The following is a 62,302-nucleotide window of genomic DNA, read 5'->3' as shown; positions in this document are numbered from 1 at the left end:
GGGCCAAGAAGTGGTAGTGAGTGGGTAGGGGAGCAGGGTTGGGGGTGGGTATAGGGACTTTCGGGATAGCATTTGAAATGTAAATGAAGAAAATACCTAATAAATCATTGGAAAAAGTTAAAAAAAAACAATGAATTTATGAAATTCTTAGGGAAATGGATGGATCTGGAGGATATCATCCTGAGTGAAGTAACCCAATCACAAAAGAACACACATGATATTCACTCACTGATAAGTGGATATTAGCCCAGAAACTTAGAATATCCAAGATACAATTTGCAAAATACATGAAACTCAAGAAGAATGAAGATCAAAGTGTGGATACTTCAATCCTTGTTAGAATGAGGAACAAAATACCCATGGAAGGAGTCACAGAGACAAAGTTCGATGCTGAGATAAAAGGAAAGACCATCCAGAGACTGCCCCACCCGGGGATCCATCCCATAGACAACCATCAAACCCAGACACTATTGCATATGCCAGAAATATTTTGCTGACAGGACCCTGACATAGCTCTCTCTTGTGAGGCTCTGCCAGTTCCTGGCAAATACAGAAGTGGATGCTCACAGTCATCTATTGGATGGAACACAGAGCCCCTAATGAAGGAGAAAGAGAAAATATCTGAGGAGCTAAAGGGAACTGGAACTCTATAGGTGGAACAACAATATGAAATAACCAGCAGCCCCCCAGACCTATGTCTCTAGTTGCGTATATAGCAGAGGATTGCCTAGTAGGCCATCAATAGGAGGAGAGGCCCTTGGTATTAGAGATCACATGTCCCAGTACAGGGGAATGCCAGAGCCAGGAAGTGGGAGTGGGTGGGTTGGGGAGCAGGGTGGGGGGAGGGTATAGGGAGCTTTGGGGATAGAATTTGAAATGTAAATGAAGAAAATATCTAATAAAAACAAAGATTCTCTACTGAAAAAAGAATTCTGTGTCATGAGCTAATTGCACTAGGAAAAGAAGATAGGCTTTGAGCAAATTTATGCTCAAGGAAAACATTCCTTCTAGATTAGGAATGAGGTCACTAACGTCTGTCATAAAGGTCATAAACTGGAAATGGACAATTAATTGTAGGTGCCAGGGCAGAAAATAAATGATTGACTAATTTATCTGTACAAGTCTTCAAAATAATAAGACACAAGGCAGACTATTTGTCTCATGACAAAAACTTGGTAACTTGTGACATAAAAACTATTGCTTTAAACATATAATTAACTTGTGGATCTAGAAAATAGATAAGGAATGTTTAGTCAGGTAATAGACTTAATGGAAAGGCATGTAAACAATTCTGCTGTCACTCCTTAAACATTATCAACCTATGACATAAACAATGGCAAAAAACAACTTTTCATGAATTTATAAAATGTAAGTGCTTAGAAAAACATGTAATTAATTATCTCACTATAATGATTCTACCTGATAATTGCTATGAGGGAATTTTTGTCTGAGAAGCTATAAAAACTAAGACATAACTAAACTAGTAGTATATCCCTTTTCTGCTTCAGCCAGTGTGTGTGTGTGTGTGTGTGTGTGTGTGTGTTTGTGTGTGTGCGCGCCTGGCCTTTTTTCTTTCTTTTTTTTTCTCTCAGGATTATGAAGAGTTAACAAACTCCAAGCCAACAGTGGCTTCTGAGTTAAAGAGTATAGAGTCCAAGTAACTAAGTTTCTTTTCTTAATTCCCTGCTGCTATCAACAGGAATAAATTGCCAGAAGGCATGAGCTCTGGCCCCCGGAATAGTAGAAGAGTATCGACTGTCAGAACCCATCAGTTTCTGGTCCTACCTGAATCTCTAGGAAGGACTTTGACAAGACTGCTTACAGGAGCAAGGATGACTCAAAGACCACCCCAGGCTGAGTGATGGCTCAAGATATCTGCATCCCTAGAGATCTATGTGAGGTTTTCATCAACAGATCCAACAGTCTCCTCTCCCTAGCAGTCTACTTCTTTCAGAGGTAGCATTTTAAAGAAGAGATGCTGCCAAGTTTTTAGCACAGGGGTTTAAGAGAGTTAACCAATGAAAGAACAAGACACACTCAAGCCTGTGTGTTGGTGTCTCAAGAGAGTCTCCCTGTTACCATAGCCATACATCTGATTTTGGAGGCTTCTGAAGTTACATCTCAAAGGGTTAGTAAGAAACCTCTTCTTTGTTGGTGAATGGGATCATGGGTGGTTGCTAATGTACACTGGATATAAATCTGCCAGGGATGAGGCACTGTAAACAAAGTTCACTGTCATCGTTATGAGAATCTCAGACCTTGTAGTATTACACATGGCAGAGGAGTAAATCAGAGTATGCTTAGGCCTCCAGCAGGAAGCACACTATCTTAATGTTCTCTTTCTCAAAACACCCCTCTCCAAAAGCAATGTGGTCTCGATGTACCATGTAATCTTCACAACCATCATTATTCATAGTGTTAGAGTTCTTTTTATGTTTTCCATTAGTATATACTAATGATACATGATAGTGGATTTCATTATGACCTTTTCATTCACGTGAATGAGATATTAGCTCATAGTTATTCCCCTCTAACTTTCTCTTGTCCCTCTCTCCTTTCGGCTCAAGTTCTTCTTCTACTTTGTTGTCATCTTAATTGTTGTTAATCAGCCAATAAATTCAATTACAGTAACTAATTGGGTGAGGCAAATGGGCAATTTCCCAGTAGATGTATCACTGAAGAAAATGTCTCTTTCCTACTTGGTGTTTATTACCTAGAGATGCGGAGGAAGAGATGGGATCTCCTGAGGCTGTGAGCTCTAGCACATCCTATGCATCCTGGGGTTTGTGCAGTGTGAATGGATTCTTGCCTGACATCAGTTGGAGAATTGCTCATTTACTTCACCCCATCAAGAATGCTGGATTGACAGGCTGGTGGAGCCAGACCTGGTCCATGTTTGTTTTCTTAAGGAATCCTGGGGACTGTGTGCAAGACACCGTCACCTTGACATCCCTGTGTATGAGCCAGTTCTGGGTGCCACAAATGAGAATGTGATACAACTCCGTGCCTTATTCTAGTCGTCTGTGGTTCAGAACCCAGGTACCTGAACCAGGAGTGTTCAGAAGAGCATCCATGGGTGACTGGGCAGATTTTCTTGCCTATAAGGCCAAGTTACCCCTCAGAGTCTGCGAGAGAGCAGGCAAGCACCACAGGCTAAGGGAAGTATGGCTTCCTCAAAGTGACTCTGACTGGAGGACATGGTAGGAATTTGCCAGAGTTCTCAGTAGAATGAATGTCTAGGTTTAAGAGGCATCAAGGTGTGCAACGCACATGCTGGCCCAGTACTCTGTTGGTTTAGCTTCTGATAAGGGACTGAAGACTGTGTGAGCAGGGCGGAGTCCCATGCTCTTTGCCCTAGAACCCAAACTGTACCTTTGCCCAAGGTCAGATACATTGCGAAGAGAACCTGGGCCTCTCACTTCAGCTGTAGGGTATGAGACTGAAAAGTTCTGGATGTTCTGAGCCAGGAAACATTCTAGAGTCCTTTTTGGGACATTCAGGTAATTCTCTGACCAAGGGATTGAAAAATCAGAGCACAAAGATATTGGGAAGGTATTAGCAGTTTCATCCTTATCTAAGGGTCCACAGCATCAGCAACCGCAGTCTAACAATAGCCACACACAGAGAAGGGAAATGTCCCATCTGCCTCTCTGTTGCTGACCATCTGCTTGGTCCTTCTGAGCTCCATGCCCAGTACCTATCAGATTCTCTCCTGCTGTCCTGGATCCTCAGTACTGAGTGTCCTCAGGTATCACTGACCCCATGTGTGCTACAGGAGCCACCCAGTGGGTTTTAGTGGAGGTGTTTTTTCCTCACTGCTGTCTGGCATCCCTGTAAGTTCCTCCCTTCCTGATCCATTGCCACCTGCCCTCTCACAGTCTCTGAGTCTGTTGGCAGCTCTGACCTCTTTCCTACCTGCCTGTTTCAGAGTCTCACACTGAACACACCCATAGGAGGAGATGCTAAGCACATAGACCAGGGCCTTCAGGAGGTCAGCACAGTGATTCAGGACCATGTGTCAATTCCTGGGCATAAATTTGTGCTGCTATGGGGTGCACTGTGTTTCCCAACAGGAAGTGGTTGTGGGCTTGCCAGGTAGGAATTTGCACCCAACACGGTATAGATGGGAGGTCCACGGCGCAGTGCAGGGTATTGTGGGTTTTCTTGCAGGAGAACTGTACAACCAGGCAAAGGAAAAGAGCCAGTGCTTATCAGACTGGCAAGGTCACATCTGCTTTGCTTTTTCATAGTGCACGCCCCAACCCCCACCAGCTTCAGAAGGCGTAGCATGGACTCTGAAGTCATTCCAAATACCAGTAACCCTTGCTCCAAACCTCACCCCAAACCATGTGTGTTGTTTAATCTTCTCGGGAGTGTGTGTGTTCCATAGTTTCTCTTGGTGTGGGTTGGGAGATTTATTGCTTTGTAGTAAAATAGGAGAAATTATTTCAATTTTAAAAATATTTGTTCAAACTTGCTTTGTGTCCTAATACACAAACTGTTTTATAGACAGTCCCAGGGGCTGCTGAAAAGACTGTGTATTCTGTAGTCTTTCTAGTCTTTGGATGGAACTGTATGCAGGTAGCTGTTAAGTCCATTTGATCTATGATATCATTTAAATCATATTTTCAGTATGCTAATCTGTTGGTGGTCTTTTTGTCTTATTGACGGTGTCTTTTGCCTTAAACTCAAGAAGAACGAAGACCAAAGTGTGGACACTTTGCCCCTTCTTAGAATTGGGAACAAAACACCCATGGAAGGAGTTACAGAGACAAAATTTGGAGCTGTGATGAAAGGATGGACGATCTAGTGATTGCCATATCCAGGGATCCATCCCATAATCAGCTTCCAAACGCTGACAACATTAGATACACTAGCAATATTTTGCTGAAAGGACCCAGCTATAGCTGTCTCTTGTGAAATTATGCCAGGGCCTAGCAAACACAGAAGTGGATGCTCACAGTCAGCTATTGGATGGATGACAGGGCCCCCAATGGAGGAGCTAGAGAAAGTACCCAAGGAGCTAAAGAGATCTGCAACCCTATAGGTGGAACAACAATATGAACTAACCAGTACCCTGGAGCTCTTGTCTCTAGCTGCATATGAATCAAAAGATGGCCTAGTCTGCCATCACTGGAAAGAGAGGCCCACTGGACTTGCAAACTTTATATGCCCCAGTACAGGGGAACGCCAGGGCCAAAAAGGGGGAGTGGGTGGGTAGGGGAGTGTGGGGGGTGGGTATGGGGGACTTTGGGGATAGCATTGGAAATGTAAATAAGGAAAATACCTAATAAAAAATTTTTTAAAAATCATATTTTCTTTTTATTTTTGTGTGGTTCTCTTTAAGTGCCCATCTCCTCTTCATCTCTCTGTGATTCTGTAAGTACACTGATGGCAGGCTCCTACTGAGATCAAACTTAGAGACATTTATCTTCACCTGACCAACATTCCGAGGCCCTGTGTTTCAGACTCCGGGAGAACCCAGCCAGGATACACAGAGTACATGGTAAAGAGTCTGAAATGTCTCAGTCTGAATTCCTCGATGAGGTGCTACATTGAGCAACCTCAGACTTCAGAGATATTAGAGGAGTGGCTCCTTCTGTCCAGCCCCCAAGTCTAGTGACCCTCCCCTCAGAACATCAAGCATTTCCTTTCAGTGGTCTGCAGTGCTTCCAGCAGCCATGGCTTCACCTGCCTCCAATAAACGACTCCACAGATTCAGTGTCTCCATTCAATACCATCTGTAACCCCAGTCCTTGCTGCTGTGGATGGTGGCTTGGAGGAAGGTCCCATGAGCTCTGCACCAATCTACACCATCATGCAAAGGCCCTTCAATTTGTGTAGAAGGGACAGTTGTGAAGTCATTCATGTGCAGAGAGAGAGAGAGAGAGAGAGAGAGAGAGAGAGAGGAGAGAGAGAGAAAGAGAGAAAACAGGTTCATCTCATTAGATGGAGAAAAGGCCTTCAACAAAACCCAGCAGCTCCTTTTTCATGATAACAGTCCTGAAGAGATTATGGAAATACCTCAACATAATAAAGGCATTTTACAGCAAGGCCATAGGCAACACCAGCTTAAGTTGAGAGAAACAGAACACAATTCCAGGAAAATTAGGAACAAGACAAGGTCATCCACTCTCTCCATACATGCTCAGTATAGTACTTGAATTCTAAGCCAGAACTATAAGACAACGGAAGGAAATCAAGGGGATACAGATTGGAAAGGAAGAAGTCAGAGCACCTGTATTTTCAGATGATATGGTAGTATGTGTAAGTGACCTGAAAAATTCCACCAGAAAACTTCTACAGCTGATAAACACTTTCAGCAACATAGCTGGATACAAAATTAGCTCACTAAAATCAGTCAGCCTCCTATATACAAAGGCAAGTGAACTGATAAAGAAATGAAGGAAATATCTTTCACCACAGTTTATATATAAAATGCCCTTTTTCATTAATTTACTTATTTATTTATATGACATCCTGGTCACAGCCCCCTCCCTCCTCTCCTCCCAGTTCCACTCTCCAGCCTCCTTCTGCAATTTCCTTTCACTCCACCCCCAGGTACCAAGCTGCCCTGGCTCATCAAGTCTCAGCAGGATTAAGCTAATCCTCTCCCACTGAGGCCAGACAAAGCTGTTTAGCTAAGGGAAAGGGATCCAAAGGCAGACAACAGAGTCCAGGTCAGACACAACCCCCACTGCAATTGTTGGGGGGCCCATATGAAGACCAAGCTGCGCAGCTGCTATAATATGTATAGGGGGGCCTAGGTCCAGTCCATACATGCTCTTTGGTTGATGGTTCCGTCTCTGTGAGTCCCCATAGACCCAGATTAGTTGACTCTGTTGGTCTTCTGGTGCTGTCCTTGCCCTGCCCAATCCTCAATCCTTTCCTGCTCTCCTGCAAACTCCCTGAGCTCTGCCTAATGTCTGGTATGGGTCTCTGCATCTGTTTCCATCAGCTGTTGGATGTGAAAGGAAATAAAACTTGAGACCTGTGATTCATGTAATGTATGTCAAATAGCCCAAAGAGTTGTTTGTGAGCTTTGAAACCTGGGGCTGAGAACATAGCACAACAGACCAGGACATGCCCGGGGAAGGCCAGTTGCCTCCCTATCTCCCACCCCTCTGACCTAAGTTAAATGTTAGCAGGCTGTTGATGTTTAAATGGACCAATCATGTGAAACCGTGCCAATTCCTCCCCCAGCCCCACTCCTTTTCTATAAAAACCCCTAGCTTCCAAGCCTCGTTGTCAAATCCACTGTCTCCTGTGTGAGATATGTTTCTACCCAGAGCTCTGCCATTAAGTTGTTACATCAAGGTGCTGTGTTCTGTTCATGATTCTTGGGTGCATGCCGAATCAGGAGTTCAGTGGGGGTTTCCCCACTAGGGTCTTTCAGATGAAGCCTCTCAGGAGACAGTTATGCTAGGCTCCTATCTGCAAGCATAGCAGGGTATCATCTTTTAAAATATATTTTTATAAGATATTTTCTTCATTTGCATCTCAAAGGCTATCCCCTTTCCTAGTTTCCTCTCTGAAAATCCCTTATCCCCTCCCCCTCCCCTTGCTCCCCAACCCACCCACTCCTGCTTTCTGTCTATGTGTGTGTCTATCTACATTTGTCTTTCTGTGTGTCCATGTGTGTATATGTCAGTCTGTGTATGTCTGTGTGTCTCTGTCTATGTGCCTCTATCTGTGTGTCTCTGTCTGTCTGTGTGTCTGTGAATGTCTATATGTCTGTGGCTGCATATGTTTATGTAAGTATATGTGTGTATCTGTGTGTATATTCGTATCTGTTTATATCTGTGTATATGACTTTGTTTATGTCTAAGTATGTGTCTGTGTGTATGTTGTTTATATGTCTGTGTGTGTATATATATATATATATATGTATTTATGTGTGTGTGTGAGTGTGTGTGTGTGTGTATCTGTAAGTCTATTTGTCTATCTGTGTATGTGTTGGTCAACTTTGATTGGCAGCTTGATTGAATTAAGGTATTTCTAGAGCTATAATAACTCCTTTGAATATGACTGTGAAAACATCTCCGGAGAGGATTAACTGAGGGGGAGAGATTCACTCTAAGTGTGGGCATCCACTTTCCATGACTGGGGTCCTGAACTAAATAGAAATGGGAAATGGAAAAGCAAGCTGAGCCCCAGCATTCATCTCTATTTAAGTACCCATCTGCCCAGATGTGAGCAAGCCTCACACCATGTTCCTCTAGCTGTGCCTTCCCCACTGTGATGGAGAGTGCTCTCTCACACTGTGAGCAGAAGTAAATCCTGCCTCCCTTAAGTTGCTTCTTATCAGATCCTTGTTCCCAGGGTGAAAAAACAGCAACTGATGTTATACAATATTCAATTAGGAAAATCAAAATATCTATTTAACTCCGACAAATCGATGAGATGTGATCCAAACTAAAATATAGAAAATGCCTGATTATTCTTTCTAAGATTTTTTAAAAAGTGTGTGTGTGTGTGTGTGTGTGTGTGTGTGTGTGTGTGTGTTCATGTGTATGTATGTGCACAGAGTTACAGGCAGTTGTGAACAGCTCAGCACTAGTGTTGGGAGCTAAATTTGTGTCTTCTGCAACTGCTGAGCTGTCTCCCCAACCCCCAGAATAGATATTCTTGGGATAGAAAATAGTTAATAAAATTATTTCTGCACTATGTGGTGAAGAAATGCTTAACTGAAGATAAGAGAGAGTGTATCATAAACTGAAGCTTTATGTGACAGACTCAAAGAATATTGCCTACAATATACACGTGAAGATGTTCATCAGTGGCAAATCCTGGCACTAAGAGGAAAACTACATTTGTATTTAATTTTCCTTTTTTTTTTCCTTTTTTTTTTCTTTTTTCCTTTTTTTGTAAAGAGAACATTCCTTTACTTTGAGTGTTCCTTACAGCTTGGTAGACCTAGTTTTCAGCAATGCCACATTTGCCTCCAGATATTATTACAGTAATATTTGCAGCATTTTAAAAAAATGACTGGAAACAATCCAAATATTCACTAACACAGAAATACTCACAGTATATATAGCACACATATTAAGCAAGGTCTAAGGGAGTCAACCCTGCCCTTTAAACTTACCTTCAGGAAAAGATATGTAAAATACACAAGGTGTTAATTTTAATAACAAAGAAACCCAACCCCAAAAGTTGGTATAACCCATTCTGAGACTGATTCTACTGAAGCTCTTCTTCCTACATTTGGCATCCATGGTCCATATGAACCTACAGTAGGCATAGTATGTAGTAGTGAAAGTTAATTAAAGGCAGTAAGTGGATCATTGTGAGTGATCTCCACATGACCTCCACAAGGCCCCCAAAAGGGGAAAGCAAAGTGCATACAAATATCTATAGCATAATATAATTTTTATGAAGTAAAAGAGAACAAACAAGAAATTCCAGAAGCATATTGGTAAGCGGAATAGACACGTAGAGGAATGTTCTAGAGGACCCTGAACACAAAATACAGGAGGAAGAGCTTCAGTAATGTCAGTCTCAGAATGGTTTCTCCCGACTTCTGAGGTCATGAGTGTTTATTGTTAAATGCAACCCTTGTGTATTTTACATATCTTTTCCTGAAGGTAAGTTTAAATGCCAAGACCCTTGGGCCTTGCTTGGGTCTGGTTACCCACATGAGAGAGTCATAGAGTAGGAGGAGATGGAGACGACATGCCCAAGACCCACAGCATAGCTGCAAGCATCAGCATCCAAGAAGATGCTTGCTGACAAGGCAAAGAGGTTTAAAGACAAAGTTCTCCCAGGCTGGTAGGAATATCTGAGGTCAAATTTCCATTTGTCCATAAACATGGGGCTGCCTTTGCAAGCAAAACCACAAAATCCCTGCTCTCCAGCCAGTCTGGATGACCTAGTTCATATATTAGAGCTAGGTTAGCTTGCCTGGACCCTCCACCCTGCTGACTATGTTAGCTTGCCTTGACCCTCCACACTGCTGACTCCAGTAGTCTCTGGAAGAATGTCGGAGATGCTTTTTGTCATCCAGTTACACAAAAATTTTGACATCTAACTCATACCCAGTACTTCTCTGGATACTAGGAATGTGGGGCTAGCAAGCTAAGGCCTTTGCCTTTGTAGCACAAAGCTGGAGAAAGAGAAAGAAGAGTGGGAACACAAAGTAAGTGTGCATGTGCTTCCTCCGGCAACCTTCCTGCCATTGGAACAGATACCACAATGAGGGCAGAAAGCTTGGCTCCTGGAAAGCATGTGCTGAGAAGTCACTGGATATCTGTAGTAGGCAATTTTAGAATCTCAAAATCAAGTGATGCCTGAAGAATGTTCTCTCTACTTCCTCTTACTTTTCTTATGGGTTTTAAAACTATGCATGAAGGAAAGAAATTACCTACGTCACCAATATTTACAACGGTATGTTTTCCTACTTAGCTTCAGCTGGCTACTTGTTCCAGGCTGTAATTACCTAAGGTTGTACCAACTGAAGGATTGACTGGGCCTGTGGCTCTGTCTATGAGGAATTCTCTTGATTGGTGATAGAGGAGTGTCCGGCCCAGTGTGGATGGCGCCATTCCTAGGCAGGTGGTGCTGGGATATACAAGAGAGCCAACAGCGAAAGAGCCAGAGAGTAAGTAAGCTAGAACACAAAAATACACACTCACATACACAAACACACACAGATATACACACAGACAAATACATGCACAAAGACATACACACAAACACAGACATATATACAGACAGAGATTCATATATACAAACATACACACATATACACACATTCATATACACATACAGACACACACACAGACAACACACAGACACACAACATACACAGACACAGACATACAGGCAAGGCATTAAACTGATGTCTGCCAGAGTAAACTGAGTCATGAAAGAGCCAAGACACAAATAACAGGAAGAAAAGGAAAATGAGAATATCCTCAGAGAACAAAACATGTCCACAGTACACAATGTATTTTGTTAATAAGCAGCACATACCAGAAGTATAGAAAATGAAATACAAGAGATTAGAAAAACTGAAGAGGGGACTATGTGAATGATAACTGTGAAAAGAGAGGGTGAAATAGATAAAATCAAGCTACCAAAGAAATAATAATAATAAAAAATCCCCCAAGTGACACATACTTCCAGATTGAAAGAGTTCATTGAAGGGTGAGCTCGTGGCCAGGGAAAATATCAATATGAATGCCATATTGGTGTGAAATATCACATTAGCAGGGACAGGAATTGTTTTTAAAAGCATCATCTATGGATTTTTAGAGAGATGAGTATCCAATGTGAACCAGGAAAAGGGAAGATGGTAGGACTCACACAATAGAATCTTCTGTAGAGTCCACAAAAGAGGCTGGAAGTTCCTCCCTGGTTAGTGTGGAGGAAATCTTTGGGGTGGGTATGGTGATGACTAAGCTTGCTTGTCAACCTGGTTGGCTCTGGAATCAATGAAGAAACACAGCTTTGATGGGATTCTGAGGGTATTTCCAAGAAGAATTGGATGATGGGAGAAGACCCTGTCGCAGATTGGGCATCATCTATATGGTGTCCTAGACGTAACCAGGGCTGAGGGAAAGCAATGCTGTTTATCTGTCCCCATGTGCCCCTTGCTAGTGAGTTCTGTTCTGTTGCTGGGACTTCTACTACTGTCTTTCCCTGAAAATGCAGTACAGCTTCTTCGAACTGAAGAGGAGAGAGCTTTCTAGGAATTCTCAAGGTCTTCAGTGCCAAGTTGATCTAGTGGATTAAAGAGCAATGAGATTCACAGAAGCTCTGAAGACAACCACTATTACACTAACCAGCCTGTGTCCTGTAAGGTGGTCTAATAAATCTACATTGAGATACACACTAGGCTCTGTTCCTCTCGAGAAGCTTCATAAGCACTGTAATTTTTTAAAAAATTCATTGAGACTCATTTTGTGTGGTAATACATTGCTACCACAGATATGTTCCATGTGGGGCCAGTGAAGTGGATCGATAGGTTTAAAGCACTTGCTACCAAGATGAAGACCTGAATACACCAATCCCTGGGACAAGCTCCCACAGATTGCCTTCTGATCTTGAAAAGCAGAAATACATGTTATGCATGCACCCATGCACATATAGATAACTAGAATACACATTCCAAGTAGAGTCAAGATGAAATGTCCTGCTGGTGTTAGGTGTAGTGTTTTATGTACATGTTAAGTGTAGATGGCTCATGGTTCTACTCAAGTCCTCTATATTAATATTTAGCTAAAACGAAGTGTTCCTCCCATAATACACAGGGCTTAAGTTACCTACCTTGTTCCTTCTATGGTATACACAGACTGGGTAAGGGTGACCAAACTTGGACCCAGGTTATACCATAGCATGTATGTTGGCATGATGTGTGGGTTAGACCTATGCATGCAAATGCTGAAGTAAGCCAAAAAGCTCATTCACAACTTGATAGGATCTCTTCATGAGATGTCTCCTCTCTATGGTCTTCTTCCTGGGGTTTCCAAGCTCCTAAAGTTTTCCTGTCCAGAAACCTGGAGTTGTACCTGTGTGCCTTTTGCTAATGTATTTCATACTTGATGTCATTGTTTGTATCTTGAAAGCAAGCCTCTGAGAAGAGAAAGGAGGGACTCCAGGGGGCAATTCCCACAGTCTTGCTACTGAAACCACTCAGAAAGCAAGCTCCCCTGCTTTGGGGTTTAAATTCCTGCCTGTTAGTCTGATGCCATCATCCATCACTGATGTGACCACCATGGTATTGTCTGAGGACTGGGACCGAAGAGATTAGTAAAAAATAAACACCCCTCCCAACTTATCTGTCAGATCTTAGGAACTCCGATTCTTGTTTCTTGGATTAGAAGGTTAGTCATCTCAGCTTCCCTGTCAAAATTGACACAGACTGAGTGTCCTAAATAATAGGCACTTTTTTTTCTCTCAGCCATGGAGGCTACATGTCCATGATCAGGGTTCCAACAACGTAGATTTCTAATGAGCTCTCTTCCCTAAGGGACAGCTATTGTTTCCTGCCATAAATAAAGGGGCAGGACCCAAGGCTTTCTGATATATTCTAGTAAGAACGTGATTACGGGATTAGGGCCTGACCTTCTGGTCCTATTTAACCTTAATTACTTCTGTAAAGTTCCTTTCTAAATACAACTATACTTGATGTTTAAGCTTTTATGGTTTGCATAAGATTTGACCTCTTACAGGCTCCTGTGTTGGAGGCTTGGTCTGCAGCTGGTGGCACTATTTAGGGATGTGGTAATATTAGGAGATGAACCTAGCTGGAAGAAACAATTCTTGGAGAGTGGGCCTTTGAGGGGCATATCTTGTTGCGGGCTTCTCTTGCTCTCTCTACCATGAGGTTAGCAGTTTCCTGTGCCACATGGTCTCACTGCCACATGACAGACAAGGCCAGGACCATGCACAGAAATCTGTAAATGTGTTGGCCAAAGTATGTCTTTACCCACTTGAGATATTGATCTTAAAATTTTTTCAGAGCACCAAAAATAACAAAAACCAAAAATCCCTAATGCAGTCCCCAGCATATACAACTTTTTCCAAACTGTTTTCTACCACAGTGGTAGTTTAAGTGAGAAACCCATCTCCCTGCCGTATTTGAATATTCAGTCCCCAGTTGGTGACTATTTGAGGAAGATTCGGAGGTGGGGGCCTTCCTGGAGGAAGTACATCACTGTGGTTTTCAAAGTGCTTTAAGGTTTCAAAAGGTTCTTGTATTCCCAGTGTGCTCTCTATTTCCTGCTTGCTGTTTGAGATAGGAGTTGTTAGCTGCTACTTCATCTGCCTGATCCCTGCTGCCTCTACTAGGCCACCATGGTCTCTGACCTTCTGATACCATAAGCCCAAACCATCTTCTACAGATGGCCTTGGTCACGATGTCTTTTTTTTTTTTTTTTTTTTTTTTTGGTTTTTCGAGACAGGGTTTCTCTGTATAGCCCTGGCTGTCCTGGCCCTCACTTTGTAGACCAGGCTGGCCTCGAACTCAGAAATCCGCCTGCCTCTGCCTCCCGAGTGCTGGGATTAAAGGCGTGCGCCACCATGCCCGTCGTGGTCACGATGTCTTACGACAGCAATAGAAACACAAGCATTCGTGTTCAGTGGAAAACCACTTCAGTGTTGTCGAAAATGGAAATACAGTGTGTGTGTGAACTTCAGCCACACCATAAATGCAAAGTCATGTATAAGAACATTAAGACCAGCTTTATTTTTAATAAATAATTAAAAGAACACAAATATTATCATGAGAAAACAAAAACTAACTTGGGAATACCCAGACCACCACACATGAAAATATCATTCCACTCAAAACTACAGACAAAAATCCTAGTAACCAACTAGGGTTGTTGCTTACTCAACAGGTCTCTGTGCATCTGGAGAGGTGAGGGTGTGAAGTTCCGCACTTGTGCATACAGTTCAGTAAATACCAGGCCTGCGCTGCCAGTCAAGGGCTATAGGAAGTAGTCTTCAGCCTGTGCCAGCCTGGAGAGCCAGGCAGGGCAGTGGGGATCCATGTACCTCTCTTCTAGTGCCTCTCTCCCCCTCCCCCATTTACACAGCATGACCAGTGTGTGCAGATGAGCTGCAAAGTTTGAGGACAATGGGGGCGACAGTAACTCCATTGTCCTTCCCCTTCCTCCTAGCAATGTAGTAGCGAGCTGTGGGTAGGTGTGCTTGCAGGTGCGTGCCACGCCCACAGTTCTCCCCCTCTACTGGCACCACAGGTTTCACCAATGTTGGGGTGCTGGGAGTGAAGTTGGTGGATGATGAGCTGCAGTTCCCTGAACCCATTCTTGCCTTGAGAGTCAACCCTGAGGTCGATGTGGCGATGGACGAAGCACGTGGGCTCTTCCTGTAGGCTAGCTCAGTGCCATCAGGCCTGCCATGGTGAGCAGGTGATGCTGGGCCTACAAATCCTAGGTGAGTCGAGCTACCTCCAGCAGGTGGGCCAGCTCGTGACGTCAAGCCAGGTGCTGCTCTTAAGGTGGGGGGATTTCTCATAAAGACACAGCCATCAGCTGGCGGCCCACTTAGCAATGCAGGGGTCGTCCTAGGGGTAGCTCCAGCAGGCTTGCAAGCTGGAGTATGCCCCCAAACTGACTGGGGAGGCACACTGTTGGAGACATTGTCAGTGGCAGGGGGAGAATGAAAGATGAAAGCTTTAGAAGGTGGGGTGGTATCCATGAATTCAAAGTCCACAGCAGCAGGAGATGGGGTTACTGCTGCCATGGGAGGGAGAGCTGCTACCAGCCCAGGTTGGATCCAAACACCAGGATTACCAGCGGGAGACACTCCGTGCATCTGCCCAATGGTGGGCCTTGGAGTAAACAGATTGTTCCCAAAGCTAGTATAGCAGGGGACTTTGCATGAAGGTAGGCTAATGGACACGGTTGCGTTTGCAACCATCCTCTGCTGGATACAGCCATGGCTAGGAGCAAATGGTAAGGAGCTACCACTGCTGACAGTGGGTGAGCTCAGAATAGCCGCCTCAGAAGGGGGCGTGGTATCCATGTCCACCTCTGCAGGCCACGGAGATGGCTCCCAGTACATGTCTTCACAGTCCTGAGATGCTGAGGTAGGGAAGACTGTGGGAGGGTTCCTGGGGAAGAGGGATAGAGGAGCCGCAGAGAAGGGGAGAGGAGGGTGGCTAGCTGTGCACACTGACACTGTGGAGTCCCTCCTGCAGGAGGAGGGATTGAAAGACAAAGCTTCAGCCCCAGGCCTGGGGAGGTCAGAAATGGCAGGAGTTGTGGCCACATTAGTAGGGTCTTTCTTCTTGAAATCTGGTGGAGTCTCCACACAGGGCCTGGCCTGACAGGGAGGAAAAGAGTCAGAAGGGAGAACCAAAGGAGAAATAGGGATTGTGGGTATACTTGGTGTGGGGGAAGGTGAAGGGACAGATGGGATTGGAGATCGAACAGCCTGGCATAACAAGGGAGTGGAGGCAGGACCACCAAGGCTGGAAACCCCATCAGTGGGTAAGGACAGAGCGACTCCAGGTCCTGAAGAAGGTGGGGACCTTGGCAGATCAGGCTGAGGGACAGTGCGGACTGACACCTCCTGGCTTTTAGGTTCTAAGACATTCACTTTATCATCTGAGATCTGGATGGCCTGACCCTTCTTGTTCTTTATGGTGTCTGATTCTTTCTTTTCCTCAAGGTGTGGAATCTTGGGAGGAGGGGGCCAGTCACCTTCATCCTGCAGTAGTTGTAGAACCTCTGAGGGTGGCACCAGCAACTCTGGTGTGGCTGCCTTTCTCTTGCAGGGTCTCTTTAATGCTGACACAGGAGTAACAGGGCTCCCTGATGCACTAGCCTGAGGCTGAGAATGTGCAGGGCCTGGAAGACCTTTTGTCCTCTGTTCTTTCTTGGGAAAGGTCTCCCGATGTGAGGAGCAGCTGGCTGAGGCTGGTGTCAGGCACCCCGACACATCCTCGCCAGACCACACATGAGTGAGGACCACTCCAGCAGGTCTACAAGAGCTGGCAGTGAACTCCCTGGAAGATAAAAGGGCAGTCATCTCCACAGTTTTTACATCATGGGGATGCTGATATCCTTCTTGAGGTCCACAGGGTAGATTTTCAGATATTATGGTAGATTTGGCCGCTAAGCTCACACATGTGGCTGCTTGCATGAGGCTAGTGGATGAACACCTTTCCTTAACATCTTGAATTTCTGTCTCCTCCAGGAGCCAGCTGTTATCTTCCTCCTCTTCCTCCTCTTCCTCCTCCTCTCCCTCCTCCTCTTCCTTCTCTTCCTCCTCCTCTCCCTCCACCTCTTTATCTTCTCCTTCCTCTTCTTCCTCTCCCTCCTCCTCTTCTTCCTCTCCCTCCTCCTCTTCCTCCTCTTCCTCCTCCTCTCCCACCTCCTCTTCATCTTCTACCTCCTCTTCCTCCTCCTCTCCCTCCTCTTCATCCTCTCCCTCTTTTTCCTCTCCCTCCTCCTCTTCCTCCTCTTCCTCCTCCTCTCCCTCCTCTTCATCTTCTCCCTCTTCTTCCTCTCCCTCCTCCTCTTCCTCCTCTTCCTCCTCTTCCTCTTCTTCCTCTTCCTCCTCTTCCTCTTCCTCCTCTCCCTCCTCCTCTTCATCCTCTCCCTCTTCTTCCTCTCCCTCCTCCTCTTCTTCATCTTCTCCCTTCTCTTCCTCCTCTTCCTCCTCCTCTCCCTCCTCCTCTTCATCTTCTTCCTCCTCCTCCAGTTTTTCATCCTCCACCTGTTCCTCCTGCTGCTGTTTTACTTCCTTCTCTTCCTCCTCTTCCTCTCCCTCCTCTTTTTTCCCCTTCCCCTTCTCTTCACTCCTCCTGTTTTTAAGTTCTTTGACTTTTGCCTCAGTTTCCTTTGAGAAAGGAAGAGACCGGTGGTCCAATGTCAGAACTTCTTCAGCCTGAACCACCCAGGCTGGACAGGAAGTGGGAAAAGAAGGATTTGTCCCTAGAGGAGGGATTTTCATGGTTCGGGAGGGACAGAACATCTTGAAGTTGTTCTGCCTGTTGGGGATGGCGTAGAGACCAGTGGGGCAGGGGAAACACTGAAGGTGGATTCGCTGCACAGGCAGATTCACCTTGGCTGTAGCAACCGGATGATGCTGGCCAGGCAGGGGCAGCTTCTCCAGGGCCACTGGATGTGTAGAGTGATAATCCCGATCCAGCTGGATGTAGGGTTGGCAGCTAGTTAAGCTGCAAGGAAAACTTTCTCCTTTAGGGCAGTTGCTGCGCGACATAGAGATCTGCACAACAGCCAAAGAGTGAGCAGGGTCCAGAAATTCTGGAGCCAGGCAAGCTCTGGGGGCCTTGTGACGTCAGGCCAGAACACGTGACAGAACAGAACGCGTAGGTTCGGTGGGTTAAGGAAGGAGGTAGGGGAGCCCGTAAGCATCAAGAGAGGTTCCACACCTCTAAGACGAAGCCAGGTTGACTTCCAAGCTCCTGGGCTTTCTAACTGTTCTTCCACGAGTTGCGCACAGTATGGTGTTTGCGGGGACTGTGGTGTGTCTACAGAAAAGAGCTTATAAACCAAATGGGCAAGGGAGTCAGAGCCTGACAGATTTCCTTGGTCCTCTACAATGTCTCTGTGTAACCACCTTCTCAGTGACTAACTTGTTGAACTTGGTGACACTGGCTGACCCCAGTTTCTAGTATCCATAGGAGATCGTGGGACCCTGAGCTGACTGGGTGCGACCATGCAGCATCCCTCTGGCATGCAGCTTCTCGACACTTCTTTCCCTTTTTTGGGGGGGTGGGGGGTGATGTTCGAGACAGAGTTTCTCTGTGATGTCCTGGCTGTCCTGAAACTCCCTCTGTAGACCAGGCTGGCCTCAAACACGGAAATCCACCTGCCTCTCTGCCTCTGCCTCTCAAGTGCTGGGATTAAAAGCATGCGCCACTACTGCCCCACACTTCACTTCCTTTTATTCGTCTGATAAAGCCACACGGAAGACTATCATGCTTCCTCAGATCACACAGAGGCTAGGGTGACCCCTGGCTCTCCTTGTCTCATCTGCATCCCATGTTTCCGCATTCTCTGTTGTTGTACTCTTCCCTGAGCATCCATCTAGAACAAGCACGGTCACCGCAGAGGAGGTTAACACCTATGTTGATCGACGTCCAGACTCGAACCTCCTGGGAAGACGGAAGACGGGCCAGCAATGGTCAGCAGAGGTTCTCTTCTGTCCTGTCCTCTTGGAAGTGAGCCTGGGAGCCCGAAGGTAAATTACAGTGAAAACCAAGGTGTTTTTTTAATCCCCTCTCCTGCTAGTTTAAGATTACTCTCTCAAAGTTCTGAAGCTACAGCTTTCTGTTTCCGGTGCCCACAGTGGGTGCTTGCTTTTGTTCTCTTGCCAGGAGCATCTCCAGGGTGCCTTTCTTTCCTCTAGAAGCTTTTAAGTTGCTTTGTCTTCGGAGTTCAGATGTTTCACAAAAATGAGGCAGTGAAAGTCATTCTCCAGAAAGCAGGCTCAGCACGTGGTGGGTCCCTTCTCTGATATAGGTAATCAGAGCTGTCTAGTGTTCAAGAGCTTAGCAACCAAGGCAGATGTCAGCCTTCCACTAAGCTCTTTCTCCTTCCTCTGGATGCTCACACTTCTCTCTGAGATGTCCCCTGAGCCTTGGAAAGGGTGACATAGATGTCTCGTTTGTAACCGGGTATTAAACTATCACTCATTCTCAGGACTTTGATTGGTTGTGAAGTTTTAAATTTTAATATCACCTTGTAAAGTTCCATAGACAGTCCCCTGTTCACTTGAAATGCCATTTGTAGATTCAGAGCTTAAATCCAAATTGAACTGCCATCTCTGTGGTAATAATTTCACACCTGGGAATACGGCATATTTCCCGACTCATTTAAGTTTTCCTTTGATATCCATTAGCCGGATTTCATAATCTTGCCATGAGGCTGAACATGTCTTTCAGCAGGTTTATTCTCAGACACACGGTAGACCCTGAATGGTGTTAAGGTCACACTTTCTCACTGTTCCCTGCTAGCATGCAGGAGCACTGCTGCTCTGGCCCTGGAAACCTTAACCACTCATTGGGATAATTGTGGCTGCAGAGGCCTCTGTGTTTTCTCTGAAGAGACTCGGGTTACATGGGAGCAATCCCTGTTTCTCTGCCCAATCTGTACACACCTGAATTTCCTTGGCCTATTGTACTCAGATTTCAGTGCAGTAGGAGACAGAATCAACGGGATTTCTAAACAAAGGCCTCAGCAAGAAATAGGATGTTCGTTGATTTGTTTAGATACCTATTATTAAGGTCAAATGTGTCCTTTAGGACCAGTTAAGAGTTTTCCAAAAGAATATTATTACTCATTACCAAATACAGTTTTTGCAGCTTACATTTCCTCTGTCAATACAGTATAGCAAATATGCTGATGGAAATTAAAGAGAAAGCACGTTTTCCTCCCTTGGCATTCTGCTGTGCTGTCTTTCCATGTTGTTTCTTCCATATTGCTTAACTCGCTGTGCCAATATCTTATCAAGAATGGTTCTTTGGGGGCTGGTGAGATGGCTCAGTGGTTAAGAGTGCGGACTGCTCTTCCAAAGGTCCTGAGTTCAAATCCCAGCAACCACATGGTGGCTCACAACCATCCATAACGAAATCTGATGCTCTCTTCTGGAGTGTCTGAAGACAGCTATAGTGTACTTACATATAACTCCTGCTTCCTGGCACTGGCATTCACCTATTCTGGGGCATAGAGCCTTTATAGGACCAAGGGCCTCTCTTCCCATTGATGGCCGACTAGGCCATCCTCTGCTACATATGCAAATAGAGACATGAGTCCCACTATGTGTTTTCTTTGATTGGTGGTTTAGTCCCAGGGAGTTCTGGGGTTACTGGTTAGTTCATATTGTTGTTCCTCCTATAGGGCTGCAGACCCCTTCAGCTCCTTGAGTACTTTCTCTAGCTCCTTCATTGGGGTTCTGTGTTCCATCCAATAGATGACTGTGAGCTTCCACTTCTGTATTTGCCAGGAACTGGCAGAGGCTCACAGGAGACAGCTATATCAGGGTCCTGTCAGCAAAATTTGGATGTCATCTGCAATAGTGTCTGGGTTTGATGGTTGTTTATGGGATGGATTCCAGGGTGGGGCAGTCTCTGGATGGTCCTTCCTTCAGTCTCAGCTCTATACTTTGTAACTCCTTCCATGGGAATTTTGTTCCCTCTTCTAAGAAGACCGAAGTATCCACACTTTGGTCTTCCTTCTTCTTGAATTTCATGTGTTTTGCAAATTGTATCTTGGGTATTCTGAGTTTCTGGGCTAATATCCACTTATCAGTGAGTCCATATCATGTGTGTTCTTTTGTGATTGGGTTACTTCACTCAGGATGATATCCTCCAGATCCATCCACATAATAAGCATACACAAATACACATACATAGACACCCACATGCATAGATATACACACTCACACACACTGCCTCCGGCTCAAAAAGCTAACAGATACCCAGACATATTTCTAATAAAACTTATACTACTTTACATCTCGGGACTGACAATAGATTGTTTTAAATATCAATCATAGATGACATTTGATTTCCAAACACAATAGATAGAGTTGTTTTCCATTGTTCACAACCTTGGTGACTGATACGGAGACCTCTAAGTGCTATGATCTGAAAGTTGGTGTATCACATGCCTATGGTGAAACCTCTTCTCCAATGGGACGTTAGTATGAATTTCTTCTTTAAGAATTGTTTCAGGAGATCTGGAAAGTCACTACAGAGAACTGTATCTAGGGTCTTCATGCTCTAGATAAGTGCTCTACCACTGAGCTGTATTCCAAGAACCTTGGGGTTTTATTTATCCTTTGATAGTTTCGCACATGAACACAATGTGTCCAGATCTTGAACACCATTATTTATCCTGTCTGCCCAGTCGAAGACACAAAGTTCAACTTTGCATCTTTAGCAAAGAGAGCTAGCCCTCATCACATAGCACATATGCTGGTATCTCAACCTTGAGCTTCGTGATTTCCACAACTATAAACACATTTGTATTGTTTATAAGCCACACATGTAATGATTCATTCATATATATATATATATATATATACACATACATACATACATACATACATACATATAATCAGTCCGCTAGCTCTTGAGCTCACGAAACCCTCCTGCTTCTGTCTTCCAAGGTGCTGAACCATGGATATCCATCTCATGACTGAACTAGCTGACAGCTTATGCTCTTTTTCTTATGGCAGCTTGAGCTGATGGAGGCAGCAGGCCTGCAGCTTATCAAATGTGTTATAAATCATCGGTAGACATGAAAAAGCTTGGTTGTTGGTAAGAAATGGATGTGGAGATTGGACACTCAATGAGCTCCAATGTAGGCAGTTACCCCAGAGCTTCTGAAGAGGACACAGAGAATTGGATGTATGGTCTCTCATGTGCCAGGTAAGTCCTCCACCCCTGAGCTTTGTGCCCAGATCCTTGGCGGTTTCCCCTTTGGTAATTTCATAAACTAACACAGTGCACCCTACTCCCCTCACTCTCAAGACCCCCAACCACACCACCACATTTTCCTACCAACTCCATTTCTCCTTCTGTCCTCCTCCTCCTCCTCCTCCTCCTCCTCCTCCTCCTCCTCCTCCTCCTCCTCCTCTTCTTCTTCTTCTTCTTCTTCTTCTTCTTCTTCTCTCCCTTTCCTCCCCTCCTCCACACTCTTCTCCCTCCTCCTCCCCCTGCTCCTCCCCCTGCTCCATCCCCATCCTCCTCTCCCTTCCTCTTCTTTTTCTTCTTCCTTCTTTCTCCTCCTCCCCCATCTTAGTAACACTCTAAGTCTAGTTAGATGTTTATGATTTTTTTTTTCGGTACTGTTTTGTTTTTGCTTTTGTTTTTGTCAAGACAGGGTTTCTCTGTGTAGCCCTGGCTGTCTTGGAACTCCCTCTGCAGACCAGGCTGGCCTGCAACTCAGAGATCTGTTGAGAGCTTTTGGTGCTGCTTCTAGGAATTTGGCATTTGTCACTGGGGTTAGACAAGGAAGTAGACTCAGATAAGAATGTCAGAAACAGGGACCATGGGGCTTTGTTTACTTCTTAGCTGCATTACTTCCTTGTGTGATCCCCTCCCTTACTACTTTCCTTAATCATTGCCTGTGTGATCCTTTTGCTTACGCCTCTGCTTGATTGCTTTCTTGTATAATCTCCTTGTTTCCCACTTTGCTTTACTTTGTCTTTGATCTAAGAACTGACCATGGCTTTTGGCTATACCTAGAATGATATAAAAGCAGGCTGGAGAGACATGAAGCTGTTTCAGCTTCAGTACGGGCTGCAGTCAGGTTATAATTTTGTCTAACTTTCCCTTTTTCAACCCTCACTCCCTTGCTTGAGACCCTGTTGACTGAGCTGGTTTGGTTAGAGATCCACCTGGGTGCTGGATTAAAGGCAGAACCATTGCCACCTATAGGCCATTTTTGGAACTTTTTATGTGGGGATAGACCACAAGTAATTTTTCCAGTTTTGCCTGGAGTTTTGCTGTATAGTTCAGGCTGACCTTAACTTGTGATCCCTGGCTACAGTAGCTCTCTGAGTAGCTGGGATTATAAGCCTACATCATCTGAGCTGGTTTTTCTTTCTTTTTTTTTTTTATTTTTTATGGTGCCTAGGGCTTTGTACATGCAGGGCAAGCTGTCTACTACTGCTATATCCCTGGTCTTACAACTTCTTTAAATGTTTAACAGGTGTCTCATGACATAGGAATTCTGCTCTAGATTGGAAATTCAAAAATGTAATACATGAGATCACATAAAATAATGTGTGAGGATATCCATACAACTTATTAAAACTCAAACATAGGATGGGTGTCCCTATAACCCTGTAATCCACACTGCTAAGGCAGTGAGATCATGTGTTCAGGGCACTCCTGGGCTACATAGAAACCATGTCTCCAAAAACAGAGGTAATAAACAAGGGCAACAATTGTGCATAGTCTGGTGAGTGGATAGAATGTGTTGTGTGCACACATGGATGTCATTCAACAATAAAAGGAAACAAACACATTATGTGAAGTGACCTAACCAGTCACAAAACATTTTATTTATTTTGGATTAGAGACAAGTCCCAGTATAGTAAGATAAAGCAATGTCATGTTTTCTTTGAAATGGGATTAAAGGCAGTGGATGGCAGAAAAGGACCCAAGGGAAGGCTGATGGGAAGCAAGGGGGGAATGTTGTAAATCTGATCTGATGACAGTTGCACGCCTTGAGAATTTTCCCAGACTTACTAAAACAGACACCTAAAAGAGATTAATTTAATTTCATTTAAACAGCCCACAGTGGTCTGAGGGTGTAGTTCATGGGTGGAACCATTGCCCAACATGCACAAGTCCTAAGATCAATCCATAGTGCCATAAAAACAATCCACGCTCAAACTATCAAAAATGAGATAATTATTAACAGTCTCAAATCTAACTGACACCCAGCTTAGTGTGTCTATCCAGAGATGATGAGCAGAGGCATGCTGGCAGTGGGAACTTAAATCAATGCTGTACATATAGAATGGAAGCATCCTACATGGTCAGTCTCACTGACAGGAAGATCTTCCCTGCCCCCAGTTCAAGTCAGCAGGGACTTAATATTATCCTTGTAACTGCCTTGTTTACACATCCTACCAGGAGAGGGCACAAGCAGTAATCCTTGAGTCTGGTTTCCCTGAGAACATCTTGACCCCAAATTTTACAATTTATAAGACTGTACGTTTGTTACTATTTGTAAGTTACTGAAGTTACAATTTTCTTTTTGTTTGTGTGTTTCAGAGATGTGGGACTTGTTAGCTTGCCCGGAGACTTATGTAATCCTTCTATTTCAGCCTCCACCCATCTGAGGCCACAGATACTATGTGTCTTAGTCAGGGTTTCTATTCCTGCACAAACATCATGACCAAGAAGCAAGTTGGGGAGGAAAGGGTTTATTCGGCTTACACTTCCATACTGCAGTTCATCACCAAGGAAGTCAGGACTGGAACTCAAGCAGGTCAGGAAGCAGGAGCTGATGCAGAGGCCATGGAGGGATGTTCTTTACTGGCTTGCCTCACCTGGCTTGCTCAGCCTGCTTTCTTATAGAACCCAAGACTACCAGCCCAGAGATGGTCCCACCCACAAGGGGCCTTTCCCCCTTGATCACTAATTGAGAAAATGCCTTACAGTTGGATCTCATGGAGGCATTTCCTCAACTGAAGCTCCTTTCTCTGTGATTACTACAGCTGTGTCAAGTTGACACAAAACTAGCCAGTACACTATGAGTCCAATTTGTAGTTTATGATCTTTTAGAAACAGCATTCTTAAGGCAAAGGGACTTAGAGAAAGCAGATTTTCTAATGGTAATCATAAATATGCTGAGAGAGGATACAGGATTTGATACCACCTATTTCCTGCAGTCAACAGTCCCTGAAGCACCCATTTCATTTCAAGAAGGTCTGGGACTTGTCGAAGAGGAGAGTGAGGATGGGGAGAAGATAATGAAAGGAAAGAAGGAAGGAAGAAAGGAAAAAAAAGGAAGGAAGGAAGGAATGAAGAGCCTAGTCTCAGTGAAGGGTTAAAAAAGATGGGGGTACATTGGGGCTCATATCTACACTATTATAATAGCTATTATTGACTCTAATGAAAGTTTGCTCAGAATTATAAGAAATAACACAGACTGTTCTTCATACATGTCTGAAAGGGCAAATGCTGATATTAGAAAGGCTTACATAAGTGTTGGAACAAATAAAAATAAATAAATGGACTTTGTAACCTCAGAATTACACCATCTGCTTTTAATCTCACACACCTTTCCTGACACAGGACGATACGGCTCTGCATGCTTGTCCTGAGAACCCTTGAGCTCCTGGATCTTCTGGGGGCAGAGTCTTGGTCCAGAACTGCAGCCTTCTGGCCTTCAGTGCTCGACCCACAGCATGCTGGGTGTTCAGATGCAGATACTGCTCATCATGGTCCATCACAGGCCAGTAGGGTAGACTCTCACTGTTGGGGTTCCTGTGGATATGCCACCCAGCAGGGAAGAGTGAAGGTCTCTCTGACACAAAGCCTGACCCTCTAATTTGGTTAGGGCCATAGATGAGATGACCAAGGGACTGAGGGATCAGATAACCTAATGTACTAATATACATACAAGTGTCACTACCAGTGTCTACTCCATGTGAAGCAAGGAATTTGGTTAATTTTGTGTCTCCCTCTCAAATGCAAAATCTAAAGAATGCTACCACAAAAGTGTGACTCACCCACCACAAAAGTGTGACTCACCCACTCCGTTTCTGTGGGATAACTGTAACTGAAAGCTAGAAGTTATCTGCCTGTGTGTGCCCTGAGTTGAAGACTATCATGTAATTAAGGACACATGCATGCTAATGGAACACACCAACATTGGGTCCCTAGATGGAAACTTGACCATAAAGAGGTTAAGAGAGGGATGAAATCTCACCCATGTCTGGCAAAGTTGGCTCAGTACTTTATCACCCTTTTGTTCAGCAGCTCCTCCTTCTCAGTGAGATGAACAACAGACGGAAGGAGGACAAGAGTATGATACCTAGCCACTTCATGCATGTTCCAACTCAGGCCCTACTCTAGCAACTGTAGTCCAATGCTAAACCATAGACCTAGTTTATACCCTCTTCCCTCACCACTCAGAATCCAGTATGCATCCAAGTCTCTACTTCAATCTAATGGGTTATCCCCTTCCCCAAGGAGCTAACATTCCTTGTAGAAAAATATCTACGTAACCCATGTTGCCTTGGCATCCTGGTCTCTAGTGCTTGGAAGTAGCAGGAAGAAGAGCTACAGGGCTGCCCATGATCTACTCAGCCACATTACCCAGCCAGTCCCAGGCTTACCTGAAAAAGCTAAGGATCCCCAAGCGATACTGGATGGCGACAATTACTATTTCCTCAGTGGCTGCCAGTGTGGATCCGTCATTCATGGAAGCAGATCCTACAACCAGTCCACCACCATGGATCCATACCTTCACCTGGAGACAACAACTCAGATGCCAGGAGGCCCACACACAGCCCAAGCTCATCTAGTTGCCCACTCCATTATCAACTGCTTTGCTCTGTGCAGGTTGACCTACAAACAGATCTCCTCAGGATCTCAGGATGCGAGCCACAGATGGGGTGCTTTAGGCCTGCGAGCATATTTCCATTCCAGCTTCCCCAAAAGGAAATCTCAGCATGGATTAATGACTCTCAATCTAAATTAAAGCCATGGGTACCCTCAGACCTGTCAAAGTAGGACAAAAAAAGGAGTGTCTTCCTGGCTTTCCTTATTGCTGATCAGAATGGCCATCAGATCCTACTGGCAGAACAAATAACTTTCAGCTAGAAATTCATGTGATGTCAGTATTTTAGCCCTCGTGCACAACTTCGAGTGGGTCTTGGTTTAATCGAAGACCTAGATCCTCTTAGCTCTTAGATTACCAGGATTCTGAGTCACATGCACAGGGGTTTAGTCAGCTCACCATTGAACCTTCTTGAACCTAAGAAGTTGAGACTGGTAATCAGGGTCTAAACTATAGTGGAGCTCAGAATTAAAGAAATGACCTCTTCCCCCAAAACCCATAGCCTAACATTCAGACAAGTCCTGTCCTGAGAACTCTGTAGTCCCTGGGTCTTCTCATGCGCATGATCTGATGTGTAGATGTTGATATACAATCAGTTCTCAGACATAGGGATGGGAAGCGTGTTCTGTTTCATCTCCTTCACACCCTCTAAATTCATTATATCAGTCTGCAGACACCTGGTGAAAATGGAAGACAGGAAGTCCAAGAGATGTGGTTGAGAAATCTAAATCTTAGTCTGAGTTTCTCCTAACCACCTTCAGCTACTGCTTTCCACCATGGCCTGCTAACATATGATTCTTCTCTCAAGTCCCTACCACAGTAAAGGGTGCCAGATCTGTGGAAATGGAAGTAGATCAAGAATTACAGGGAGGCCTCTGGTTGGATAATAATATTCTGGGGGCTAGTCTGTGGAGACTTCTGGTAGCCTTTGTTAAACTGTTTTGCTTCCTGTTTTAACATCCATCCCTTCTGTGTGTGCAATTTAAACTGTGGTGTGGCAGTTTGTTTGGGTTGTTGATTTGACACACTGTAAAATCGCTAGGGAAAAGAGTCTTAATGAGGGATTGTCTAGACCCTGTTGACCAGTTGACCTGCCAGTGACAAGTTACCCCATTTATGTTCATTGCAATAGGAATACCTGCTCATTATAGGAGGCATCATTCCCTAGGAAGGGGGCTTTTGAATTGTATAAGAATGGAGAGAGTAAGTGAAGGTTAGTAGGCAAGCATGTGTCCTTTGAACTCTGTTCCTGATTATAGATGTTATGTAATCAGCTCTCTTAAACTTCTGCCTCTGTGGGTTCCTACCTGTGGTTGATTATAAGCTGGAATTGTGACCCATAGTAAAATCTGTCTTCACTAGTTTGCAATCTAAGGATATGTTATCACAGCAACAAAAATAGAACTAAGTAACTTGGGTATTAGAGCACTGTGCCTATAGGAATGAGTGGGCAATACTACTCCATATGGTAGTGAGACATTCTTCAGTTCACTTCCAAGTACCAATAAGGTACCTCCTTGTTCCACATAGTCTCCAGTTAGAAACATGTGTGCTTGTTCCTTAGTCAATGGCACAAGGACAGTGGATGGTCACAGGGACTGTGAAGAATGGGCTCAGTCTCTGCTCCTTACTGCAGTTCCTACAACTAAGTCCCTGCAGGTGCTGAGCTCTGACCCAGCAGCCTGGCCCAGTTGTTCAACTCTAATTCTTAGCACATTCATCAGAAACATACATGGGGGAGCTATAGAAATGACAGGATGAAAGGGTACATTGGTGATTCTACTTTTGGACTAAAAACCAACTATAAGTCTCAAATATTTTATATTGGTATGTGTATTTGTACATTGATATAAATATAAGGTTATTTTGTTACAACATACAGTATGTATATATCTATATATATGTTTCAACTCTTCTTTAAGGTATTGTACCCATGTGACTCATTTTAAAATGTGAAGTTCTAGCCTTTGAAAGCTACTATTACAAACTGTAGGATAATAAAGAAATGCAGGTTAGTAGTTAGTCACCTATTCCAATCAAACTTGTAGTCTTTCTAGGTCCTGGTGTAGTTATTTACAGAAATAAGTTTTATTTAGCCCCCAGGAGATGTTTTCTGAAGTGAAAACTTAAAAAGATCTTTGGAAAGTCAGTTGGGTTGGATGGCATTTTGCTGAAACAGACACATGAAGGAACATTTTACTGAGGGGGACACAGGTGTGAAAGGCTGTGGCAGAGTTGTGAAGCAGACCCAGGTGAAAGGATGTTCTGCTAAAGCAAGCATGTGAAAGGACACATGTGGTGACCGAGCCTATGTTGAGTAGTTAAGCCCCATTTGTCAGAACTCCATAGAGAGAAAACAGACCAAAGAAAATGGTGGTATGCTGTGGCTTCTTGCCACTTCTGAGTACTCGGGTCGATTGGCAGAGTGATGTTAGCAGAGACAAGACATGTGATGAGGCAAGACCTGTGAAGGACACATGATATTTGGAGGGAGTATAAATGGGACCCAACAGACCAGGCTTGTTGAGAGAGACACAGCCTAGACCTGCTCGTGACACCCCTACTAGCCCAAATCCCTCCTGCCTGGCTGTTCCTGCTAGGTCATGCCATACGCTGCAATCCTGGCACTACTGAGTTGGACTGCTGATGTGTGTGTGAAGTGTTTGCAAGTGGATCAAGCTGGTGCTCCTGACCTGTGAACTGAGCTGTTGATTTACTGACAATGCAGATGGGATTTGCACCAAAGAACCATTTCTAAACAGGTCCACATCTCCTATATCCGTTCTTTCCTACTTCCTCTGGTGGATGGTGGGCTAGAAGGGAGGTCAAAGCATTTAAGAACCATCATTAAAAGTAGTCTTTAAAAAAAATTAAAGTTCGTTTTCAGAGCTAAGCAGAGACTAAATAGCTAGAAATGAGCAACATTTGCCTATTCAGATATACTTTAGATAGAAGGTCTTCAAACACTTCAGAGATCTACAGAATACAGTCTTACTCGCGTTCTCACGACCGGCCAGGAAAGAACACAACAAACCAGAATCTTCTGCGGCAAAACTTTATTGCTTACATCTTCAGGAGCAGGAGCGCAAAAACCCAAGCCCCAAAAACGAAAGCCCCCTTCTAACATCTTTAGGAGCCAGAGCGCCAGAGCGCGCCAGAGCGCCAGAGCAAGAGAGAGAATGGCGGAAACCCCATCCCCTTTAAGGAGGAGTTATCCTTCGCTTAGGACGCATCACTCCCTGATTGGCTGCAGCCCATGGCCGAGCTGACGTCACGGGAAAGGCAGAGTACAAGTAGTGGTAAAATACCCTTGGCACATGCGCAGATTATTTGTTTACCACTTAGAACACAGGATGTCAGCGCCATCTTGTGACGGCGAATGTGGGGGCGGCTCCCAACATCTCCCCCTTTCCTTTTAATAAGAGCAATAGGCCACCCATATTAATGAGAGTGGAGATAGAGGTCAAATCCCCAGTGTGCAGGTAAAGGAGCCGTACACATAACCTCCTCCCAGGCTCATCACCCAGAGGGGTCCTGGTCTGGTCCCGTGTTGTTTTTCCTGGGGGAAGGACACTTGAACACTCAACCTTCTTGAAAGATGACATGTCTCCCTAGAATAGGCTCATTTTATGCCGCAGAGCCCTTCTATTGCAGTGCTTAGCCGTGCAACTCTCTCGGGCTGCTGAAGCACACTCACTCTATCCCGTGCAATGAGACTAGCCTCGTGGGATATAAGAGCTGAGTGGCCAGCGACCTATTGCCTAAGCATAGATATATCAGGGGAAGCACCATGTTCTAGTCCTGCAAGCGCCTGGGCAATAACCACTTTGTCTCTCCTAGTTTGGGCCTTAAGCTTACAGACCAATCAAAGAAGCAACACTAATCCACAGCAAAGTGTATCTCCAAATAATATCAATCCCACCCATTCTTTAAAGAAGGGAAATGCTGAGGAGATCCAATTGGGTAATCCTTTGGTCAAGGACAGGTCCAAGCGCGTGGAGTTGACCTGAAGTCTCAATTTCCGAAGGATCTGTTCAAATTCAGCCGTCCAATTCTGTAACATATACTGAAAAAGACTTTTTGACAAATTAGCTGCCCTAGTAAATTTCTCATACTGAATGGAAGTAACACACAATCCCGGAAACTTTTGTTTACATCCCAGCTGAGCTATTTGCCATAATACATCTAGTTGTATCTGGACAAGATCTATGAGTTGATTAACCAGCATGAGACCTCCCTGTATCTTGACATTAGCTGAGGCCTGTTTATCTATGACTGTAGTCACTGAGGTGGACAAAGTGTTAATGGTGTCAGTCGTCTGGGCCTGTCCAGACAGAGCCAAGACTGTCTGAATCAAGGCTAAACCCAGTTCCTAGTTAGTGGTAAAAAAGCAGGGGAATACTTGAGGATTATACATCACCGTCATTAGGAGTGGAAATGTCGACATTATCCCCCAACGCTGCTCTCTCTTTATTATTGACGCCCTGGACATCACCAAGACGAGGGACATCAGTATTCCCTTGGTCAGTCTGGATTTTTCGGGTGAGTCTTTCTGGTATCCAAAATGGGTTGTCTTCATTCTGTGGGAAAACACAAACCGCTCCCCTGGATCTTATCAAAATAGGATCCGGGCCATACCATTTATTATCAAGGACATTTTTCCATTTAACCATCTCATTGGGCCTATCTGGCTCTGAACAATGACGTTCAGCCGCAGTATGGCCATGAGCATCAATATTTTAAAAATTGAGTGTAAAGAGTGCCATAGACACAGACACTCTTGGTGCTCGGGGTAAAGTCTCCTCAAAAGTTCCCCTCTTCTGTTTTATAAGATAGGCTTTGAGGGTGCGATGCGCACGCTCAACAATACCCTGTCCTTGAGGGTTGTATGGAAGTCCAGTCAGGTGGGTTACGTCCATCTGACGGCAGAACTGCTGAAATTTTTGAGACGTATAAGCTGGTCCATTATCAGTCTTAAGGAGTTTGGGTTTCCCCCAAGCACTCCATGCCTCAAGGCAATGTTGAATCACATGTGAGGCTTTTTCTCCGGTTAACGGAGAAGCAAACATGATGCCAGAACATGTGTCAATGGACACATGGAGATATTGAAGTTTTCCAAAGGAAGAAACATGTGTAACATCCATTTGCCAGACCTGTAGAGGTCGAATACCGCGTGGGTTAATTCCCACATGAGGAACTGGCAAGAACTCACAGCAGCTTTGACATTGAGTAACAATGTCACGGGCTTCTTTTCTTGTCAAGGAGAAATGACTGCGTAATGTTTCAGCCGTCACATGAAAATTGTTATGAAAATTTCTTGCAGCCTCTACCGGGGATGATAGGGCAGCAGCCACCACTTTAGTGGCCTTATCTGCCAAATCATTTTCCAGAGCCATGGGGCCAGGTAGGCCTGAATGGGCTCTAACATGAGTAATATAAACAGGAAATCTTCTAGATAACAAAACTAATTGTATCTGCTGAAAAATATTGGCAACTCTACTGGAAGGCTTAATCACTCCAGCCACTTCTAAAAGATTTACTGCATTAACCACATAACAGGAATCTGACACAATATTAAGGGGTTCTAAAAAGGTTTTTAAAACTTCTAAAACCACTAAACATTCTACCACTTGAGGTGAATTTTCATTATATTGTTTGGATACCACTTTACCATTAGCCACATAGGCACCTATGCCAGTTTTTGATCCATCAGTATATACCACAATCCCATTTTTAAGTGGGTTTCTTACTGTTATTTGTGGAAACACAACAGATTGATTTTGGGCAAACTGTAAAATTGGATGTTTTGGATAATGGTTATCTATTTGTCCTGAAAAGGAGGTAACTAAAACTGCCCAATCATTAGATGTGGCTGCCAAGGTTTGAACCTGTGCAGCGGTATAAGGTACAATTAAAAGATATGGACTTCGCCCAAAGTGGGTGATTGCTGCTTTTAGGCCTTTAAGGGCAAGCTGTGCAATTGCATCAGGATACCAATCTATTATTTTAGCTGGGGATACGTTTGGATGGATCCACAACAATGGCCCATTCTGCCACAAAACTGCGGTTGGCAATTGTGCTGTCTTAAAGACACACAAACTGAAAGGCTGCGAATCCTCAATACGTTGTAATTGTGCATTCTGTAAGGCTTTTTCCACCTTTTGTAAGGCCTGGTTAGCAGCTAGAGTAAGAGCCCTAGGGGAGGAGATATGAGGATCTCCTTCTAAAATACCAAACAAAGGCCTTAACTCAGCGGAAGGAATCTTTAAAAAAGGCCTGAGCCAATTAATATCTCCCAACAGCTTTTGAAAATCATTTAAGGTATGGAGGTGATCTCTTCTTATCTAAACATGTAAATATTGATTTCTCTCAAAGGAGGAAATATGCGTGACATCCATTTGCCAGACCTGTAATGGCCTGACGCCACGAGGGTTTACCCCTACGTGAGTAGATAAAATTTGACAACAATCTAAAGGCATTATTAAGTAATCAGAATCATTTTCAGTAGAACCAATCCCTTTTGCAGCTCTAGGAATACCAGAGGAAGAAAAAACAGCCATGTAGGCTTGGCAAAATTATTAGTTGAGCTATTCTGTCTCTTTGTGATATAGAAAAGACAACTTGAGGACAAGAACAGAGAACCTGAAGTTCCCCTTTATAATCTTGATCTACAACTCCAGGGTAGACAATAAGACCTTGTAGGCTGCAAGAGCCTGCCTCTGTCATTATTGTCCAGTGGCTTCACCTGCTCGGGAGAGCGCCTTCCAGGCCCTAATAGCCTTTTCATCTGATTCAGAACTATTAAAAACTGGCTCCTTGAGCTCACCTAGTGATGAGTATAGGCTCCTTCTCCTAGAAACCTCCGCTGATTGATCTTTTTTCTTTTCTTTTTCCTTCTCCTTCCTTCCAATCTCTCCCCAGGTATTCTTACCTGACCTAAACTTTTCCTCAGGTTCAAGACCCTTGGAAAGGCCTGTATACTTATTTTGTGTACCATATTTTCTCTTTGCTCCTACTCTCTCTCTCCCCGCTTTACTTCTGATAGATTGTCCTGAATTTTGTCCAGAATCCGCCCTGCCTTAACCACTTGATAACATGTGAAAAGGAACAAAAGGGCTTCTAACACTAGAGAAAGTTCAAGGCCAAACATACCTTGTAAAGCTATTTTCCACTTTACTTCTGATAGACTGTCTTGAATTTCGTTAGAAAGTTCAAGGCCAGGCGTACCTTGTAAAGCTATTCCCCACTTTACTTCTGATAGACTGTCTTGAATTTCCTTAGAAAGTTTAAGACCAGACTTACCTTGTAAAGCTGTACTCACTGGTACTTCTGTTCCCCAGCTGAAAAGTTCTGAATTCATGCAGTTGAATCCTTCTCAACAGTCTGTTTTACGGGAACCTTTATTACCGTGACCCGCAGTTCTGGTTCTGGAATGAGGGATCTTCCTTGCGCCGGTCCCGAGTTTTCTTGTATTTTTTCGTCCCGGATTTCAGCACCAACTCTTACTCGCGTTCTCACGACCGGCCAGGAAAGAACACAACAAACCAGAATCTTCTGCGGCAAAACTTTATTGCTTACATCTTCAGGAGCAGGAGCGCAAAAACCCAAGCCCCAAAAACGAAAGCCCCCTTCTAACATCTTTAGGAGCCAGAGCGCGCCAGAGCGCGCCAGAGCGCCAGAGCAAGAGAGAGAATGGCGGAAACCCCGTCCCCTTTAAGGAGGAGTTATCCTTCGCTTAGGACGCATCACTCCCTGATTGGCTGCAGCCCATGGCCGAGCTGACGTCACGGGAAAGGCAGAGTACAAGTAGTGGTAAAATACCCTTGGCACATGCGCAGATTATTTGTTTACCACTTAGAACACAGGATGTCAGCGCCATCTTGTGACGGCGAATGTGGGGGCGGCTCCCAACAATACAGCATTTAATATGTTGGTAGGGTTTTTTTCCAAACTACTTTATTAATGAGCTGATGTTTCCCTTTTGAGCATACTCTTGCAGACTCCTTAGGAAATTTCTGCCTGACAGTGTGAGAAGTTAATGGACTTCAAATTGCTATTCAGCTGGCTAAGATCAAAAATTCACGTGACAGCAGATGCTGGTGAGGATGTGGAGAAAGAAGGACACTCCTCCATTGTTAGTGGGATTGCAAGCTTGCACAACCACTCTGGAAATCAGTGTGGCGGTTCCTCAGAAAATTGGACATAGTAAGACCGGAGGATGCAGCAATACCTCTCCCGGGCATATATATATATATATATATATATATATATATATACAGAAGATGTTCCAACTGGTAATAAGGACACATGCTCCACCTGTTCATAGCAGCCTTATTTATAATAGCCAGAAGCTAGAAAGAACCCAGATGTCCCTCAACAGAGGAATGGATACAGAAAATGTGGTACATTTACACAATGGAGTACTACTCAGCTATTAAAAACAATGAATTTATGAAATTCCTAGGCAAATGGATGGATCTGGAGAGTATCATCCTGAGTGAGGTAACCCAATCACAAAAGAACACACAGGATATGTACTCACTGATAAGTGGATATTAGCCCAGAAACTTAGAATACTCAAAATACAATTTGCAAAACTCATGAAACTCAAGAAGAATGAAGACCAAAGTATGGACACTTCGTCCTTTCTTAGAATTGGGAACAAAACACCCATGGAAGGAATTACAGAGACAAAGTTTGGCACTGTGACGAAAGGATGGACCATCTAGAGACTGCCATATCCAGGGATTCATCCCATAATCAGCTTCCAAACGCTGACACCATTGCATACACTAGCAATAATTTGCTGAAAGGACCCAGATATAGCTGTCTCTTGTGAGACTATGCCGGGGCCTAGCAAACACAGAAGTGGATGCTCACAGTCAGCTATTGGATGGAACACAGGGCCCCCAATGGAGGAACTAGAGAAAGTACCCAAGGAGCTGAAGGGGTCTGCAACCCTACAGGTGGAACAACAATATGAACTAATCAGTACCCCTAGAGCTCGTGTCTCTAGCTGCATATGTAGCAAACATGGCCTAGTCAGAGGAGGCCATCAATGAGAGGAGAGGCCCCTTGGCCTTGCAAAATTTATATGCCTCAGTACAGGGGAACACCAGGGCCAAGAAGTGGGAGTGGGTGGGTAGGGGAGCAGGGTTGGGGAAGGGTATAGGCGACTTTTGGGATAGCATTTGAAATGTAAATGAAGAAAATATCTAATAAAAAATGGAAAAATAAAAAATGCTATTCAGCTAGGTGTAAACATTTGCAAATCACCTGGTAGCCATAGTAATGACTTACATTATGTTTATAAAATTATATTTCCCATAAACAAAACATGTAAGAGTGTTAATCACATTACCTGTTCAATGAGCCTAGGAATTGTGTCCCACTGAATCCTTCCACACGTCATTTTCATATTTTTCTCCTATGGAAGAGAACACGCCCCTGTGAACATCCAGGCCTGGTGTAAGTAGCACCTACAAAGCTAAATCCACAGAAACTTATTCATCTTTCTCCTGAGACTCTAAAATTGTCAGATGACAGAGTTTAATGAATCTTTTTATCTGATTTCTTGCTTTTCCTATCATGGAGTTATTAGGGGTTATTATAGATAGGACACTTTCCAAAGGCTGTTCAGCAGATAAGTCAGAATATACTTTTATTTCTTTTTTTTTATCCCAATTTCCTTTATTGCTTAATGATTTAATATTTCATTTTATTCCTTGTCAGGTTTAACATTCCAATTTTGCATCATATTCTGTCAGCCCACACTGTAGGCAATTATTAAATTTGCAGGGAAAGAATGTTCTAGAAACTTGGAAATGAGGAGAAGATGAGCCATTACTCTTATTCACTTAGAGATGTTATGGCATTTAATACGTTTTAATAACAAAAGGCTTCCGTGACTGTGACCACATCAGCTCCTGGCAGCACCCCCATATGATTTCAGAGAAGATGATGGGCATCAGAGACCCTCCAAGTAGAATGTGCTTCAAACGTTGCAAAGCTAGGCACTGGGCAAAAACTGCCTCATCTTGACTGTTGACAGCATGCTGTCCAAGCTGTGAACAAACAGGACACTGGGAAGTCAATTGATTAACTTTGCAGAGTCAAGATAGGCCAGTGCTTTAATATTGCTGCTTCACAGATTAGTCTGTCAGATATTCTGGGCCTGTAGACCAAAGAAAGATGGATGCCCCAGTGTTACAGAGGAATCTTGGCTGACTGTCCAGGCAGCCAGCAGTCTTGGTCATTTCTGGAGTTTTAGATGTGGCTTGCTCTGTACTTCCTGTTTACTCTGGTAATATTTATTTTTCTCAAGTCTCTGATGGAGTGGAAAACTATATAGTTAGAATCTCACATTAAGCTGAAGTTGTTTAGGATTTGAGAAAATGGTTTAAGGTCTAAAACGTATATTTTTAGATTGGTAATACAATTTATAATAGAAAATGATTAGATCCAGAACTTTGAACTCAAGATAAGATATAGATGGAGTACTTTCTCCAAGGTTGTCAAATATAAATGAACTAGACATTGTAAATGTAATCGTACCAGATAGCTTTTGTAATTTACTGATTGTATATAGTTTATTTATGTTAGAAAGAGTCTTTTATTGGACAAAAAGAAGGAGATGTTGGGAAAATCTTTTTGTGCACTGTGTAAAGGTTGCCTTTGTATTATTCAGATGTTGATTTCTGGGCCAGCAGAGAGCTGAGTACTATCCAGACTTTGATACTGCTATTTTTTTTAAAGTGTTACCTATTTCAGTGTTTTGCAAACATCTTCTCATCATCCTCTGATTGGTTTAATAAAGAGCTGATGACCATAGCTGAGGCAGGAGAAGTAAGGAGGGACATCTGGGTAGAGATAGGAACTGTGGGAAGAACTGAGAGATGAAAGACTAGCTAGCCAGACACAGAGGAGGTTGTATGTACTGGGACTGAATTAGAGGTAATAGGCCATGTGGCAAATGTAGAATAGAATAAATATGTTAATTTAAGCAATATGAGTCACGTTGGAAATAGCCTAAGCTAAGGCCCGAGGTATGATTAAATAATAATAGTTTCTGTGTCAAACAGGACCCAATATTCTGCTGCTTACAGGAAACCCATCTCAGGAAAAAAGACAGACACTACCTCAGAGTGAAAGGCTGGAAAACAATTTTCCAAGCAAATGGTCTGAAGAAACAAGCTGGAGTAGCCATTCTAATATCGGATAAAATCAACTTCCAACCCAAAGTTATCAAAAAAGACAAGGAGGGACACTTCATACTCATCAAAGGTAAAATATTCCAAGAGGAACTCTCAATTCTGAATATCTACGCTCCAAATGCAAGGGCAGCCACATTCATTAAAGACACTTTAGTAAAGCTCAAAGCACACATTGCACCTCACACAATAATAGTGGGAGACTTCAACACACCACTTTCATCAATGGACAGATCTTGGAAACAGAAACTAAACAGGGACACAGTGAAACTAACAGAAGTTATGAAACAAATGAACCTGACAGATATCTACAGAACATTTTATCCTAAAACAAAAGGATATACCTTCTTCTCAGCACCTCACGGGACCTTCTCCAAAATTGACCATATAATTGGTCACAAAACAGGCCTCAACAGATACAAAAATATTGAAATTGTCCCATGTAACCTATCAGACCACGATGGCCTAAGACTGATCTTCAATAACAACATAAATAATGGAAAGCCAACATTCACGTGGAAACTGAACAACACTCTTCTCAATGATACCTTGGTCAAGGAAGGAATAAAGAAATTAAAGACTTTTTAGAGTTTAATGAAAATGAAGCCACAACGTACCCAAACCTATGGGACACAATGAAAGCATTTCTAAGAGGGAAACTCATAGCTCTGAGTGCCTCCAAGAAGAAATGGGAGAGAGCACATACTAGCAGCCTGACAACACATCTAAAAGCTCTAGAAAAAAAAGGAAGCAAATTCACCCAAGAGGAGTAGATGGCAGGAAATAATCAAACTCAGGGGTGAAATCAACCAAGTGGAAACAAGAAGAACTATTCAAAGAATTAACCAAACGAGGAGTTGGTTCTTTGAGAAAATCAACAAGATAGATAAACCCTTAGCTAGACTCACTAAAGGGCACAGGGACAAAATCCTAATTAACAAAATCAGAATTGAAAAGGGAGACATAACAACAGATCCTGAAGAAATCCAAAACACCATCAGATCCTTCTACAAAAGGCTATACTCAACAAAACTGGAAAACCTGGACGAAATGGACAAATTTCTGGGCAGATACCAGGTACCAAAGTTGAATCAGGATCAAGTTGACCATCTAAACAGTCCCATATCACCTAAAGAAATAGAAGCAGTTATTAATAGTCTCCAAGCCAAAAAAAGCCCAGGACCAGACAGGTTTAGTGCAGAGTTCTGTCAAACGTTCAAAGAAGATCTAATTCCAGTTCTGCACAAACTATTTCACAAAATAGAAGTAGAAGGTACTCTACCCAACTCATTTTATGAAGCCACTATTACTCTGATACCTAAACCACAGAAATATCCAACAAAGATAGAGAACTTCAGACCAATTTCTCTTATGAATATCGATGCAAAAATCCTTAATAAAATTCTCACTAACCGAATCCAAGAACACATTAAAGCAATCATCCATCCTGACCAAGTAGGTTTTATTCCAGGGATGCAGGGATGGTTTAATATACGAAAATCCATCAATGTAATCCATTATATAAACAAACTCAAAGACAAAAACCACATGATCATCTCGTTAGATGCAGAAAAAGCATTTGACAAGATCCAACACCCATTCATGATCAAAGTCTTGGAAAGATCAGGAATTCAAGGCCCATACCTAAACATGATAAAAGCAATATACAGCAAACCAGTAGCCAACATCAAAGTAAATGGAGAGAAGCTGGAAGCAATCCCACTAAAATCAGGGACTAGACAAGGCTGCCCACTTTCTCCCTACCTTTTCAACATAGTACTTGAAGTATTAGCCAGAGCAATTCAACAACAAAAGGAGATCAAGGGGATACAAATTGGAAAGGAGGAAGTCAAAATATCACTTTTTGCAGATGATATGATAGTATATATAAGTGACCCTAAAAATTCCACCAGAGAACTCCTAAACCTGATAAACAGCTTCGGTGATGTAGCTGGATATAAAATTAACTCAAACAAGTCAATGGCCTTTCTCTACAAAAAGAATAAACAGGCTGAGAAAGAAATTAGGGAAACAACACCCTTCTCAATAGTCACAAATAATATAAAATATCTCGGCGTGACTCTAACTAAGGAAGTGAAAGATCTGTATGATAAAAACTTCAAGTCTCTGAAGAAAGAAATTAAAGAAGATCTCAGAAGATGGAAAGATCTCCCATGCTCAAGGATTGGCAGGATCAACATTGTAAAAATGGCTATCTTGCCAAAAGCAATCTACAGATTCAATGCAATCCCCATCAAAATTCCAACTCAATTCTTCAAAGAATTAGAAGGAGCAATTTGCAAATTCATCTGGAATAACAAAAAACCTAGGATAGCAAAAACTCTTCTCAAGGATAAAAGAACCTCTGGTGGAATCCCCATGCCTGACCTAAAGCTTTACTACAGAGCAATTGTGATAAAAACTGCTTGGTACTGGTATAGAGACAGACAAGTAGACCAATGGAATAGAATTGAAGACCCAGAAATGAACCCAGACACCTATGGTCACTTGATCTTCGACAAGGGAGCTAAAACCATCCAGTGGAAGAAAGACAGCATTTTCAACAATTTGTCCTGGCACAACTGATTGTTATCATGTAGAAGAATGGGAATCGATCCATACTTATCTCCTTGTACTAAGGTCAAATCTAAGTGGATCAAAGAACTTCACATAAAACCAGAGACACTGAAACTTATAGAGGAGAAAGTGGGGAAAAGCCTTGAAGATATGGGCACAGGGGGAAAATTCCTGAACAGAACAGCAATGGCTTGTGCTGTAAGATCGAGAATTGACAAATGGGACCTAATGAAACTCCAAAGTTTCTGCAAGGCAAAAGACACCGTCAATAAGACAAAAAGACCACCAACAGATTGGGAAAGGATCTTTACCTATCCTAAATCAGATAGGGGACTAATATCCAACATATATAAAGAACTCAAGAAGGTGGACTTCAGAAAATCAAATAACCCCATTAAAAAATGGGGCTCAGAACTGAACAAAGAATTCTCACCTGAGGAATACCGAATGACAGAGAAGCACCTGAAAAAATGTTCAACATCCTTAATCATCAGGGAAATGCAAATCAAAACAACCCTGAGATTCCACCTCACACCAGTCAGAATGGCTAAGATCAAAAATTCAGGTGACAGCAGATGCTGGCGTGGATGTGGAGAAAGAGGAACACTCCTCCATTGTTGGTGGGATTGCAGGCTTGTACAACCACTCTGGAAATCAGTCTGGCGGTTCCTCAGAAAATTGGACATAGTACTACCGGAGGATCCAGCAATACCTCTCCTGGGCATATATCCAGAAGATGCCCCAACTGGTAAGAAGGACATATGCTCCACTATGTTCATAGCAACCTTATTTATAATAGCCAGAAGCTGGAAAGAACCCAGATGCCCCTCAACAGAGGAATGGATACAGAAAATGTGGTACATCTACACAATGGAGTACTACTCAGCTATTAAAAAGTATGAATTTATGAAATTCCTAGCCAAATGGATGGACCTGGAGGGCATCATCCTGAGTGAGGTAACCCAATCACAAAGGAACTCACACAATATGTACTCACTGATAAGTGGATATTAGCCCAAAACCTAGGATACTCAAGATATAAGGTACAATTTCCTAAACACATGAAACTCAAGAAAAATGAAGACTGAAGTGTGGACACTATGCCCCTCCTTAGAAGTGGGAACAAAACACCCATGGAAGGAGTTACAGAGACAAAGTTTGGAGCTGAGATGAAAGGATGGACCATGTAGAGACTGCCATATCCAGGGATCCACCCCATAATCAACATCCAAACGCTGACACCATTGCATACACTAGCAAGATTTTATCGAAAGGACCCAGATATAGCTGTCTCTTGTGAGACTATGCCGGGGCCTAGCAAACACAGAAGTGGATGCTCACAGTCAGCTAATGGATGGATCACAGGGCTCCCAATGGAGGAGCTAGAGAAAGTACCCAAGGAGCTAAAGGGATCTGCAACCCTATAGGTGGAACAACATTATGAACTAACCAGTACCCCGGAGCTCTTGACTCTAGCTGCATATGTATCAAAAGATGGCCTAGTCAGCCATCACTGGAAAGAGAGGCCCATTGGACTTGCAAACTGTATATGCCCCAGTACAGGGGAACGCCAGGGCCAAAAAGGGGGAGTGGGTGGGCAGGGGAGTGGGGGTGGGTGGGTATGGGGGACTTTTGGTATAGCATTGGAAATGTAAATGAGCTAAATACCTAATAAAAAAATGGAAAAAAAATAGTTTCTGTGTCATTAGTGGGAGCTGGAACCTCAAGGCAGTCCGATGTCCGTCATCTCTACCTGTTCCTCCTCCCTCCCTGGTTCCTTTCATTCCCACTCTCAGCCTCTGATTCTTCAGAACTGGGGCAGCTCTGACCCTGGTCCCCTGTGCTAATTTAGATAGTCTCATCATTCATATGCTGGAGGAGAAGCAGGAGCCCACAGGCGACAACACACAGCCAACCAAGAAGTCTAGCCAATGGCGTGGTTGAATCTCAGGCCTAAACCTGTGCTGCTGCACATGAGAGTCTCACAGCAGGAAACAGAACAGATCGGCCTGGCCCAAGCAAGAAGTTGTACCTTTGGTGGGGGGGTAGGTGTGGAAATTTGGTTGGATGGGGCAAAGTTCTTATTGCAGAAGAACTGATAAGGTAATAGCCACAGGAAGCCAACAGCCAGCAGTCAGGACAAAGCCACTTCTGCAGTTTCTGCTCCTTCCCTGGCCTCTTGGACAGGCACAACATCCCATCTGAAGTCCTTCTTCAATACCAGGATCCCTGTGCTCCAACCCAGATCCATTTCTTCCTCTCTTTCCCCCCAGAAAGGAGCTAGCCTCCCAGGGATATCTTCTGATCATGGCTTAACAAGTTACAATAAGATCAGGTACAAATCCTCAGTCCCAAGGCAACCCTGTAGGATGGAGAGGGTCTCAAGAGTAGGCAAGGGAATCAGAGGCATCCCACTCCCACTGTTAGGAGTCCCAGAAGACCACTAAGCTACCCAACCATAACATTACGCAGAGGACCTAGCACAGCCCTATGCAAGCTCCATGGTTGCTGGTGCTTCAGTCTCTGAACCAATATGAGCCCTACTTAGATGATTCTGTGGGCTGTGTTATGGTGTCCTTGACCTCTCCTACAATTCTGCCACTCCCCCTCTTCATGGAGTACCCAAGCTCCGCCTAATATTTGGCTATGAGTGTCTGGAACTGCTCCCACCAGAGGCTGACAGGTGCCTCTCTGATGATAACTGGATTAGGCATAGATCTGTGAGCATAGTAGAATGTCATTAGGAATCATTTCATTAAACTTTTTTTGGCAAGTTGTGTTTGGTTCTATCTTAGATCTTCAGGCTATCCAGCCTCTGGTTTCTGGCCGTCCAGGCAATGTAGAATGTGGGCTCCTTCTTATGACATGGGCCTCAAGTTGACCATTACCTCATTAGTTGACCATGACCTCATTAGTTGACCATTCCACGTGTTCTGCACCACCATTATCCCAGAATATGTTGCAGGCAGGAAAAACTGTAGGTCAATATGGCAGTTTCTCACAACATTTGGAATTGATTTACCTCAAAACCCAGCTATACAACTCCTGTGCATATACCTAAAGGATGTTCCATCATACCATAATGACACTTGTTCAACTATGTTCATAGCAGCTTTATTCATAATACCCAGAAATTGGAAACAAGCTAGATGCCCCTCAACTGTAGAATGGATAAAGAAAATTGGTACATTTACACAGTGGAGTACTACTTAGCTGTTAGAAGAAAAAAAAAAATGACACCATGAAATTTGCAGTCAAATGGATGGAACTAGAAAAAAAAATCGTCCTGAGTGAGGTAACGCAGATCCAGAGAGACAAACATGTACTCACTTATGAGTGGCTATTAGCTGTTAAGTAAAGAATAATCACACTACAATCCACAGACTCAGGGAAACTAAGTAACAAGGAGGTCTCAAGGGAAGACACATGGATCTCCCAGGGAAGGATAAATAAACAGATTTGATGGGAGTGTGGGGGAATGGAAACAAGAGGACTCAGGTTCGGGGGAAGGATGGAGTACTGGGAGAGATAACTGCAATTTGGGGGCATTTGGGAGGGTGATGTGGAAAGCTAGTGCAGTAGAAACTCCCTGGAATCCACTAGCGTAACCCTGGGGAAGACTCCTAGTAACAGAGGATGTGGAGCATGAAGTAGCCATGTTCTGTAACCAGGTAAGGCTTCCTGCTGTGGGACTAGGTAGGACAGAAACTTCTAATGACAAGGAGAAAATGCTTTAGGGGAACACAGAGGCATATTGAGCACAATTTGTCACCTTTATATGATGGCATAAAGTGTAAGAGAAAGTTTTTCAATAGTGGTCCCAGAAAAGGTTTAAGGACAATAATGAAGCAGGAATATAAATTAATAATATGGAAGCTGAAGGAGAGTGATTGTGTCGCAAGAAACATGGGCAACATTGTGTATACTTTCTATCCTGTGAGGATACAAGTTACATCTTTGGGCTAGAACGCTAGTCCTCACAACACAGCAAATCTGCCAGCATCCTGAACCTAGACTTGTAAGTCTCCAAAGCTATGGACAAATTTTTATTGTTTATAAGTTGAAAACTTATGTATAGTCATACAAATGTGTTCATATATAATTATTGATATGTAATTCTTATGTTTCAAATGTGTTAATCTTGTAATCCTGAGCACATGCAATCCTCCTGTCTCTGCCTTCCAAGTAGCTGGGTCATAGCCACATGCCTCAACACAAAGCTAACAGCTTAGGGTGATTTTGCTACAACACCTGTATCATGCAGAGTCCCCTAGAGAAGTAGAAGTGATAGACTATACATATATTATATAGGGGGATTTACTAAAGTGGCTGGCTTACATAATAAGTACTAGGTTCTCGAATGGTGACCATCTGCACCCTAGAGAGGCTTAGAACTCTGGTAGCTGCTTAGTCCATGATGTTCAATACCTAGCAGTTCCAATCTGGTGTTGAAGGCCTAGAAGATTCCTGGAGAGTTTCTTGTCTTCAACACACATTGGAAGGCTTGAAGAAGCTAAAGTCTGATGCCATCAAAAGATGGTAGCACCATCAGCAGAGCCAGGTAGATGCTTACACCAGGAAGAAGCAGAGGCAAAAAGGCAAGGTGTGTGCCACCACGCCCGGCCCAGCAGTCAAAATTTAACATCACCCTGAGCAGCGGTGGCACATGCCTTTAATTCCAGCTCTTGGGAGGCAGAGGCAGGCAGATTTCTGAGTTTGAGGCCAGCCTGGTCTACAGAGTGAGTTCCAGGACAGCCAGGGCTACAGAGAGAAACCCTGTCTCGAAAAACAAAACAAAACAAAACAAAACAAAACACCCTAAACAAAGAATAAAAGATTTAACATCACTGCAGCTTAAACTTATTAAGACACAAGACTTTCAGCTAATCAAGGTTTTAATGGCCCCTTATAGATATGCAAAAATACAGGACTTGGTCAAAGATGAGTATAAAAATGTGATATCTACACATAATGTGGCCAACACTTCTTAAAGCAGCTGCTTACTTTTAATGTTTGAGACTTGGAGTTTAAGTCGGGAGAAGATGAGGTAAGGGAAAGATGAAGAAACCCAGGCTCAGGGGAGGGTGTGGAGAAGGGTGGCATCCACTGGGACTCATACATATATGTCTTGTGGGGATTTACTATATATATATATACACACACACATATATTCAGTTGGGTCATTTACTCAGGGAACATAGCAAGACAGAGACAATATAGGCTTTGTAACTAGGGTCATAGAGAGGATTCCTCATAAATGTTAGCTGAACAGGCTGTTGAAGAGTAGATACATAGACACAAATTCAATGCAGCCATGCAGCCACCCTTGGCTTTCTGAGTGGGGATGAGCATCTCAGGACGCCCTCACTTGCACTCATGACAGTGCCATCCTTACATGTTCTATATACTTGTCCTCAGCCCATTTGATCTCCTGGATCATCTGAGGACAGGATCTGGATCCAACATTTCAGCCTGTGGACTTTCAGTTCACGGCCCATGTAGGCTGCATGTCCAACTGCAGGTCTCACTTATCCTGGTGGAACAAGGGCTATTGGAGCTGGCCATTGATGTTACAGTTACTGCAAATACCTTCTTCCAGCAGGATGAGAAAAACGTCACTCAGAGCCCTGATGACTCCAAGCCTTGTCTACCAGTTAGGGCTAGTATGAGCAATGAAGGAGGTGGCGGAATGGGAGCCCAGAGGTATGGATATGATGATTAAACAATCAGAGTGATCAGCATCCATTGCATGTACAGCCATGTGGTGGGGACAGCTTCTCTTTCCCCTCAGAGGGAAGTACCTATAGATAAAACCCATAATATCTAAGCCCAGATCTTTGTTTAACGACCAGGAGTCAGCATCTAGAAGTTATCCCTGTCTAAGTGGATCTTGGCACAGAGGAAGGAGACTACCATATGACCAAGAACAAACGCCTGGTAGCGAGGCCAGCAAAGAGAAACAGAGCTCTGAATTCTTTTCCACCACCAATTAGAGTGACAGAGGGCCATCTGCTCACATATGTTATGAAATACTGATCCAGAATAGTTTTGATACATGTATATTCAGTTTTGATACATGTATAAAAAGGCTGATTACTTGGAATAACATAGCAAGACTTTCTGGACTCGCCAGTGGTTAAATAAAGACAGACTTATTAATCTTTATTCCAGCCAGGCCTTTAGCTAAAGGCTCTCAGATAGCTCACTCAGTCCTCCTCCTGCTCGGTAACTCCTTCTCAGTGAAGTCAACTTCAGACAGGAGGAGGACAAAGGTCCTGGTCCTGACCACACCATGCAGCTTCCAGCTATTGTTTCATGCTTACCAGCCCTGCTTAACCTGATCTGGGGTATGGTCTCTTCTTTCCTCCTCTACCTGCCAGGTTCCAAGCATACCCTTTGCCCATCTTTCCCTTACTAATCCTAAGATCATTTCCATCTCAGAATGCCTTCCTTCCCTCTGGCACATAGGAATTCCTAGAAAACAGTCAGGTAAATTCAGAGTGAGCTATCTGAGAGCCTTTAGCTAAAGGCCTGGCTGGAATAAAGATTAATAAGTCTCTTTGTCTTTATTTAACCACTGGCGAATGACTCCAGAAAGTCTTGCTATGTTATTCCAAGTAATCAGCCTTTTTATACATGTGTCAAAACTGAATATACATGTATCAAAGCTAAATATGATTCCCATGTTGTAATGGTAGGTGCAAGCTAGACATGGATTGCAAGACTAATGTTAAGTCAGATTCTACCAAGCTCTGCTCCCCAGAGAGACACGCAGGTGACTGTATGCCTCGTTGTCTGAGGAAGTGCCTCAGTTTCTCAGGAACTGAAAGGCACACAAAATATACCAGGAGTTTCAGGGAGATGTGCATGAGGACATGCAAGCCAGGGGAAGGGGGAATCAGTACTACTCCAGCTGATCTCAGGACAAAATTTCTGGGGTTCAGATATAGTACCTCAACCCCACTCATATTTGGGGCCAGATCCCTAGGTCCCATGGCTCCCTGACTCCACATCTCCCCACTTTCATTTTATGAAGGGGACGTATCATTATAGTCATCAGCCTCTGGGTTGGGAATAGTTTGGTATTAAACCAGAACCTAGTTGTTAGTGACTTTGGCAATGTTGCTGAGTTGCTGTTTTAGAAATTGGATGAAACAGGAATCAAAGAGGAGGAAGGCCCCAGTGGCCAGTACAGGGCCAAGGAAGGTAGGAAGACAAGCTACCAGAGGGCTTGAGTACCATGGTGTGGAGGTACTTGGATTATAACAAGTTCAGAGATGTGGCAGAAGATCCTTAAATACATGTATGCTTTGTTGAACTAGCCCAGACTCATTAACATAGAAACAGCATTTCTTCCCTTGGACAACTCTGCTCAACTGTCAGAAGGCTGGAAGCTCTCCTGTTTTGTAAAGCAAGCCCCACTAGGGAGGTTATCTGCAGTTAAAGGGACTAGCGGCTGTCCAAGGCAGAAGCCACGGTCTGGTCAAGCTTGTCCTGGAAGTCAACAGTCAGGTGGTGTCTTTGAATGCTATTGCATTGGCTCCCATGGCACTTAGTGAGACTGTGAGACATAGTCCAAGAAGATCTAAACCTCCCTTTTGGTCCCCTCTCAGCTATAAAGCAAGTTCTTCTGGCTCATAGACATAAACCTGGGGAACAATCGTTAAAGGAGTGCAGAGACCTTGAAAAGGGGGGCTAACACAGGAAGTTGTAATGTTGTTGCACCAGAGAAAGGCAGGAGAGTTAACACACATTGACTTGGTGACTGTGAGGTTCTAAGAACACATAGGGTGGGAGCTCCACTCTTTGACACTCACTACTTGATCTGCCTGCAATCATAGCCTTCGAATTCTGAGAAGGGAAGCAAGGCAGGAATAGCTGCGGGGGTCCTCGAGGGGGCGGTGGGTGGGGGGGAACGTCAGGCACCATGACCGTGTCTAAAACAGAATCTCAGAAGACATCTTTGATGAGACAGCTCTATTTAATGGAGAGAATGAAGGATATTTAGACCACTGGAGAGTGGGGAGGGGTATTTGGGGTGAGAGTACCTCAAAGGCTGTTAACTGGGTACATAAGGAGGAATTCCTGGTGCTGCAGACATGACCTCATAAGGTACCAGGGTAGGAGGGAGAAGTCCTAATTCTTCTAAACTCAGAAAGAAATCTCTGGGTTTTGGACACACCTCGAACCCACTCTTACTTTAGGATGGCTCCCAGAGTCCCACGGATACCTGGCCACACACTTAAAGAAGTCATAGAGAAGAAGAGAGAGAGGATGAGAGATTAAGCAAGCAAGGCTAAAAGGGCCTAGCTCCAGTAAACTCTAAAAGGAGATAGGACATTGTGGGGCTCACAAATCTGCAGTTATGGAAGCACTTATCGAGTGGGTCTAATCAAAGGTGGCCCGGCTTGATAAAGAGTCACATGCAGAGAATTTGTGATGAATAAGAAAAACACACAAGTATAGAGGCTTTGTGAATATTAGAATCAACTCAGGTTTCAATATGTGTTGGGAAAACCCGAAGCTGACTTGATCAGCAGCCAGCCCCACACAACACTCTTCACAAAGGACACTACATATCTTTGTGCATATTTTCAGATCTATTTAACTCCTGAATCTTCTGGGGCAGAGTCTTGGTCCAGAACTGCAGCCTTCTTGCCTTCAGTGCTTGGCCCACAGCAGTCTGAATGTCCAGCTGTAGATACTTCTCATCTTGGTTCAGCATGGGCCAGTAGGGTAGACCTTCACTGTTGGGGTTCCTGTGGATAAGCCACCAAGAAAAGAAGGGTGAGGTCACTCTGGTCCCATGTTTTGGGTCATGGCAATGAAACAAGGAAGACAGTGGTTAAGGGGACTAGTGAGAAAGGAGTCGTGATACGCACATACAAGTGTCACTTGCTAGTTTCTGCTTCATGTGGGGGAAGACTACATGAGCTCTTTTATGTCTCCCTCTATGAGGCAAGATCTAAAGAGCAGTACCACAACACTATACCCCACCAGCTCAGAAACCGTGAGATGACCAGTACCTGACAACTACAAAGTATTCATATAAATGGGTTATTGTGTAGAGAAGACTCCATCTTGTGATCAAAGTCATGCATGCTAAGAAAGTCACCATCTAAAATTGAGCCCGAGTTAGAGACCCACAACCGACATGTGGGGCAAGAGGTGTGTTCTCACCCATGTCTTGCAAAGTTGGCCCAGTACTTCATCATCCTCTGATTCAGCAGCTTCTCCTCCTTAGTGATGTCAACTAGACCCATGAGAAAGACAAAAACCCAAGCATATGCCATCTCACACAACACTCACAATCTCAACTCTTGTTGGACCTCAAATTATTGGTTTGCTGCCTCACTTCTTCATTATCCAGTAGCAAGATCCATATGAGCCTCTAACTGAATTCCTGCCCCAGTGTGCTGTTAGATCCTCTATCACAGGCTAGACTGGGAAGGGTGCAGATTCTAAACTGGTTATAAATTTTTGGGCCATGATATTTGATTTTGTCCTCTCCCAGAATCCTAGATTTTCTCAAATGAACTGAGACCTCAGCAGTTACCCAGAAAATCATCTGGGACCTCATTCAGTTAAAATAATAATAATAATTAATAATAATAATAATAATAATAATAATAATAATAAAGTAGTAATAAAGACTCACGTTTCATCCCAAAAAGCATGGACCCAAAGACAAAAGGAACCTCATCTTCGTGGTCAGCGTTCACGTGGGGTGGCCTGACATCCTTGAGGAAGCTGGGTTGATGTTGGAATTCATAGAAGTAGACAGGGGCATGGGAACCTGGAGGAGGGACAAAGTGACACAGTGGCCCCTCACCTAAATTTTTTTTTCTGATTCATATGTGGTGATTAAAAAGTTACCAGGAATCACAAAAGTTAGATGGGAGAGGGAGCCCCAAGCACGAGCACTAGAAATGGAAAAGCCCTTGGCTAATCAGTGCCCCTGGCCTTCCCAGCTCGGTGGCTTTGTTAAGTCAACAGAGTCTCAGCAACCCATTTTCTTTCCTGTACCCTGATTTCACTCTCTTAAACTAGACATGAGGAGTCTAACACTAACACTCCCCAGTGCTTGCCAATGACCCCCATCTCTAACCTGCTCCCCTAAGCCTTGAAACAGATGAACTCACTCTGAAAATGTGCTACTTGGAGTGCAGGGATCACAAACATGAAATCTCCCATCATCTCTGTGAACTGTATTTGGAGGGTCTGGGCATCCTCAGTGTCCCCCATGTACTCTTCCATTAGCAGGTCACTACACTCAGGAGGCAGCATCTACACCAAGGAGAGCAGGAACAATGAAATTGGCATATTGTGGATTGGGTAGGCAACCACCTTCAGTATTAGGAGAATGGTGCCTGGGGTGACATAGGGTAAAAAGATTCATGATCTGATTTAACCCCATACCAAATCATACACATATACTGATTTTATTAGTAGGGATGCTGTCAGAGGAGGTATGAAGGATCTGACTATTTGGACAGGACCAGAAACATCTCACCAGTTCTGCTGTTGTATTCTTCAGAACAGCCTGCAGGTTCTCTCTGGTTATTTGCTTTATTGTCTGAGCAGAGCCCATGACCTGGAAAGCAGAAGACAGGCTTAAGTGTGGGGTCTGGTGGACTTGGATTAAAGATGTATTGTGTTTCCACCAATACGTCTGCTTAGCGTATGAGTCTCCAGCCTCCCAAAGGATTGGAATTGCACCTCACCCTGGGGATTGTCCAACCATACTCATCATTGTTGACACCAATGATGCTGGGAACAGGGTGAAAATCCTCAGATTCCAACAACTCTTTGGGATGCTTGGGTAGGAACTCTCCGTCCGCCACAGCAGGAATCAGTATGAAGACCTGTGAGGTATTAGAGGCCAATGCTGAGGGTTAATAAAATAAATATCCTGATGTCTACTGAGTCACCTCCAACTTTTTCTCAATTCTCACTAGTTTCAGGGAGATCTGCTCACCCTGGGGGAGAATCTACACTTAGATTAGCCTATCTTGTATTCATTTTACACACAGAACTGAAAGAACACAAAGGCATAAAGATGAGCTATTTGGTTCAGAATCCCACATCATGTACAGCAGGTTCTCCCAGACACACAATTCTCCCAACCTTGTTAATAGCCAGAATCTCTGCTTCACTCTTGCCTCTCAGACAGCGCACCAGGGCCTCTGAGTCCATGGCCTTGCATCCAGAGAGCTTGGCCACCGTCTGCAAAGGGAATGAGGCAAGAAGGAGAGTTCTCAGTTTCAAGTCGATGCTGTTGTGCCTAATTCCCACACTGTAGCGTGTGTTGTGTGGATTGGAATAAATACATGTTGTTCCCATTGTGCAATTGGTCAAAGGTGACAGCAGGCATCAGGATCCTTTCTACCCACACACCTGTTCTTTTTGTTTAGAGTAGTTTTGTTTTCTCCATTGACCTTCCTCTATTTTATATATGAGGGAAGGAGTAAGTCTGTCAAGGATTGTACATGAAGATTAGAGGACAAAATACCAGTCTTCCCGTCCCCCTTATTTGGCAGGCTGTCTTTTCATTTTTGTTGCCTAGACTACCTAAGCTGGTCTGTGATCATCCAGAGGCTCTCTTATCTCTGGCTCCCATGCAACCAGAGGAACATATAGTTTACCATTACATGTTACTAGGCCTTTGGAGATTCTGGGTGTTTGAACTTATGTCCTCAGGCTTGCACTCCAAGCACTTTTAAAAATCAATGAAGCAGCTACCAAGCACATGCTTACTTCTTTTGCCAATGATAGAAGCTTCAACGACTAGTTTGCTGGTCAGATAGCGTAGTCACTCAGTATGAAGTAGAGGTGAGTAGATACTAACCGCTGAGTTTCTCTGAAATGATTGGCAAGAAACTACCTTCCATGGTCCTTGATTTTCCCAATGAACAGAACACCAAAGTACCAGAATATAAAGACTGAGCGGCAGTGTTGGAGCACTTACAGTGGAGACCATCTCAGAGGTGTTGGAGATAAGGTAAGGCAGCAGGGCCACCCCACTCTCTATGATGGCACCATGGAAGAGCCCTTGGGACATGGGGGACACAACAAGTGAAGACACACTTGTGCCACCTGCAGACTCGCCAAAAATTGTAACCCGGTCACGGTTGCCACCAAAGTGGGCGATATTCTGCTGGACCCAGCGTAGGGCAGCCACTTGGTCCAGGTATCCCCAATTGCCTCTGGCATGCTGGTCCCCAGTGCTGAGAAGTGGAAGGGACATGGATCAAAGGACTGTCTAGGTTGTGATCAGCAAATCATTTCCCAACCCAGCCCCAGACTTACCTGAAGAAACCCAGGACACCCAGGCGGTACTGGATAGTGACCACCACCACATCCTCAGTGGCTGCCAGCACGGATCCATCATACATGGAAGCCATGCCTGCAACCAGTCCACCACCGTGGATCCACACCATCACCTGGAGAAGTCAAGAGAGATGCCAGGAGGCTCCTAGCCTGCCCAAGCTCTCTAGTCTGCTTACTAGAATATCAACTGCTGTGCTTCTGTGCAGCTACAGAAATACATAAAAATCATCAGGACTTCAGGGCCTTGGGCACAGCCTGGGCCTCTAGTAGCTTCTAGTCCCAATTCTCACCATGTGTTGCACTTTGAATTAATACTTCTATGTATAGAGTGATGTCATCATTACTCAGAGTCTTCACAGTAGAACAAAGGGGGGTGTATCCATGGATATTTCTCCAGATTAAAAATGAAAAGGATCCTCAACCATCATTGTCACAACAGATCATCCAAAAGTATACGTTTGGGTGACCTCCGTGTTGAGGTCTTGAGCCCCTAAGTGATTCTGCAGATCAGGAGTTGTAGAATGGGTTCTGGTTTTATCAAGAGCTAGAGCCTTTGATGGTTTGGTGGTCTAGTGCTCTTTGTCCCGTACCCAGGTTTCAACTGCCTTCTTTGACCCAAGTAAAGTAAGAGGTCCATCAGGTTCATCAGGTTCTGCAATGGAACTCAGGTTGCTTTTGTCCCTTCTAATCTTCTTGAAAAAATGCCCTCTCCCCACTCTGACCATATCTTGACACTCACAGGCAGGCTAGAGCCCTCCTGGGCATGGGCTGGTGTGTAGATGTTGATTGAGATACAGGCAGTCCTCGGACATAGAGAAGGGAAACAGGTTCAGTTTCATCTCCTTCAGGCCCTCTGGATACAGTAGTTCAAGATTTTGCAGACACCTAATGAAAAGAGCAGACAGACATTCCAAGACATGAATGGTGATCCAAACCCCATGTGAGTCTGCAGATTTTTATCTCAGCCACATTCAGCTGCTTCTCCTCATGGTGCCTGTGAACACATATCCTCTCTCTAAGTCCTTTCCACCCAATGAAAAAGCCGCAGGGCCTGTGAAAGCTGTGTCGGGGCCAGATTATTAGGGAGACTGCCAGTCGTGTGGACCCTGGGTTATCTTTCTGAGTCTGGGATAGAGAAACATCTAGATGTCAATATGGAAATGAATGGCTGTCTGTACTGACATTCATGGGATTGTATTAGAATAAAAAAGTGAGCTAAGCATTAGCAGGCAAGCAAGCATTTTCTAGTCTCTGTTCCTGGGTATGTCTGTGATGTGAGCAGTTCCTGTAGTTTTGATTCTCTGTGCTTACCAAAGGGTGGATTGTAATCTGGAGCCTCTAATAGTGGCTTTCTCCCCTATCTTGCTTTTATCAGTACTTTGTTACAGCAACAGAAAACAAATTAAGGTTGAAATATTGGAGTGTTGGACTCATACAGCTACCAGAGGATTCAGTGGACAATGCTGCCTTAAAGGGTAGTGAGTAGTCCTTCATCGCAAGTGCAGACTCTCAGGGAACTTCTTTTGCCTGAAGTGTCTCCAGTGGGAATTAATTATATACACGTGTTTCCTGGTTAATGGCACTTGGCCCAATAGGTTGTCATAGTGACCATGAGAGTGGGGTTAGCACGGATTGATCATTGTTGCACTCCTCAGTTACCTGAAGTTTATTCTTCTGGATTCAGGGATGACCAATGCCTAATAGGTCACATTAACTCATGCCTGGAGATCCCTCCTACTGAGACACAGACACCAGGCTTAATTTTAATCTGTGAACAATTTTATCTTTGTTCTTCTCAACAGAGCCTGCAGTTCAATATCATCCTGGGTAGAGTGGGCAGACCTTGGAAACTGCTACCAACAGGGAGGCACCTGCCACATAAACCCTGGGCAGCATGCCTGTATCTGCCATGCTGCATATGCAGGAGGTTCTGTGAGACAGCTCAGAATGAGAGTGCTTTCAGACCTTGCCACACTGCGGTTTGTGCCAGGATGGAACAACGGCTACTCCTGCTTCTGTGTGCCTGGATACCAAGGAAGGCATTGTGACTGGAACATGGATAAATATGTTTCTTACCCCTGTGTGATTGGTGCTGTATGCCTCAATATATAGGAAGATACGCATGTGTCTGTCCTCAATAGTATTTTGGTATAAACTGAGTTGGAAATTCCTGACTGTGGATCCCAGCCATTTCTATATGGAGCCACAAGTCAGGATGCTCTTGGGGCTCACATCTGTGACTATGCACCTGGATTCCTTGGAGATCACTGTGAATCCAACTTTGAATGTGCCGCTCAATCATATCTGCATGGAGATCTATGTATGGATAGTGGAAACAACACAGTGTCTGCAGAAGTACTGGATTCACAGGGACACATTGTGAGACCTTGATGCCTCCCTCCCTCTGTGTTGGCCAAAGCCTTGTCACAATAAAACAACCCGTTAAGACACTGTTGACATCTATATTCATCACTTCTGGCCTGGATACACAGATGTCCTTTGTGAGACAGACATAAATGAAACTAGTAGCAACCCCTGCCAATTTAGGGGGGAATGGTCTGAGCTGTTCTCAAAAGATCTATTCAGACATATTGCAGGCCTGCCTTCCTCCTTGGGGCTGCAGGCTATGTTTGTTTCTGTCAACTTGGATTCACAGACAGAAGCCTAGAATAACTGTCCTCTGGAAGGCTTCACCCAGCAGCTGATCAAAACAGATGCATAGACCCACAGCAAACATTAGCTGGAGCTTGAGAAGTCTTGTAGAAGAGTTGGGGGAAGAATTGAAGAATTCAGAGAGGATAGGGACTCCACAAGAAGACCAACAGTGTGAACTAACCTGGAGTTTTGGGCACTCTCAGAGATTAAACCACCAACCAAAGAGCATACAAAGGCTGGACCTAGGTCCCCTGCACATTTGTAGCAGATGTACAGCTTGGTCTTCATGTGGGTCCCCCAAAATGAAAGCAGGGCCTTACCCTGACTTCATTGCCTGTGTCTGGATCCTACTCCCCTCTCCCCTAACTGGGCCAGTTTGTCTGGCCTCAGTGGGAAAGGATACACATAGTCCCGCAGTGGCACGAGGTGCCAGCATGGGTTGCTTCATTGTAAGGGACCTCCCCCTTCTTCGAGGTGAAGAGGAACTACATAAGGGGGCGCTGGGAAGAGAGGGGGAACTGGAATCCAATGTAATATGAAAAAATAAATTAATGGAAAAAATAGTACCTGCATCTAGCTCCCTATGAGTGCCAAGTTCTGATTCAGAAGCCTGGCCTAGTTGTTCTACTCAACCTTAGCACAGCACCAGAAAAACCCATGGGGCACTCATCCCCAAAGAGAGAAAACTGCTGTGTCACTGAGATGGATGAGACCCTTCAGCATGGCCCAGAACCCAGAACACAGTCTGCCTGAAACCCTCTGGGACCCATAACTTACATGGCCGGATGTGCAGTTCCATCTCTCACACCACTCCATGGTTCAGGGGCCTCAGGAGGTGCAAAGCGCAGTGGTCCTACAGGAGGCTTGGCAAAGGGGATTCCCAGGAAGGCGTGGACACCAGATTTAGTGTCCTTCACTTGGACGAGCCTGCCTCGGACCTGGCCAGTGTGTGTGTTTCTGATGGGGTTGGCCTCTGGTGAGTTGTGACCTGGTGGAGAGATGCCATCTGGGTTAGTTTTCTGTAATCAGATGCCAGCAGATTGTGAGATTCCCATCTCATTGTTACCAGAGCACAGGAGAAAGGAACCCAAGCTCCCCCACCCCAGGCCCCAAGTGCCCGCTCAGTTTACCTGTGGGGTATGAATGTGGGAGTTACCCTATCTCTCAGGACCAGAAACCTTTCCTATTACCCCTTTGAAGGGTCCCAGAGCATTTCTCTGGTTAAAGAGGTCACAGACTCAGAGCCCTTTGGCCACATGAATTCATGATTATTAGCACTGTTATCCAAAGCTCAGTAGTAGTTACAGTCATAGCCAGACACTGAGGAGGGAAAAATACCTGCACATTTTTTCCTTGAATTCCCTGCTATTCTCTCCAGAGCTCCTAATACTAAACTGTCTCTTCACTATAGAGTGATCTTAGATGTCTCTGGCCCTCTAGATCCACAAAATGTGTGTGTTTTTGTTGAAGAATTGGTAGGCACATTTCTCATACTTTTATCCTCAAGCTGTGGGACATGACCATTGGAAAACACATATTTCCATGCTCATAGGAATTGAGAAACCACTCAAAAGCAACATTACAGTTAGGAAGTTGTAATGAAAATAAACGCATGTCCAGGTGATTCTAATACCATCAGAAATATGGTGTTTCAATGGTCATGACCCACAGGTTGAGAACCTCGATGCCTCATTTTCATCAGCCCTACCTTCCATGCCTTCCCTCCCAGAGGACCTCAGCTCCAACAAGCAGAACTTGGCAGCTCTGACTCCAGTCATTGCCCCATGCCTGTTTAGTGAGCCTCACCCTGCACGTGGATGTGGAGAAGCAGGAGCCCAAAAAGCACAGCATCCAGCCAGCTAGGCAGTTGGTTCCGTGGCATGGCCAGCTCTCCTGTTCTGAGTCTGTGCTGCTAGGAGGACCACATTTCACAAACAGGAAGCAGACTGTGTAAGTCTTGCTCAGGCTGGTATTTAAACCAAAATATGTAGGTGGGGGAACCTGTGGTCGATCAAAGTTCTCCTTGTAGGAGACGTGATTAGGGAAAAGTGATAGGCGCCAACGGCCAGGAGTCAGGGCAAAGTCACCTCTGCTGTTTCTGCTCTTTCTTTGTCCCTATGGAAAGGCACATCATGAATTCTGGAACTCATCTGGGATACCAGAAACCCTGTCCCCTCACCTGAGCAGAGAGCTGTAACAAGAGAAGCCAAATGGCTTCTATGAGAAGGTTACAGTAAGATGTCACAGGAGAGATGGGCAAATGCATGCACTTTGAGTGTGGCCTGCATCCTTAAAACATCTGAGCTTTGAAGACTCAGTTTACTGAGCCTGCTTCCAGGGTCCCTGGACCCTACAATCATTTTAGGATCTGCATGGACCCTCTCCCCATTAGGTCACCCTTGTTTCAGCAAGACACACTGACATTCTGGTGCTTTTAGAGTCCCCAGCCCCTGTTCTCTCCACTGTTATGATGTGTCTCCTCTAGTGGCCAGCTCCTGCCAAGATCAACTTCACACTCACTCAGCCAATTAACAAATCACTGTGTTTGCCTTTACTTTGCTCCTGGGCATATGCGTGTGTGGGTGCTCCCAGGCCATCTATGGCTCATATATGGAGGTGAAAGGAGAATTCGTGTTAAGTCCATCTTCTCCTTCCATCGTGCCAATCTCAAGGTGGAACTCAGCTCATCATAATTGGAGGAATGTTCTCTTACCACACCCAGATCAATCTCATTCTTATCCATATGACCAGTATTTAATGGGGCCTTAATAGCTCCAACACTGGGGTCAATCTATGATAAAGCTGATATACAAATCTAAAAATAGAAGTTTCAGAATTACAAAGAACCCCGACAGGATGTATCAAAGAATGAAGAATCAGGAGTCCATACCCAGTCCAGCCTGATCCTTGTAGGAAGTGTTGTGGCTATCAGACAGCCTTTAGTAGCACTGCAAATTGACCTTGGCTCCTAATTATAGTTGCTATCATAATTATCCAAATAATAATCCAGAGCCTGCAGTATGGCACTACAGAACTTCTTCTTTGTCTCTCTGGCTGCTTCCCTGACAAAACCCAGCACGGTTTTTCCTGGTTTCTCCAATCAACAGAGGCTTCTTTAATTGAATTTCACCTTCCAATGCACTCTTGTCCTGTCTGTCGTCCTAGCCTTTTATGGTAGCTGTTCTCTCTACACCAAGTTCCCTGACCAAAGAGTTGCTAGACCATGAGGGCTGAGAAGTTTCAAGTTCCTCCAATCTGAGGATGGAGAAGCCAGATCCCAATGGATGCTGGGTGTCCCTGTGCTTCTTAATCCCAGACATTTCTGTAGCTCAGCTTGGGAAATCCCTGTGTGCTCTGCTCCTCAATGCACCATCACTCAGAGGCCCCGTGTTGGTGATGGCCATGGCCACAGCGAAAATGTGAAATGAAGAAGATACTCAGGTTCTGCTCTGTGGAAAGAGGGGGTGAGTATGGAGAGCATGAGAGATAAACAGAGATGTAAGAGACAGAGTGAGAAATGGACACACACAGGTACACACATACACATACATGCACACCAGAGAGAGAGAGAGAGAGAGAGAGAGAGAGAGAGAGAGAGAGAATGTAGATGTTCAGCTCCATGAAAATCCATTAATAACATACTTCTATATGCCCATTCAGTATAATCACATTTAAGATCCATAGATCCAAGTGTTGGCAAAGACATACGGAAACACTAGCACTCTCATACATGGCTAGAGGAGATACAAAATGTTAGAGTCATTATAGATGTCAGTTTGACAGTCTCTTTAAAAGTGAAACATATCTATCCTGTGGCTGAGTAATTCGACCTCAGATCCTCAATTCAAGGAATTGAAGACACCAATCAGAAAGATTCATACTTTTAAAAGTTCGTAAGAGCTCAGTTAAAAACAGTCACAATAAGGTCAGCTAGATGTGCATCAACTGAGGAGTGGCTAAAATGTGTTGTATGAATATGTGGAATTATACTGTCAACCAAATGACATAGCTGACTCTCAAAGGGGTTTTATTTAGTAACAGGACCAGTCACAAAGAATTCCTTTACCATGATAAGACAGATGGAGCTCTGATGTTTTCAAATTGTATGCAGTTTCCAAACTATAGCATCTGAAAGCAGTTGTTCTGGAACAGAGACCACACAGTGATTGACATAGAGAATAATAGTGAAAGAAATAGTCTCATACTTAAGTGTAGGTGGTAGGAAAGTTCATATTTTTATGCAAAATTTACTTATCTATGCTGGTAAATGAGCAAATTTGGATACATAGAAATCATTAGACGACAAAGCTTAAAGGAAGAGCTCTTCTCTGCCCAGCTGCTGAACCAAGGCTAAAGGATCATTCCCTTGTATTTAGAATGTGCACTATAAGAATCATCTCACCCATAAGGTGTGCTATAAATTTAGTGTCTTCCCTCACACTCTCTGGGCTTCCAGGCCCTGTCTAGGCAGATGTTTGTCTCTTCTTAGCTCCCTCTCTGGAGGAATAGCTGGCTATGGAACTGAAAGCTTCCCTCCCCAGCTCTTCCAAGCTTAACAAGATCAAAGTAGCTTCTTTATGTGATCTGCATAGCCTGGTTTGTCCTCTTACTCTTAGGCTGCTGTATAACATGACTTGAGGGAAAGTCCCAAGTGCTCTGTCACCCACTGCACCATCATTCAAAGGCCCTTTGTCGAGGATGGTGAAGACCTTAGTAAACATGTAGAATGGAAAAGTCTCTCAAATTCTGTGTGTACCACAGAGGGGGTGAATCTGAAATCTTTTATTTGTAAACAAGAAGGGAGAGAGGGACTAGAGAGTGTAGAATCATCTTCAAGGAAATACCACTAATACAGGAGCACATAATCAGTGTTGGAAAAGAGATGGAGCCACTGGTGTGCTCACACATGATGGCTGGAGGAGATGGCAAATGGTGTAGTCACTTTGAAAGACGGGTTGACATTTTCTTCAAAAGTTAAACACATACTTGTGCTAGGACTCAACAAATCTATTATTGTTTATATAGCCTACTTGAACTATCAAGTGTCTGTTCATACCTTTTTCTGTCTGCACCTGAGCATGCCCTTTGCCTCTACGGCATCTACTGTCAGATCAACTCAAGCTTACCCTCTACCATGAGGATATTAAGAGTAGAGCCCAGAGTCTGGTGCAACTAGGGGCATGGCCAGCAGAAGTGAGTTGCTCACACATGATCCTCTGATCTCCATTGTCTGCCTCTGGGTTTGCCCTGCCATTTGTAGGAGTCTTGAGGGAACCCAAGAGTGTCCTGTTCCCTGTGGGGGCCTATGGGAATCCAAGAACAACCAGCTTAGAACCATGCCCCTCCAATTTCCCCCAGTCTGGTTCTCCTGGGGCACAGCCAGCAGAGATGAGTTAGTTCACAGGTGGTCATCTGACGTCTATTGCCTGGGACTGGGTTTGACCTTCTATCCTGAGGAGACTTGGGGGACTCCAAGAGTTTCCTGCTTCCCCATGAAGGTGTGTGACAGCCCCAAGAATAACCAACTTGATACTGCCATACCAATTCCTTACCAGTTGGCCCACTTGAGGCACACTCTGCAGAGTTGGGCCCCCTGACCTTCATTGCCTGGCCCTTGACTCCCCCCTGCCTTCTCAAGGAGTCCTGCTGGCATCAGGATCATCTAGCCAAAACCAGGGAAAGCCAGACAGCCAAAGGACAGGACAAGAATACACCAACAAGAGTCAGGACCAGCAGAGCCCATCAATTCTGTTACAACATGCCCTGAATATCCTAACAAAATTGAAGCACAAAAAGATAATCTTAAATCCAATCTTATAAAGATGATACAGTCCTTTAAAGAGGAGATGAGTAAATCTCTTAAAGAAATACGGGAAAATTCACTCAAACAAGAATGAGGCCTTTAAATAGGAAACAAATAAATATAAAGAAATACAGGAAAATACAATAAAATAGGTGAAAGATATGAATAAAACTGTCTAAGACAAGAAAATGGACATAGAAGTAATAAAGAAAACACAAACTGAGACAATCCTGGAGATGGAAGATCTAGGAAAAAGGTCAAGAACTACAGACACAAACATCACCATCAGAATACAAGAGATGGAAGAGAGAATTACTGGCATAGAAGAAATGGTGAGTGAATTGATACACCAGTCAAAAAGAATGAAAAATCTAAAAATTCATGACACAATACATTCCAGAAATTTGGGACATTATGAAAAGATCAAACCTATGATTCCAAGCTCAAAGGCCCAGAAAACATCTTCAACAAAATAATAGAAGAAATTTTCCCTAACCTAAAGCAAGAGATGCTTATAAATGCACAAGAAACTTACAGAACACCAAACAGACTGGAGCAGAAAATAAAATCCTTCTTCCACATAATAACCAAAATATTAAATGTACAGAACAAAGAAAGCATATTAATAGCTCCAAGGGGAAAAGGCCAAATAACATATAAAGGCAGACTTATCAGAATTATATCCAACTTATATCTCAACGGAAAAGTTCTAAAAAGTGGAAGGGTCTGACAGATGTCTTGAAGACCTAAGAGTTCACAGATAGCAGTCCAGAGTACTATACCCAGAAAAACTTTCAATCATCATAAATGGAGAAACCAAGATACTCAATGACAAAACCAAATTTAAACAATATCTTTCAACTATCTCAGCACTACAGAAGATACTAGAAGGAAAAATCCAACCCAATGAGACTAACTACACTCAAGAAAACAAAAGAAATAAACAATTTCACACTGTTAAAATTAAAAAAGAGAAACAGACACACAACTACCACTAACATAAAAATAACAGAAATTAGCAATCCTTGGTCATTAATACCTTTCAACATTAATGGACTCAATTCCCAATAAAAAGACACATGCTAATAGAACGGATGTGTAAACAGGATCCATCATTCTGCTGTATACAAGAAACACATCTCAGCAACAAACATAGACATATCTATGAGAAAAGGGCTGGAAAATGGTCTTCC

General features: G+C 43.9%; 1 long non-coding RNA gene and 2 pseudogenes across 1 annotated transcript; 1 reads left to right on the top strand and 2 right to left on the bottom strand.

The window, feature by feature from the left end:
- Positions 1-14,221: 14,221 nt before the first annotated feature.
- 4932416K20Rik lies at positions 14,222-18,171 on the bottom strand. Its single transcript, XR_003947407.1, has 4 exons — positions 18,152-18,171; positions 17,545-17,631; positions 16,179-16,483; positions 14,222-15,798 (listed from the first exon to the last, which is right to left on the bottom strand). It is a non-coding gene; the product is annotated as an RIKEN cDNA 4932416K20 gene (long non-coding RNA).
- On the bottom strand, positions 25,041-57,250 carry Gm6831 (predicted gene 6831; annotated as a pseudogene).
- Gm18475 (predicted gene, 18475) lies at positions 54,460-55,312 on the top strand (annotated as a pseudogene).

Source organism: Mus musculus, chromosome 8 (assembly GCF_000001635.26).
Source record: "Mus musculus strain C57BL/6J chromosome 8, GRCm38.p6 C57BL/6J".
NCBI lineage: Eukaryota > Metazoa > Chordata > Mammalia > Rodentia > Muridae > Mus > Mus musculus.
Note: the sequence above shows the minus strand (reverse complement) of the source record. Positions and strands in the feature narration are given on the sequence as shown.